Raw genomic sequence first — 72089 nt, 5'->3', positions numbered from 1 at the left:
TGAGGTCTGGAGGAGGAAGCAGCTCTGCATTGCTTCTGCAGCCCCAGTCAAAGCAATGTTGAATTCCAGCATGATATTGAAATGAATGTATTTTATTGTAATGTTACACCTTACATTTTTTATTAAGTCCTTTGTTCATAAATGGAAACAACAAAATGACAAATTATTTAACATTTTCATATTTTACAACCTTCCTGGCCACTAGCAAAAAAATAACCAAAAAACAAAAAGAAAAAGAAATTTGATTCCCAATGTTGAAAGCAGGGCCTAGTGAGAGGTGTTTGGGTCTTGGGGGCAGATCCTGCAGGAACGGCTTGGTGCTGTCCCGGTGTTAGTGAGTGAGTCCTTGCTCTATGAAACATGAGAGCTGGTTGTTTGAAAGCACCTGGCACCCACCTCCTTTCTTCGTTGCTCCACTTCCCCTTCCATCATGACTGGAGGCAGCCTGAGCTTCAGAAGGGAGGCCGTCCTCTAAGACAGCCTGTCCGATATAAACAGAATATGATCTAGGCCTGTCTGTAGTTTTAAATTTTCTACTAGCCAGGTTAAAGAAACTAAAGAGAAGCAGGTGGAATTGATTTGTGATAATATAATTTATTTGACCCAATATATCCAAAATATCATTTTAATGTGTGATCAGTATAAAATTATTAATGAAACATTTTACATTTCTTTGTCCTAAATCTTTAAAACTCACCCCATATTTTACACTTCTAGCATATCCCAGTTCGGAGCAGCCACATTCCTGATGTTCTGAGGGCTCTGACTCCCTGACCTCAGGAAGGTGAAGGGCCTGAACCGAATTTCTCTGCCAGGAGCCAGGGACCTCCCCCTCCCTACCCACATCTCTTTTCGGTCCCAAAGGAAAAGAGAGTGCCCTAAGAGAGCAGGGGCTGCCAGCAGGAGGTGGCCACAGGTACAACACTGCTACCCATCTGCTGCTTGGTGGGGCCATTCTCCCTCCAGAGATCAGAGGATAGCGGGGTCCCAGGAGGTGGGCCCTGTCCACAGCCTTGACCTCCAGAGATTAGATTTGGAGGGAATAGATTCCAGACAAATGCTTTACCTTGCTATTTGGCCTTGGCCCTAGTGGTCAGGCTGTCATCTGTTTCCTCCTGTGTTGTGTGATACTGTGTGAGTTTTAAGCACATACATGTCTACATGCATTTCTTTATAATTCAAGGGACCCAACTTCTAATAAGGGGAAAAGGAATTAGGTACCTAGATGGTCCCTACCGTTTGCCAGCTAACTTGTAATCACCATGTTGTTAATCCTGGCATCCTGTCTGCTCTGGGTGTGTTAGTTCACTGTTACTGTGTAATAGCCGTCCCAAAACTTATTTAGCTCATGATTGAGCAGGTCAGCAATTTATGGCAGGCTCCTACCATAAATGAATTGTGATACCTATAAAACCTGCCATACCTTATAAGGCATAGCAATCTTCATGTGTGTGTATGGGAGAAGGGTGTCAGTGACCAGGCAGCTCTGCTGTTGAGAGTGAGTTGGCTGTGGACTGGGCAACTTCGGTTCTCTTCCCCATAATGTTTCATCCTCTAGCAGGCTAACCTGGGCTTGTTGTCATGGAGATGGCAGGGTTCTGAAAGAAAAGGAATAAGCATTCAAGACCTTTTGAGACTGGGCCCAAAACTGCCAGCTGGATCCAAGTCTTGGGAAACAGATTCTACCCCTGGATGGGAGCAGCTGTAAAAGCACATTGCAAAGGATGCAGACACAGGGAGGGATGAAGAATCGCTATTGTTGCAGTTAGCATCACTATGCCTTTTCTTGCAGACAAAATGTATATAACTGTCCAAGTCAAGTAACTTGTCCAAAGCCCCACAGCTACTAAGCGGGCTGTGCTGGGCCTTAGGATCTGCTCGGCCTGACTCCAGAACACATCCACCTCCATGGGCCGCACTATCACACGGCTTCCCTGGGCCTTCCAGGTTCCGGAGGGTGACTCTTCTGCAATAGAGGCAGGATTCCGGCAAGATTCTCATCCTTGAAGTATTCTTCACCATTAGGAATATTCCTCTCCAGATAATGATTGGGAAGCGTCTTGGAATAACTTCGAATAATTTTGGGGAAATGGTTGAAGGCTGAGTTAAGAAATCAAGGCACTAGCACTATATTTTTCATTTCTAATCATAGGAGAAATTTGAAAACACGTATAAAGCATTCCACATGTTTGGAAATTCTTTTCATCCCATCTTGGCTTTTGGAGGCTATTACTGGTCTTCAACACAGACTAAATCAAAATGCTGTGCCCCAAACAACCTCTTCCTCTGAAAACACCTGCTGTAAAGATAGATCTGCTGAGAAGACATTTCCTCCTGCTGCAGTTTAGTCAAGCAGCTGAGCATGTCTTGAAGCCGTCCTTTGATTTCAACAGGGCAGAGCCATTTTCTAAGACTGCCCGCCACCCCTCCCTGTAAAGCTGAGATGCTGCAATGAGGCAAATCCCCACAGCACACAAGGGAATGAGGCACAGCCAATGCATCCTTTAGCACAGCTAAGGTTCTCACCCTTGATGCACCTTACAATTACCTGGGTGGCAGGGGGCTTTTAAAATTCCCAAAACTGAAGTTGCAACAGACCAGTGAAATCAGAATCCCTGGGGCAGGATCCAGACATCCTTGCTGTTTAAAGCTCTCCAGCTGGTTACAGTGTGTGGCCAGCGTTGAGAACCACTGCTTGAAACCAACATCTTTTGATGAACTAGTAGCAAATGATTTCTCAAATGAATGTAAAGTCTTTGCTGCTGAGCTATAGCCTTTCAGTCTTACTTGCATTATTTACATACTATCTTTTGCAGGACCTGACCTCTGCTACTCATTTTGTTTGACTCAACTCAATTTCACAAGTACTGAGTGCATATGATGTGCAGAGCACCATGCTAGTTATTGTGTCCTTGGTTTGGGGAGGACTTTGCTGGGAAATAAAATCACATCATCAGAAATAAGAGTCTTGCTACTTACCAAATTGAGGCAAAAATGGGAAGACCTAGGGGGTCTCACCCAAGGGTTAGGACATTAATAGATACATCAGAATATGACAGTTCATCTGATGATGCTGTGAGTAGAAGTGTCCCACTTTGAAACAAAACAAAACACTGCTGTTACTCAGAGATACTAAATTATGTGTGCAAATAGGTGGTATTTAAATATTTTGTTGATATATAGCGTGCATACAGAAATACGGGCATAAAGCTCAACATATATTATGACAAAGTTAATACACGTGGGTAACCAAGAAATAGAAGCAGCCTCACTCATGTGGCCCACAAGCGCTTTCTCCCTGTCTCCTCAAAGGTACCAGTGTCTTAACAGCTGACGTTATAGATCAGTTTCGTCTTTCTGTGCAAGTGTTTCATTACAGAGAAGTTTAAATATATACAAAGTGAAAAAAATTGTATAATAGACCCGTGACCCAGCTTCAACAGCTAGTATTCATGTGCCATTTTTGTTTCTTCTGTACCTCAGCCCTTTCCCTACCCTTCACTTTATGTATTTTTTTAGTTCTTTTTTGGTGAGGTAAAATATGCATGCATTGAAAGGCACAAATCTTAATTGTACAGCTTTGAAAAATAAATAACACCCATATAACCATCACCCCTTTTCAGAATGGAATATTTCCATCATCCCCAGAAACCTCCCTCATGCTCATTCCTAGGCAATTTTTAACTCCCCCAGAGGAAAGTACTGTTGTGGGGGTTTTTTAACCATAAGTTCATTTTGCTTGAAATCGTACAATATACATTTTTATGTCCAGCTGTCTCAGCATAATGCTTGTGAGACATCTCCATAGTGTGTATTTTAGTAGTTTGTTCCTTTGTATTGCTGAATAGTATTCTGCTGTATGAATGCACTGTGGTTTGTTCATACATTTCTCTGTTGATGAATATTTGGGCTATTTCCTGCTTTGGGCTATCATATTAGTAAAGATCTATGAATATTCTTATACAAGTACTTTCTTGTATTGTTTTATTCCTTTATTAGCATTGAAGTGACACATATTTTCATTTTTTAGCAGTTGCTCCAGGGATTACAGTGTGCATCATTAACATTCTCACAGTCTAGAGTTAATATTGTTCTATTACAGTGAGTATAAAATAGAAAAACTTACTACAGAATAGCACCATTTATCTCCTATCCTTTGTGCTGTTGTTGCCATAAATTTCATATCTGTACATGTCAAAAACCCCACAACACAATATTATATTTGCTCTAGTCATAGATCTTTAGATGAAATTGAGGGAAAAAAAGAAAAATATATTAATAAATATTTGGAGGGAGATATTTTGCGGCCACAGAAACATACTGTTTCTTCTTTAAGTTTCATCACAACTTTTGCATTCATTGATGACTCTTTCCTGCAGTAATGATTACTGTAGTGTTCTAGTGGTAGTTTTCTATTTGTGCTATCCTTCAACATTTATTACTTGGAATTCTTCTGTAAGGAGATTTGTCTTTCCTTCCTGATTTATTTAATCTTTTCTATATCAGTATGGACTTGTGACTATTTCTTTTATGTTCTGGGTTATAATTTAGTGCTGTCATAATTATTTGCCACTCACATTGTTCCACCTTGAGTCACAGAGAGCTCTTCCAGGTTGGCTTCTTTTGACATGTCTCCACCCTTTTATGTTTTTTAAAAGCACATTTTATTTTCTGGCACTGCAAGATGCTCTAGTCTCATCTTGTGTTTTTCATGGCAGGCCTAGAATTAGTCATTTCTCCAAGAAGCCTGGGTTTCTTTTATAGGAGAATGGTATTTAGAAACTAAGATCTGGGTACTGGGTGTGCTCATTAATACTGGGATATCACTGCTTCTAGGCTCTCTCAGCATAGTTTGGAAACACGTGAATGTTTCCAAACATGTATGCATGAATACAAACTCAGCATCTACCTATCTCTATCTGTCTATCTAAACAGACACATTAAAATAGATAAGGGTTCATACTGACATTCCTAACTCTAGTGCAGCACCTCAGGATTTATTCTAGCATTCTCCCTTTGCTTATTTGTAACTCTTTCACCTACAGAGAGAAACTGGGATCTAATTTTCTAAAATATATTTGCTAACACGGAAAATCATTTCAGAATTGCTAACCCATACCCTGAAACAAATTCGCCAACAGTATGTTTGTGTACAGTTCTTGAGTCTTACAGTATGCAGTCAAAACAGTATTTTCCAAGGTTACTTAGGTGAAGACTTTTTTCCCCCACACTCTTCAATATGGGTTAGTCATAATTTGTAATGCAGTAAGATTCATTTGTCACCCACTGCATTCCATCTGACCCCCTCACCATCTTTGTTGATTTTTAAATTTATGTAGAATAAAACCTGTAGTAGACGCTTTTTCTACATCAGTTGAGATAATTGTGATTTGCCACTCCATTCTGTTAATGCAGTGATGTTTGAATGTTCAACCATCCTTGCATTCCAGGAATAAATTCTTCTTGGTCATAGTGTATAATTATTTTAATATACTGCTGAATTTAGTTTGTTGGTATTTTGTTGAGGATTTCTGCATTGGTATGCATCAGGGAAGTGATATGGATCTCTAGTTTTCTTGTCTACTTTTTTTTTCTGGCTTTGGTATCAGGGTAATTCTGACCTCATAGAATAAGTTTAGAAATGTTCTCTCATTTTCAATTTTTTCGAAGAGTTGGATTAATGTTATTTAAATGTTTGGTAAGATTCACCAGTGAAATCATCTGGTTCAGGGCCTTTCTTTGTCAGAAAGTTTTTGATGACTGATTCAATCTTAGTAGTTACGGGGTCTATTCTAATTTTCTGTTTTTTCATTATTCAGTCCTAGTAGGTTTTGTATACCTAAGAATTTGTCTATTTTATCTAGACTGTCCTATTTGTTGGCAAACAGTTGTTTATAGTACACCTCTTATAATTCTTTATTTCTGTAGAATTCATAATAATGTCCCACTGTTATTTCTGACTTTGAGTCTCTTTTTCTTAGTCAATCTAGCTAAAGTTTTGTCAGTTTTGTTCATCTTTTCAAAAACCAACTTTTGGTTTTGTGTGTTTACTGATAAGGAGGGATTTATTTCTGTCATATACTGTTTGTTGTTTATATGTCTTACAGCTTTTTTGTTCTTCATTTCCTACATACTGTCTTCTTTTGTATTTAATTGATTTTTGATAATGAAATGTTTTAATTTCCTCATTTCCTTTTGTATATATTCTATTGTGTGTGTGTGTGTATGTGTATGTGTGTGTCATCATGGGTATTACATTTAACTTGCAAGTTTATTCATTTTATTCAATTGTATAAACATACTGTAATTTATTTATCCATTCTACCCTTTATGGCCTTTTGGATTTTAATTATTGGACTTTTTGTTAGAGCAGTTTTAGATTTACATGAAAAAATGAGTCAGGGAATTCTCATATACCCAGTCTCCTGCCCACATGCTCTGTTGTTACCCTTACAACCTTGCCTTGTGGTACGTTTGTTACAGTTGATGAACAATGTAGAAACATTATTATTAACTAAAATTCATTAGAGGTCACTCTTTGTGTTGTACCTTCTATAATTTTGAGAAATGTGTAATGACATGACATGTATCCATCATTAATGCAGCATTCAGAATAGTTTCACTGTCTTAAAATATCCATTGTGCCTCAGCTATTTGTTTCTTTCACCCTCCCTTTCCCACAACCCTGATAACTGTTGCTCTCTTTACTGTTTCCATACAATATCATGTGCAATTTTACAGAATATCGTATGGTTGGAATTCTATAGTACATAGCATTCAAGTGGGCTCCTTTCACTTACCAATATGCATTTAAGTTTCCTGTGTGTCTTTTCATGGCTTGTGAGCTCAGTTTTAAATCAAGGAATAATAATTTATTGTGTGAATCCACAACAGTTTATCCATTCACCTACTGAAAGGCATCTTGATTGCCTCCAAGTTTTAGCAATTATGAATAAAGCTGTCATAAACATTTACGTGGAAGTTTTTGTGTGAATATAAGTTGTCAGCTTATATATGAGGGTATACTTAGCTTTATAAGGAACTGCCATACCAGGCACAGTAACTCATATCTGTAATCCCAGCACTTTGGAAGGTTGAGATGGAAGGATTGCTTGAGCCCAGGAGTTCATGACCAGCCTGGGCAATATAATGAGACCTTGTCTCTACAAAATAAATTTAAAAATTAACCAGGCATGGTGGTGCCTGTTGGTGTTAATATCATTGTTATGCAACCTGCTCTAGGAAGTGACGATCCTGTGTTCTCTAAGATGAACGTAATGAGAATCACTCAAGTCAGTAGTCACAACCCATCATTAGCAGAAGCTCAGAAAATAAGATGTTAAATGCCTGGCCATTAAGTTTTCTTATCTTTGTTTATTTCTACAGAATCATCTCCCTTGCCCCACAAACGTGAAAGAAAAGACAAGAGAAGCACCACAGAAGAGGAGGGGAGAAGTGCCCCAGAAGAAAGTCAACCAGTCTCTGAAGCTTTGCCCAGGTGGGCACAGGCCAGCCAGCCTCTCCTCTGGTTGCCCAGCCAGCTGCAGGCTGTCATATAACCTTCCACCCGGCGTGCTTTTGAGTGTGTGGAAGTGCTGTACGCCCTCTTCTTTGAAAACCTGTTGAGCAAATGCCTCCACATTTTATGCCCCTTCAACCTCCACCTCCAAGGGCCCCCAAGACCAAACATGCTGTGCACACACAGCAGCTCTTTGTGTCCCGCTCCTGGCCAATCTCCTGCATCACCTCGTTGAGCTCCATGGAACTCCGCAGTCTGCATGCTCTGTGGAACTCAGGGTCGTCTTGCTCCATGGAACTCAGGGTCTTCATTTTCCATGGAACTCAAAGTCTTCTTGCTCTGTGGAACTTGAGGTCTCCTGGCTCCGTGGAACTCAGGGCCTTTGTGCTCCACGGAACTCAGGGTCCTTGTGCTCTGTGGTACTCGGGGTCTGTGTTCTCCATGGAACTCAGGGTCCTTGTGCTCTGTGGTACTCGGGGTCTGTGTGCTCCATGTAACTCAGGGTCTGCATGCTCCATGGAAAGCACTGGGACACACTTGACCCCCCACACCCACACATACATCCTTCATTTTGTTCCTGCCCCTCACCTGTCCACCCTGTGAGGCTTCTTCACCCCCACTCTGCTTTGAGCTCATGCGGGTCTTTCGGGCTGGCCTGAAGCATGGGTGTTGGTAGGAGGAAGTGGCTGAGGTCACACGTTCAGGCAAATTCTGCTGGTGTCGCACCTGATGGAGCTGCCTGGGGAGGATGTTTCCTTGGAGGACGTGCCCTGGTGGCCACTGGCTTCTTATGGTGCCCACACTGCTGCTGATGCCATGGAGGAGCCACAGGGCCACACTGGGGGCTGTTCGGGAATTGGTGGTTTTCATCTCCAGGTTAGGTAGGAACTGGCAGGCACCTTGGCTGTCCTTGTGGCCTCTGCCCTGACCCTGGTCCTCCCCAGGTTACTGATTTTCTGGGCTGCTGCTCTTCCAGGAGGAATTAAAGGTGGGAACGTCTGAAACCTATGTTTTGGATTAGCAGAGACCCTAGGTTCTGTCATGCAGAAAAGGGAAGGATTGCAGATGGTGGCGGGATCAGCCGAAGGCAGGGGCTTCACTGTGATGCTGGAGCCCTCCATGTTGGGATGTTTGCATGCAGCCCAGGTTCAGTTAGGTGGCCCATCAGCGAGTCCTGGATCTGGTCTCACTCACAAGCCATGGACAACATGAGCTCAATTTGCCAGGGCTCCCTGGGAAGGGATTGGAGAGCCTGGGAAAGAGGCTGGGCTGCCTGTTACCCCCACCCCACACCCTGCCTCCTGTAACCCCTTAGGAGGTCCACACTTTGAGTTGTCAGCCAGAGACAGTAACTCAAAACCTTGGCTTTGGGCAGCCAGAAGTCCAGAAATGAGGGAGAGGGCAGGCCTAGACACCAAAATAAAAGTCTATATATTTTAATATAAATACCAGAGGCGTTTGAACCAGAACAACTCCATCTTGAATAGGTCCTGGGTAATTTAGACCCCACCCTTAAGCCTGAAGAATCTTGAATGAGGCTGAGACCTACTGGGCTGCATTCTCAGGAAGGCAGGCATTCTAAGTCACAGGATGAGATAGGAGGTCGGCACAAGATACAGGTCACAAAGACCTTGCTGATAAAACAGGTTGCGGTAAAGAAGCCAGCCACAACCAAGATGGTGATGAAAGTGATGTCTGGCTGTCCTCACTGCTCATTGTATGCTAATTATGCATTAGCATGCTAAAAGACACTCCCACCAGCATCATGACAGTTTAGGAATGCCATGGCAATGTCAGAAAGTTACCCTATATTGTCTAAAAGGGGGACGAACCCTCAATTCCAGGAATTGCCCACACCTTTCCTGGAAGACTCATGGATAATCCACCCCTTGTTTAGTATATAATCAAAAAGTAACAATAAGTACAAGCAGTTGAGCACCCCTTGCCACTGCTCTGCCTATGGCGTGGCCATTCTTTCTTTCCTTTACTTTCTCTAATAAACTTGCTTTCACTTTATGGATTTGCCTCAAATTCTTTCTTGCACGAGATCTAAGAATTCTCTGTTGGGGTCTGGATCAGGACCCCTTCCCAGTAACATAAATATGAAACAAAGGTCCATAAATTGCCCCAATTGGAAACACAAAATTTACTATGAGGATTTATATAACAAAGAGATAAAAGGGGCCCTGATTGTCTTTTGTGCCTATACAGCATGGGCTCCAGATTAACAAATGCTAAAATGCACCAATTGACAAAGCTTCATGAACTTAGTCAATGCTGGGACTCAAGTTACAGTTATACCTGGGATAAACACTGCAATGCCTGTAATCCTGGCAAAGTAACTATAGAGGAAAAATAGGCATGCTTTATTTTAACTGTAGCTTTGCCCAAATTTCACATAGGCATAATACTCATTGCCCTAAAATATGCTCAAACACAATGAATAATAAATATGATTCAATTAAGTCTTTGGCACTTATAAATTGGCTTGGATCTTTTAGGTCCCCAGTGAAAATAGCTAATATGACTATGACTATGAGACAAATTGGACCTTGCGGATCCCCAGTTAAAATAGTTCATATGACTCTGTGAGTTATAGCCAGATGTGTTAGTCTGCAAGGGCTACCAGAGCCTGGGTGACTTTAATAATCAGAATGTATTTCCTCGCTGTTCTGGAGGCTGGAATTCCAAGACTGAGGCGTGGGGGATTTGGTTTCTCTGAGGCCTCTCTCCTGACCTGAGATGACCCTTCCTATGAGCACACCCAGCACTGAGGTCTCTATGTCTCCAGATTTCTTCTTTTATAGCGACACCTGTCATGTTGGATTAGGGCCCACCTTAATGGTCTCACTTTAACTTAATCACACCCTTTAAAGCCTGTATCTGTAAATATGGGCACATTCTGAGGTACTGGGGGTAAGGGCTTCAATATGTAATTTTGGGAGAGACACAATTCAGATGTACGGGACCTTCAAGTTTAAAACTTAATATGTAAAACCTTGTTAATAAAAGGGTGATTCTCTCCACTGCTTCTCCATTTGACAGCTCAATCTTGCCTGTGCTTAAGCCTGGAAGAAATAAATGGTGCTTCACGGTGGATTACTACAACCTTAACATTGTAATCCTTTCATTAAGGCCCCTATACCCAATAGCCAGTATTAAAAAATTTACTGACCCCATCTAATCAACAACTGGTAAAGATTTTGCTGTTATAGATTCAGTTATCATGTTCTGTTCAGTGCCTACTTCAATAGCCTCTCTGCCGTAATTCACCTTCACCTGCAATGGGACACAGTACTTCTTTTCTAGGCTACCCATGGGGTACCCCAACAGCATTGCCACCACATACAGTCTTCATAGAGTGCTTAAGTACACCCAGCTTTCTCCAGGAGCTCAGGTTAACCCAGACACTCATCCGAGACAGCATTGCCCTGGAGCTCATAGCTGGAGATGACATCCCCCAGGGAGTTTGATCTCTACAGGGAAATCAAACTCAGGGAAAACTTTGATCTCTACAAACCATGACATGTAGAGAGGCTCACACATCTGATTCAACAGTCCCTGATCCAGTGGTCCATGGACACATTTGCCCACAAGGAATAACCTAGAATCTCTCTCTGGTGGGGGTCAGGGGCTGAGTAGAACTTAGTTTTTAATCATTAGACATAGGCAAGGTGTTTAAGTTACTGCACTTTCAAGCAGTATGGCCCTCACTCAAAGTGCGGTAAATATTGCTGCAAAGGAGCAACAGCCGCATTGTTGGAGTTTTGCTTTTGAGGGCTGTGTGTGTGTGCGCGTGCATTGATTTCTTTCACAAAATACATTTTCAAATATTTCCTTACTCCAATCAACATTGCCCCTTCCTTTTAAATAAAGTTTTTGAAAACTAATAAGCCTATTTTTTTATTTACATTTTTTATTTACATTTCTTTACAAACTGTTTGCTATTAGTCTACAGTGAAAAGTCAACACTTTATAAAATAAGATTAGCATTTAAAAGCTTGTCAATTCTAATACTTTGAAAGGCTATACCCATTTTCAGAAAGTCTGGGCTATTCAAAATATTTTACAAAATTCTGAAACTTTGAAAAGTTGCAAGATTTGGGGACAGCAAGATGAGGTGTTTTCTCTAACAGCCAGTTTTGTTCACTGTATTATGAAATAAGTACTTTTTAAGTTAACAGTTTGAATTCCAAATTATATTTTTGAAAATCAATAATGATTTTTGTAAAAATAGAAAGTCTGTTGTACCTTTATCTTAAAATTCATTTCTTATCTATTTTCTAGATTTGATGTTTTGCCATTTTAAAGGATACTAGACAAGAGGATCTCAATTTGGATCATTATCTTGGGCTCCTAATATCCTAATATAATTTTAAATCATCCCAAACAATGCATTATTACCATATATATCAACAATTCCCAAACTGCTATAAGCTATGTATACTACTGATATTTTTCAGCTAAAATATACTTATAAATACATAAAAATATAAAAATATTTTTAACTATGTGTTGTTATGCAATAATGCACTTTTCAAAAAGAAACGATATACCAGTCTCAAGAATACCTGGAAGCTGCACGAAAATTCTTGATTCCTTTTAAATATAGTGACAGAAAAAGATGTAAATCTAACAATTGGCTGTTTTTATTGTATAAAGTTTTTTCTCTAAGTACATGTGAATTAAGTATTTGTTATTCCACATTTCCCATGTCACCGATGCTGTGTGCCCATGGCACGGCTATTCTAACACTGCAGCTGCGGGGCTGAGGGTGGCAGACCGGGCACTTGCACTGAGCTGCATTCGTCACACAGTTGGACCAGCCCTGAGCCGGGGGCGGAAGTATCCTGATGTGAAAAGCTGTTTGCCGAGTACAATGACCACACGTTTCGTCTATTTTGAATCCACCATCAGAACAAAATCTACACTCTCGACAGATGAGACAGGCAGATATGATCTTTGAACATGAGTGAGAAAGACGTTCACACAGAATCCCATCCTCCCTCACGTGACTGGAGGATTAAAATGGCAGTGGAGGAGTGGATGTTCAGCTCAGGGGTAGATCAGTGGCACTGTCACAGCTATTTTAGGACCTGAAATATTTATAAGAGCCTATTCCAAACCCTAATAATACATACATAATGAACTCAGAACTGTACACAAAGGGAAACAAAAAACCACTCTGACAGTGTCCAGGTCCCTCATCAACTCCCCAGAAGTCAAGGAGGTCAAGGCTGGTCTCGAACTCCTGGGCTCAAGCCATCTGCCCACCTCGGCCTCCCAAAGCTCTGGGATTATGGGCATAAGCCACCACACACGGCCTAGTAAGTTCTTTTGATATGTTTGGAATGAATGTGTTTCCAGGATAAAAGCTTACAATGACATCTTTCTTACTTGTAAGATACCTGAAGAGCAGAGAGAGGGTCCCCAGGCTGGCTAAGCATCCGGAACACCGGGGGAGCTTTAAAAACACAGATATAAATGATTGTGCCTCACCCCTTACTTACTGAGTCACAATCCCAGGGATGGAAGCGCCCAGAGAGCTGTCTTTTCAGAACTTCTCCAGCTCTCCAGGTGGTGCTGACAGTCAGGCAGATTTAGAGCCAGTGCTGCAGGCAGCCCGTCCCAGACCTCGGGAGCAGGGGAGTCACCCAGGGCTAGGTCAGACTGAGGGTTCTGGTGCACCAGGGGTGGGGAGGGGCTTGAGAGTTGGCCTTTCCAACAAGCTTCCCAGAGAGGCTGGTTTGCTGATCCTCAGACCAGGCTTTGAGGGTGCACAGCACTCTTCCTCTAGGTGTGTGTCCACATACCTGGCACCTTTGTTGTTGCATTGCCCCAGGCATGAAGTGCAGGGTGCCCCCTCTATGCCTTCAGCCTCACTCTCTCCTCTGCTGACCCCCAAATTGCTGGGGCTTGGACTTGCCTTTATAAAGGGAGCTCTCAGCTCAGGGATGGGCCCTCCCCACCGGCCCCCTCTTCCCAAGGCCCAACATCAGCAGGAGCTGCTAGAGCAATTCATTCTGGGGAGTCTATGTGGTGTGAAAGGCTTAGGGAAACCATTCTGTTTATTGTCAAGGGCCAGGAAGCAAAGCCTGGAAACAAAGTCTGGTATTGCTCGACCCAGTGGTGATGAGTGACAAGATAGGGCCGGGTGCGGAGGAGACTCCCACACACAGCAGGACCGAGTGAGCGCCAATTCTTCCTTCAAACACTGGCACCAAGGAGAGACCGCAGTCCATTCCCATAAAGGCAGTGGACAAATGGAAGCATCGCTTGGTGTGCCAGCTCCTTTGGGGCAGGAGAACAAGAGGTGACTTGAAGCGGGGTCGGGAGCCCTGTCCCAAGCACAGTGGATGTTGAAAGGGGTCCCAGGCTCCCCAGGTCCTGGGCTTCTCTTGATTCTCAATGTTAAGCTTGTTGATTGAATATAGTTGCTTAATGCGGACCCCAAGGCAAGGAAAAGACACAGGCCAAGAACCGGGGGCTTCAGTCAGCTCTGAAAAGTCAGGAAGAGCATTTCTAACATCCAAATGCAAACATCTGCCACCCCAGGCTGCTCCCATCTGGAAACTGCACTGCAGGGCACAGCAGGTCGCAGGTTTGCCTCCACCACCCAGCTCCCGCCTCCCTCACTGTGCGGGATGAGAGGTCCACACACCCATTCCTTCTCACCTTTGAAATGGAAGTGGTGGCTGCAGCCTGGGAGCTGAGGCAGTCCTGAGCAGGTGAGACCACCAACAGGGGCCTTGGGTGCCTGCCAGCCACAGGCTGAGCCATCCAGGCTGTGCACAGCCAAGCCTCAGCCACCAGGATTTCCTTCCTTGGAAAGAGGCTTGCAGCAAAGAGCAGAAATGGGTTTTTTCAGCCGGGAGTGGTGGCTCACGCCCGTAATCCCAGTACTTTGGGAGGCTGAGGCAGGCAGATCACGAGATCAGGAGATCCAGACCATACTGGCTAACACGGTGAAACCTCGTCTCTATAAAAATACAAAATATTAGCCAGGTGTGGTGGTGGGAGAATGTAGTCTCAGCTACTCGGGGGGCTGAGGCAGGAGTATGGTGTGAACCCGGGAGATGGAGCTTGCAGTGAGCCGAGATAGCGCCGCTGCACTCCAGCCTGGGTGACGAGCGAGACTCTGTCTCAAAAAAAAATAAATAAATAAAAAAAAGAAGTGGGCTTTCTCTCTGCTGGTGTAGGAAAGCCATGGCAGGAAGGCGGTACCAACAACGCACAACTGCCTGTCCCATGTGGGGTCCCAGACCTCCTGCCTCCCAGATTTCCTGCCCCTTTCCTTTGTAAGTGTGCTCTTTAATTAAGTGTCATCTTTTTAATTGTGTCCAAATGTTCACACGGTCTCAAGTGATGTTGGAGCCACAGCCTGGGGCCAATGCAGGTCCTTCCTCTGGAGCAAAGGGTCTTTGTCACAGTATTTCTCTAAAGCATATCCATCCTGAGTGACACTTATTTTAGAAACAGTTACAATTGGTGAAGCAAGGGTTGAACATTAGAAAATGTCTCTGGATTTCAAAGAAGTTGACCACTATCTATAGGGAACTAGGGATGAGTAACTGCTCTTTAAGTAAATGAGGACAGGCCAGGCAGGGTGGCTCATGCCTGTAACTCCAACACTTCGGAAGGCTGAGGCGGGTGGATCACTTGAGGTCAAGAGTTTGAGACCAGCCTGGCCAACGTGGCAAAACCCCACCTCTACTAAAAATACAAAAATTAGCTGGGCATGGTGGTGCGCACCTGTAATCCCAGCTACTCAGGAGGCTGAGGCAGGAGAATTGCTTGAACCCAGGAGATGAAGGTTGCAGTGAGCCGAGATTATGCCACTGTGCTCCAGCCTGGGCGACAAAGCAAGATTGCATCTCAAACAAAAGTAAACGAGGACAAAATCCCAAAGGCTAGAGCCACCGCCCAGAGCACGCTCAGGATTGAAGTGCCCCTGTGGTTCCCCTCCCACCTGAATGCTCTATTTTAAAATGAAGGTCCAGGACAAGGGGAGAGCATGTCATTACTAAGGCTCAGTGTTAAATAGAGACACTCTTCCACTGATGACAGCCACAACGGGCCACCTGAGCTTTCTTTGCTTTTCCCTGCCATCTGCGTGGTCCTCCACTGCACTTGAACAAGGAGTCCTGAGGGTCCGAGTAACTTGCAGGGATTGCTGTGCTGCCAGGAGGGGGTGAAAGAAGAGACAAGAGCAGCCGACTCCGCTAAAAAGCAAGCCAGGAGAGGGTGGGTATTTAGGAAGCGGGGATTTTTAATTTCAGTAAATTCTGTAATTAAGGAAAAGGGGTGGTGGTGGTGGGGCTCAGGACTGGGTGCTCTGACACTGCCCCTAACGGCAATCACAGTGCTGGCTTTGCTCCTGTGCTGCCAATCCTCCTCCCTCTCAGCAATAGGAAGAAGACGTGTGCTTTTGATGCATGTGGTGCAGCAGGCCTGGGATGCCACATTTCACACAAGCTTCAGGTAACCCCAGTGCTGCTGGTCCATAGACCACGCTGTGAGTAGCAAGGTCACAAACTCCCCTGAAGGAGGGAAGTAGCTGGGCTGGGTTTCTGAGAGACCCTATTACGACTGGAATACTTTGGACCTCCCTTCTTGAGAACCCACAACAGCTGCTGGGTGTGCTGAAGCCATATTCACCCCACCACAAAGACGAAGGTCAGCACCTTTCTCCACACAATGGTATAAGCTTTTGTTTTCATATAAAACCTCAACAGATGAATGAGGCCACTATCAATGATTTCAGAAAGAAAGGCTAAAATAGCAACTATTTTTTTTTGACAGAGTCTTGCTCTGTCACCCAGGCTGGAGTGCAGTGGCTCGATCTCCACTCACTGCAACTTCTGACTCCCGGGTTCAAGCAATCTGCTTGCCTCAGCCTCCGGATTAGCTGGGACTACACATACACGTCACGCCTGGCTAATTTTTATACTTTCAGTAGAGACAGGGTTTCACCATGTTGGCCAGGCTGGTCTTGAACTCCTGACCTGAAGTGATCCACCTTTGCCTCCCAAAGTGCTGGGATTACAGATGTGAGCCACGATACCCGGCCCACAAATACCAACTATTCTTTAAACAAAAAATTATTATGTTGGAGGCACAGTGGCTCATGCTATAATTTCAATACCTTGGGAGGCCAAGGCAGGCAAATTGCTTGAGCCCTGGAGTTGGAGACCAGCCTGGGCAACATGGCGAAACCCTAACTCTACAAAAAGTTTTTTAAAAATTAGCTGGGCATAGTGGCATTCATCTAGTCCCAGCTACTCAGGAAGCTGAGGTGGGAGGATTGCTTGAGCCTGGGAGGTTGAGGTTGCAGTGAGCTGTGATGGCACCACTGCACTCCAGCCTGGGTGACAGAGTGAGACCCTGTCTCAAAAAAATATATATATACACACACACACACACAAATATATATACACACACATATATATGTACACACACACACACACACTTTGGGAGAGATGTCCCTCATAATTAAACTAGGTTAACACAGATGATTTTATTTAACAGCTGAAATGGTTCTGTTACCTGGGAGCTTGTTTTATATTTAGTTGATCTTGGAGGATCCATCATGAGTCCCCATAGAAGTGCCCACAGTGACGTGTTCCATGAGTGCTTGATGGAAAACCATACATTTCTAACGCTCTGGTGGCAGGCAGCAGTTATGCGATGGCATGAGGAAAATCCATTTAGTAGAGTTGTCCAAAAGTGCAATGGCCTGGCTCGGTAAGCTGTAAATTATCTGTCCCTGTGAGGGGTAGAAAGTGAGGATGGAGAAGGAAGGAATATGCCAGAGAGGGGTTGAACCAGACGGGCTTCTTCCAGCTGTCAGCTTCATGACTACAGGTACTGTCCACATCTCCAGGATCCACCTAGGATGCCTCTGATAATGTAACCATGTACCCCCACTTTTCTTGGGCAGTTTATTCCAACAAGTGAGCTGTGGTGCAGGCATTGGACCATGCAGTATCTGTTTGACTTTCAGGGGCTTAGGTCAGCTTGGTGGAGTTCTCTGGGTCCCTCTAGAGAAATATCCAACCCAGCGATGGCCTGCAGGGTCCTGCCCCACCCCTAAAGCACTTACATTCACACAAAATCCTGGAGCTGAATGTTCTCAGCAGGCTTTTTCCTCATAGCCAAAAGCCAGAAACAAATCCAGATGTTCTTCAAGGAGCAAATGGCAAAACACTTGGGGTCATTGTGGAAATGGAGGGAAGCCTTTGGAGAGATGTATAGGAAGAATGAACAGGACTCGGTAATGGATTGTTTATGACGTGGGGGGATACAGGCTGAAGAAACTCTTCTAGAGTCTGGAATGGGGTCCCTAGGTGAGCCGTCACACCATTTATTTAGACAGTAAGTCTGGGTCACAGCCAAATCAAGGAAGGTGACCTAGACTATAGAGCGGGATCAGTTTTAATATGTAATGTCAAAGAGGCATTTCAGTCTGGAAATCAGCTAGGCAGTTGTGCATATAATTCTGAGTGGAGATAAAATCTGGAGGTTGTAAGAATAGAGTTAATAATTAATGCATTAAAAATCAATTTGGTCACCCAGAGGGCTTGGGGTTCTTTTTTTCCCAGCATACCAATAAAAGAATAACAGAGTCCAGGGGTGAGTTATGATGCACTTCAGATTTTAAATCCCAAGCAGGGGTTGTGAGCGCACTGGCAAAAATTGGGGAGGAGCATCCAGAAAGGCAGGACATTCCAGAAGGAGAAATATCGGCGTCAGAAGCCAGGAGCAAGATGGAAACAAAAGGGAGCCACTTACCTGGACTGCTCCTTGGACGTGGTAAATGGAAAGTGGCCATTAGATTTTCCATCATAGAACTGTCAAAAGACAAAAGTACAGCAGATTTAGTTTAAATATCCTAATTGGCTTTATTTGCTATTCTAGAATCAGGCAACACTTCATTCCGTAAAACAGACTGAGCGTTCCTCCCAGCAGAGCGGGGGAGATGGGCTTCATGGATAGAAAAGGCTGAAGCAGAAACAGAGAATAAAACACGGCTTGGTTGCAAAGTTACTTTCCATGTAAACATTAAAGCAGACGGGAGGGACTGCTTATCATGCTGGCTTAACCTGGCCTGTTGGGGATTTGCCTGTTATCTCTCTGTGTCCTGACTTCTCAGAAGGTCAGATCAACAACTTAGTTTTGGTTTGGAAAGATGGAACTTTAGCGCGAGGAACTCCATTCCAGTCTAGTCTTGTTACTGAACTCAACCTGAGTCAGCTTGCCCCGTGTGGTAAAACCAAACACACACACTGAGGTTTGCAGCAGGAGAAATGAGGGTGTTAACTTGTAGGACACCAAGCAAGGAGAATGGGGTAGCTTACGCTTCAGATCCAACCTCCTGGATGACTTAAAAGCAAGGGATTTCAAAGGCAGGGGAACATTTCAGGAAAGCAGAAGTTACAGGGAAACCATAAATCAATACAGAGGGTATACCTTGGTTTGCCCCAAAAAGGTGGAAGCTCTTGAAGCAAGAGGCTTACAGGTCATAGGCGGCTTCAGGATTCTTTGATTGCAATTGGTTAAGGAAGCCAGGCTTTCTCTAAAAACTTGAGGTTAGCAGAAAGCAATGTTAAGGTCTGGCCTATGGGCATGACTCTCTCCAGGCCCCTGAGGAAGAAATTTAGAACAAAGAGCAGCTGTCAGAGTGCAGCCCTCAGCTCCAGGTCATCTAAGGTCTCTGTGATGATGGTCAGTATTTTCCATCTGAAGTGGGTCTGGGTTTCTGAAAAGCCATTCAGGGACATATGCTAAGATGTAATCTTTAGTTTCAATAGGGGACCAAATACCTTGTGGCTCTGACTTGCTTGAGTGGCTATTACTTGAAGCTATGATTCCCTCTTGCTTATCAGGCGGCTCATCTACTTCTCAAGGCCAGCTAGGTGCCTGAATTTCCCTTGAAGGAAATCAAGATTTTCCTTTGTGTCCACGCTTGGAGGAGGCCCAGCAGGCCTCTAATAGGGGTCCCTGCTCCATCTCAGTCTGTTGGGCCTAGTGCAGAAGCTCAGTCCAAACCAATGGCCTCCTGTAAATGTATTTTACAGAAGTCAGCAGTGTCCACAGCAAGGGAGAGTTTCTTGAGCAACCTGCTGGGAAATGTAAGAGTGAAATAAGGAGGGAATGTCAGGTGAAAACATTGAAAAGATGAATACTGACAATTATTTACAGAGGGCTAACTCTGAAGTGGTTCCAAGAAACTGGGATCTTGAAAAGCAGGTAGTGGAGGGGAAAAATGGCTTCCCCTTCCCGTTCTAGATTCTTTGGCTGGGCTAGGAATTAAATTGACATAAAACAGGCTAATAGGAGAAAAACCATTTTAATTACGTCTATATGCACAGGAATCCCACAAAGTATAGACCAGGAGAAGGGCCAGATGAATGAAGCTTAGATAGTGTCCTGAGTTACAGAAAGGAACAGGGGCTTGGGGCTTCTTGGGGATGGGCACAAGTTCTGGGAAGGTGAGGGGAGGCAATGTCTGGTAAATAAAAGGTGTCTTGTTCTGCAAAGAAAAGTCTCTGGGGTGGTGGAAGTTGTCTGGAACCAGCCCTCTTCCTGATACAGATGCTTCACTAATGTAGATTTATTTTATAGTTATAAATTTCTTTTACAAAAGGGCAGCTTTTAAGAGCTACTCCTGTGTCTGCAATTTCTTAGAATAACAGATCAAAATTTGCCTAAGAAGTATATTTTGTGTTCACATATCTGGTTTTGTATTGTCATATTTTGGGGGTGGTGTGTCCTGAGCCCCACCAGCAAGGACCATGTTAGAGGAATATAATTTTTAATTAACTTTTTTAGAGTTGTTTTGAATTCACAGCTGAAGGAACTCAGTATATTCCATCCCAAAATATGCCACTCTGACATAAAGATTATTTTGAGCTGAAGACAACTGAGACCAAGCAGACACAGGACAAACTCTCTGCCCTGCCCCATCTACCAGAAAGGCAGGATGGCTCTTACCAGTCCAGAGGTGGCACCAGAAAAATCAACATCACAAACATGCCAAATCAAGCTTATCAGTCAGCTTCCCCCATGTATCTACCTTCCCACAACTTGTTATCCAAAGAAGCTCAAGGTCCCCTTCCTTTGTCTTTCTACTTCTCTACAAATATATTGCTCTCCCATTAGTGTGCTAATAAGCCCAAGTTCTAACCGCCTTTTTGAGTTATTATTTATCACTGAGCTCTCCCATGTGTATTTGTGATACAGGAATTAATACATGTGTTCTTTTCCCTTATTAACCTGGCTTTCATTGGTCTAAATTTGTGGGGCCAAGGCAATAAATCTAAGATGGGTGGAGGAAAGATTTTTTCTGCACCTATACAGCAAAATTGAGCCGAGCGTGCGGAGAGCTCTCATATGCACCCCTCACACCCCACCCAGCAACACACACGCAGCCTGCCCTACTGTCCATGTCCCGCATCAGTGGGGCACATTTGTTACTACTGCTAAACCCACACCAACATATCATTATCACCCAAAGTCTGTAGTTCACATTAGGGTCACTCTTGGTGTTGTATTGTCAGTGAAAAGAGTCAAACTCTGTAAAATATTTGAAGAGATTTATTCTGAGCCAAATATGAGTGACCCAAGGTACAGTCTCAAGAGGCCCTGAGAACATGTGCCCAAAGCGGTTGGGTTACAGTTTGGTTTTACACATCTTAAGGAGACATGAGACATTAATCAGTACATGTGAGATGTACATTGATTCAGTCCAGAAAGGTGGGACAGCTCGAAGGGGGTCGGTGGGAGGAAGGCTTCCAGGTCATAGGTGGATTCAAAGATTTTCTGATTGGCAATTGATTGAAACAGTTATTATCTAAAAACCTGCTATCAACAGAAAGGAGCATCTGGGTTAAGATAAGGGGTTGTGGAGACCAAGGTTCTTACCATGTAGATGAAGCCTCATGGGGATTGCCCTTAGAGACAACAGATGGCAAATGTTTCCTATTCAAGACTTTTAAAAGGTGCTAGACTTTCAGCTAATCTCTAGAGGATTGGGAGGGCCTGGAAGGGGAAAGAGTTAGCTACGGTAATAGAGATTCTTTACAGATGAAAATTTTCCCCGTAAGAGACAGCTTTGCAGAGCCACTTCAAAATATGCAAAACAAATCCAATTTTGGGGTAAAATATTTTTATTTCCTTCTTTATCTGTCATATGATGTTATACAAGAGCCAGGCAGGAAAGTAAGCTGTGTTATATATAAGGTTAAATAAAGTCCATCTGTTGAGATGTTATGGTTTACAGGGTGTGACTCCCCAGACCCCTTAGATAGAAATTTGGGCAAGAGAGAAAAAATGTCAGTTTAGTCCTCAGTACATTCTGTGGGTTTGGACAGATGTCTAATGCTGTATCCACCATTGTCATATCATACAGAGCAGTTTCACAGTCCTGCAAATCCCCTGTGCTCTGCCTGCTCATCCTGCTCTCCCCCAACCCCTGCCAACCACTGCTCTTTTTACTGTCTCCATGGTTTTGGCTTTTCCAGAATGTGACAGAGTTGGAATCTTACAGTATGCAGCCTTTTCAGATTCGTTTCTTTCAGTTAGTAATATGTATTTAAGGTTCTTTCGTGCAGCTCAATAGTGTTTGGCAGAAACTCAAAGGCAGGGAGAGGAATGGGAAATCTGTGTGATGGAAAAGGGGAAGAGGAGTCCTGATGGGGTTGCCAGCTGCCAGCAGCCAGAGGCGGCTGATAGTGAAGTGGCCTCATTGTCTGGGGTGACACCCAAGGTTCATTGTCTTACAGCCACAGAGATAAAGGCCATGGACACAAAAAGGGTGAGGTTAAGAGTGGAAATTTAATAGGTGAAAGAAAGAGAATAGCTCTCTGCTACAGAGAGGGGTCCTGGAAAAATAGGTTGCTGATGCACAGTGAAATGCAAAGAGTTTTATAGATGAGCTAGTGGGGAGCAGTGTCTGATCTACATCAGGTGCAAAAAAAGTTAGGACCAGATGTGCCATCTGCATAGGGCACAAACCTCTGGACACCTCCACACCCATCTTTTATTACACAGGTGGGTAGCTACTCCATGTTGCTTATTTCTTTCTTACTATGCATGTGTTAACAACAACAAAAAAAAAAATTAGGGAAGGTGAATCCCCTATGGTGGACATGTCTGGCCCCAGGTAGTCCTTTTCATCAGTGTGGCTGCAGTCCTCCCCCCAGGTAAGTTTCCAGCTTCCTTATCTATGTTTGCAGTTCAGTGTTTCAGGCTGCTCTTTGTTAGAAAGAAATGCTTTCTTAGGCTGCTTTTTGCTAGAAGTTCTGCCAAGGACTGGTTTGCCCTATCTGCCTAAATAATTTCTTTCTATCTCCAGTATCACTGGAAGAGGGGATCCTACCTGACTGGAAAGAGGGTGCCTATTTGGTTCTCCCTTTTGGTCCTAAGTTGGAAGCAAGGGCTAAAAGGTGGGAAGCCATCAGTGCAGTCCTGACCATTAGGGTTGCTGTATGCAGAGGTGTAGTTTGGCTTTTCCAGCTGGTTACTTCACAGACTGTGGGTCAGAGCACCACCAGGTTCTTGGGTGGATTTTTTAAATCTCACGGACTGAAACCCTTCTTTATTATCTCCAGTCACTTGAACATCTTTCTTTGACAGAGACAGTTTATTCAGTGTTGTTACTTAAAAAAAAAAAGCTGCTACTACTACTACAATTACTATTTATAATAATGGTAATAATGACAAAAATGATGAATCACAGCAAGGACCAAATAATTATAATTACTGATTTAATATTTATACATATTTATTAAAATATATAATCTATATATTACATATTTTTATACTATGACATTTATAGTATCTACATAATTATATATTAGTTGTGTATTTATGACAATTTATATTTATAAGTAACATAATAAAAAGAAGAATATTACTACTACTACTATAAACCTCAGGACTCCCCCCTAACCTCAACATAACCGAATATCCCCTTTAACCGTCTGGCCACCCAATCCCACGTTGCCCCTGCTGGTCGAGCTTGCTATATATAAAGGCGGCCGCCAGGTGTCGCCAGACAACCAGCCTGAAAGCCGGCCGGAGGGATCAGGATCCTGGGCAGGCGGGCAGGCGGGCAGGACGCCAGGCCTTGTCCGGGTCCACCTTGGGTCGCATTTCCACCTCGGGGCTCCCTGGCAGGCATGAGTGGAACCGTGAGATCCCTGGCAGCCAAAAGAAGTCTTGGAAAATTTGGGGGGAAGCGCCCGGGGCCAGGGACAGCTGCTGGGCAGGGGACAGACTCCCCAGCGCCTCCTAGGCCAGATCCCCACCCAGAGTGGACTTCAAAATTCACCGGAGTCGGCTTGCCTCAGCCTCCCCAAGGGCATTTAGAAATTTCTGCGGACCGAAAACCCCTCCTGCGTCCTCTTCAGAACTATAACTGTTTATATCTAATCACTATTTATGTAGATTTAGTATTTATAAAATATAATTTATATGTATAATTCTATAAATTTATATTATTTATATTCATATAGTTTTTAAATGTAAATAAATTGTTTATAATACTTGCTTATAACAATTACTATTGCTGGGTAAACCTCAGGTTCCCCCATCCCCCTGCCCCTACCCTTCCCTCCTCACCTCCCCACAGGCCTCCCCCCACGTCCTTCTTCCCTTCCCTTGCTCCCTTCCCCTCGCCCAAATACTAATTGCCCATCTGCTGGGTTGGGCTGCTGGTCAGTCTGATCAACTTTCTGAGGCCACATCAAAACTGCAGAAAAAGCTGATAAACCCAGCCACTCTAACAAAGATCATCCATCGGACATCTGGTCACCCCCCTATCTCGGAGCCAGAGGCTGCAGGCTCTTCCCTGGTGGGGAGGGTGGGGCCCCAAAGTCCAACCACAATATCCCATTATGCAGGCCACAGCTAAATCCACTGCGCCTTCCCCGTTTTTCTCCTACTGCCCAAGCCAGTCTCCACCTCCAAGACAGGACTCCGAAAAAGGTGTAAAGCTCAAATCGGATGATCACGACCCACGCGTGGCCACGGACGGTCCCATATTACCCTTTGCAGTCCTCCTGGAACAGCCGGGCCGGTCCTCACCTCCGGGGCGGGGCTCAGAGATAATGGGTGTAATGGAAGGCCTGCGGACAGGGCCCCAAGCCAGTCGGCGTCCGGGTGGGATACCCCAACCCCCATTCACACTCTCAGAAGGCCCATCGATTCCCGCAGTGTACTAGTTGACCCGCTCAGGCCACAGTACTCCGAGTTCAAAAGCGCGCCTCCAACGCTGACCTGCAGGTTTAATCTCCGACAAAAGGACGAAGAGTACACCGGGCAAAGCTGGGCTCATCCTGCCAGTGCTGCCAGTCGCCTGAACTCTGCACCGCGCCCTGTGGCCAAATCCCCTTTCTTGCCGGCTTCTCCAGAGCGCCGGAGAGAAAACCTTAACAGTGCAGCCAGGTGGCGCCCGACAGCCGGTGCGAGCAGCCGCGGGTCGGATCGGCATAGCTGGCGGTAGAGGCCTCTCCAAGTCCCGGGCCACCTGGTATCTCGTTTCTCAGCCGGGGGCGGGCGGGGGAGCTCTCAGTTGGCACGGCCTAGAATGGCGCGACCCCGCAGCCGAAGGGGACTTGAAAATTTTTCCTAACCACCGTTCGGCTCCGAGGGACTGCTACCGGCTAGCACAGACCGCCCACGCGGCTCCGGAACTGGCGATCTTCTCCGGGAACCGGGAACGTTTCCGGAGAACCCCCGGGCCGGCACCCTGCCTCCACTTCCCAGCGCAGCAGGGTCCCAGGCTCCCTGCGGATTCGAAAGTTTTGAGGCGGGAGATAACGTGAAGTTGAAACTGTGAAAGGGAGAACGTGGGTGAATCGCTTTTATCCTGTCTTTTCGGAGTGGGGAAGCCTTTCTAAACCACAAAATAAACCCAGAAGCCATCAAGGAAGTGATTGATCAGCTTGACAACATGAAGTTTGAACAAAATACACAAGTCCAAAGATAACCAATGACTGTGGGAATCGCTTCTGCAAATACGCGGGTGATAAGAATAGTGATTTCATTCACAGTAACCAAGATACGGAAGCAGCCTAAGCATCTACCAGTGGGTGAACAGATTAAAAAAACGCGGTGTATATACACCATGCGGTACTATCCCGCCTTTGAATAAAAGGAAATCCTGCCATTGGCGACCACATGGATGAACGTGGAGGCCATTGCACTAAGCAAAGTAAGCCAGGCACAGACACAAATACCACTTGGTCTCTCCTGTATGTGGAATCTGAAAATAGCTGAACTCATAGAAACGGAGAGTAGAACGGTGGCTACCTGAGGCCGGGGGAAGGGCAGGAGGGGGGGAGACGTTGGTCAAAGGGTACAAGGACTCAGACAAGAGGAATACGTTTTAGTGATTCACATGACACGGTGACTGTAGTTAATGCATTTTATATGTCAAAATTCCTAAAATAGTAGATTTTAAATATTCTCACCACAAAAAATAGATGTGTTGGCGATGGATATCTTAATTAGCTTAAAGTAATTGTTCCACCAATGTATATGTATATCAAAACGTCACATTGTATCCCATAAATATATACAATTATGATTTGTCAATTAAAATAAACTTTTAAAAATCCTTTTAAAAGATTTCTGCATTATTTACTATGACAACAAAAAAAACTGGGGTGGGGGATAATAGCCATTCATTAAGAGGGGCCAGTTTAAATAAACTCCAGTACATCCACACCCATACACTGTGTGAATTTGTTTTGTTTTAGATGAGACAAATGTTGATGATGAAATGTTAAATGAAGAATTTAAAACAAGAATTAAGTTGCCCCTATTTCATCACATTAAATAGCTATAAAGACCATGTGGTATGGACAGAGGGAGATGATCTACAGAACAGAATAGAGACCCAAACAAATGTGCCTAGCTGGGTTTTGACAAGCATGCAAAAGCAACTCGTGGGAGGAAAAGTGGCCTTTCCATTAAATGGGTGTCGGGCAATTGCACATCACAGGCACAGCAAACAAGCAGGCAAACCAAAACCCTTGACCTAGACACTGTCAACTTTAAAATCCTAAGCCCCCACCAAATGAATGGACCCCCTCTTGGCCAAGGGGACCTCAGGAAAATCTTAAAAATTTAGTTCTAGTCATAATGTGGTGGGAGGTCAGACACGCCTCATTATACACCCTGCCTTTTGGGGTTTAGACCAGCATTAATGCTAACATAGAGATCAAAAGACTGACAGAACAGACTCTGTGGCAATAAAATACCAAATTATAAATAGGACCTAAGGCCACGCCAGGCAAGGGTTAAGTCACTACGCCTAAAGAATAAAACTGTATTCTAAGGACCACAAGGCTTTTCTTTTTCTCTAGCAGCTAAACAACCACTGGCCTCCAGATAGACAAGATTAAAACAATTTCCAGCTCCACCACCCACTAACTTACTGAACCCCTGCTCTATCAGACATAACTTCCTGATAAGACCACCAACCATGGAGTGTCTCTGGCTGGTTTACAGAGGCTGCACACTTGTGTGCCTTCATGCCCTGAAAAGACCTGTTGACATATAGGACCTAATTGTAACACATTTAAATGTTAAGTCTCCACCCCAAAGTGAACATGGGTCATATGCTACATGCATGTCTGTTCAATATGCATGTCTCAGGACCACCTTCATGAATATTCATAACTCCTCCTATAACCCATTGAATATGTATGTTTAGCCAACCTGCTCAGCATAAAGCTCCTACCCCAACCCCTCCTCCTTCAAAGTGCCTGTTTCTGGTCCCTTGGCTGGGATGGCCACCTTGCAGGCTGTAATCCTTATGAGAAATAAAGTCTCCTCACCTTTCTAAATGGATAAATTGTGGGGGTTTTACCCTCACACCTCATACAAACATTAACTCCAAATGGATCACACATTTCAATGTAAAATGTAAAACTATAAAACTTCAGGGAAAAATAATTCTAGAGAAAAATGGGATCTAGGCTAAAAAAGGAGATTTTGTATTTGATATTGAAAGTATGATTCATAAAGAGAGATGGATAAATTGGAAGTCATCAAAATTAAAAACCCAGGCTCTGTGAAAGGTCCTCGTTTTTTTTTTTTTTTTTTTTTCCTGAGATGGAGTCTCACTCTGTTACCCAGGCTGGAGTGCAGTGGTGCAATCAGCTCTGTGCAACTTCCGCCTTCCAGGTTCAAGTGATTCTCCTGCCTCAGCCTCCCAGGCAGCTGGGACGACAGGCATGTGCCACCACTCCTGGCTAAATTTTCTTTTCTTTCTCTCTCTCTCTTTTTTTTTTTTTTGAGACACAGTCTTGCTCTGTTGCCAAGCTGGAGTGCAGTGGCGCGATCTTGGCTCACTGCAACCTCCGTCTCCTGGGTTCAAGCGATTCTCCTGCCTCAGCCTCCCAAGTAGCTGGGACTACAGGTGCATGTCACCATACCCAGCTAATTTTTGTATTTTTAGTAGAGATGGAGTTTCACCATATTGGTCAGGCTTGTCTTGAACTCCTGACGTGGTGACCCACCTGGCTCGGCCTCCCAAAGTGCTGAGATTACAGGCTTGAGCCACCACGCCCAGCTGAAAGGTCCTTTTAAGAGGATGAAAACAAAGTATAGATCAAAAGAAAATATTTGCAAACCACATATTCTACAGGAATGTGTTAAGAAAAAAAAAACCTCAAAATGTAAAGGTGTTTTTCTTCAAAATCCAATTACAAAATTGACTAAAGACATGTTAAAGTATGCCCCCTGCAGAAAGACAAAATGACTCCCAGGAGACTAACTGAGGTGCTCAAAGTTAAAATGGAACCAAGGCAGTCATAACTGGGTGAGAGAGCCTTCATGTACTCTGTGTTCTTAGAAAGATAAAAGTATCACAAGACCTCCCTTCCACAATCAAACCAAACCAGTTCCAGTTGTCAGTGCCAAGATAACTGTAGCCTGAGCACCCCTCCCCTGGGCACCCTGACGGCCATTTATAAGAAATTTCTGACAGTCTTCTGCTTAGGGCTTAAAGAACAACAAGTCAGAACTCCCCTGCCTCGGCCAATCAGGACTCCCCTGCATCGATCAATCAGGGTTCACCTGTATTGACTAATCAGGATTCAGCTACATCCGCCAATCAGGACAGCACGAGTTTCAGTCCTTCATTTACATAAATGAAAGTAATTGGGAACATGGACAGAAACTTTTACCATAGAACCCAAATGCTTTCTTAGTTTTCTAGAACCTACTTTCCTTTTACACCGAAGGCTGCAATTCCCCCATTTCCAAACTGTTCACTGAAATAGAGTCACTTTCCACATTCCTTTTCAGAAAACTTAGTTCACAGACATGAACTAGCATTTCACTGAGCAGGATGGACAGATGGCAAGTCGGCACGTGAGAAGATGTGAGCCTTTTGTGGGAGTGTAAATTAAAATCACGGTGCGATGTCATGACACATCCATCAAATGCCTTCAACAAAATATAGGAACAGCATCAAATGCGGGCGAGGCTGTGGAGGAACGGGCTATCTCACACACTGCTGGTGGTAAGGTAATATTGTACTATCACTCTGGAAAACTGTGGCAGTTTCAAAAAAGAAAACAATAACAACAAAAACGTGCGAGTGAAGTGTGGCAGAATATGCCACCCCAAAATATGCCACTTTAGCATAAGGGTTATTTTGAGCTAAAGGCACTTGAAAAACAGCAGACACAAGGAAGATGCCCTGACCTCCCCTTCTTCTCCCTGAAGGTAGGAGGTCAGTCTCCCATGAGAAAGGCACCCTCCCTGTACCAGGAGGAAGGAAACCATTCTTACCACCAGAGGCAGGGAGTTGGGGCCAAGGGGAATTTGTATGAACAAATCTTGTTGAACTCACCCTCATCTGCCTCATCACTTCTCCACAATGAACTGCCCTAGCCCAGACCCCGTTGTCTTGCACATTTTCACAACTTACTCTTTGTCCAACCTAGTATATAAGCGTTCAGGCCTAATTGCTTCTTCGGATCTTTCTTTTTCCTATGGGATTTCATTTACATGTGCAAATCTGTGTGCTTTTCTCCTGTTAATGTGTTTTATGTCCACTTACCTCTTAGGCCCAGCCAGAGACACTAACAGTAGAGGTAAAGTTTTGCTTCCCCTGCATAAGGGCCATGTAACCCAGCAACCAAACCTCTGGGCATTCACCCCAGAGACACGGGAACTTGCTGTGTGTGAAGGGCTGATTCAGCACCTCTGGGGCCGAGGACTCCCCCGACCTCTGCGTGTGAGGATGTCCAGGTTCCAGCAGGAATTAGAGTATTTCCCAGCCTGAAACTCCTCCTTCCTCATCTTCAGTCAACCAGACACCCTTCGTGGATGGAAAAACTTCATTCAGCATTTTTATAACAATGACAAATAATAATGGTAATCATTACAATAATGATGAACAACAGCAACAGTGATTATTATTATTATTAACCTCGGGGGATGAAAGGGTAGGGTTCAGACCTCGGCACACGCTCCTGGAGAATGACCACCTACCCCTGCTGGATCCCAGGGTGGACTGGAGTCGGAGCCCCAGGTTTGCACATGCAACATGCTCTGTGAAGGCAAGGGGTGAGCAGCAGGAAGAACGGAAAATTGCCCTAAGATGGTGTGGCAGACCAGTGAGAACCCTGGGAGGGGAAATAGGGAAGGGGCGTTCAAGGAGAGGGACCCAGGTCAGGCACCTGCTGCCTGGTCAGTGAGCTGCCAAAGCTTCCTCCACAAGGGCTGGACTCCTGGTCCATGCCTGCCTTCCCAGCCCCAGGCCAGCAAACTGCGGGCACCAGCTCAGGGTGCACAGAAATATGCACTCTGGATGAATCGCACATCTCAACGTTAAATATAAAAGAGAAAACCTTAGGAGAGAATGCTAAGCTTTTGTGTCCCCTGGAGAAATGTTCTTCAGTGTGAGAGAGCAGAAACCCAGGTGGGTCGGCAGCCGTCTGGTGTGGTGCCAGGGCAGAGCGCTGACCTGTTAGAGCAGCCTGGAGTTCTGCCCACCTCGACCCACTGCGGCGGCCTCTGCATCTGCAGGGTAAGACCTTCAGGTTTAGCACCGCAAACCCAGGTATTTGGGAACCTATTGGGCCAGTATCGCTGATCAGGTGCAGATGGGCCGGCTGACTTTACCTGAATTGTAGCTGCCAGGCTTCGTGAGAAATGTGGGTGATGCTGGTACTGGCTGGCTGGGGCCTCGGGTGCACCATTTCTGCCTGGACACATGTCCCCCAGGCACTTGGGGCCCCCAACACCCAAAGCGGCCATGAGGTGCGGGGCCTCCCTCTGGCTAGGGGGAGCAAGGAGACAGCGAGTGTGACAGCCAGGCTGGGCCTCAACGCTCCCAGGGTGGTGGGGATGTGACCGGTGGGGTCAGGCCAGGTCCACAGGGAAGATTTGTAGGACTGGGGCTGGGGGCTGGCCTTGAATCCTGAGCCACCCACCAGCAGCAAACTGCAGTTTTGCAGAGTTTGACCCTCTGGCACCTCTCTAAGGCAGCTAGGCTGGGACAGGGCTGTCAACAGCAGCACCAATGCCTGTGTCCTGAGCAGGGGGTGCTGCACTCACAGGCTCCAACCAACAACATCATTAACATTTTTCCCCACTGCAAGGATCATGCAAACCCTACCAGTTTCATTCCAATGTTTTTTGAAAAACATACTTGAACACAGAGCCGGGAGTTTTGACAGGTAGGCTTTAGGAGCTTTGTCACTGCCGCCAGGACACAGGGATCTCCTGATGAGGTGCTCAGGGACCTGTGGGGCCCAGAGGCCAGGGGGTTGGGAGCGCCTGGGGTGGCCAGCAGGGAGGCCTCAGAGCCACACCTCCTCCTCCCCTAGTCACCCCAGCAGACCGGGGAGGGAGTATCTATCATTCTCTGCCTGTCACTTTCTTCTCCACCCCACCACCTATGCATTGAACGTAGACAATGCATGAGGTTGCGCTGTCTGGAGTCAGCCGCAGCCACTGTTCCATCAAAGGACTCTGCACCAGAGACCCTGGGCTTCCTGCAGGGGCTAAGCTGTGCAGGGCCCCAAGACAGTGAGAAAGATTCAGCCTGGAGGCTGGTGGTTAGACATAGGTCCCTGAGGGTCCCTTTAAGGTCTCAACCCTAGGATCCCATGGGGTCCTATTGCTGTGGTTCGAATTTCTCAGTCTCTCCCTTGATTTTGCTGATTTTGCCTCTTTACAGATTATTTCCTTTTGGGTTTTCTGTACTTCCAGAGAATTTTTTATTGTAATTATTTCTGACACTGCCTGAGGATTGAGATTTTATGGTTTTCAGGAGTTATGGTTTTCAATACATCTTTACGTTCTCTCATCTTGTTCTCCTAGAAGCTGGCTCTATGCTGATAGCTGCCTCCACACATATGCCTTTCATTTGTTAGGACTCAAGTGTCACATCCGAAATGGGGTCTAGTGAGGTAGATCTGCAAGACCCATTCCTTGGTTGAAGTAGCAAGCCCTGGAGTGGCCCAGCAGGTGCTGGTAAGCTGACCTGCGAGAGACTGACTATACAATGACAGAGCCCAGACTACATATAAAAATCAAACTCCGAGCCACAGTCTGCAGCAACCAGTCCCAAAGCCAGCCCGGGATCTGCAGCAACAGCCCAGGAAGCCAGCCCGCTATCTCCAGTCAATCCAGGGAGCCTAACACCACCCTGTAACAATCAGCCCAAAACAACCAGAACTTGACTAGTAACAGCTTCCCTAATTTTTGTCCAGGCTTCCAACTTAGAACCAACCAGAAAAAGTGAAATCTGCTGCCCTAACTGACCACACAGGAGACGCTATTTCTGGTCAGCCACCACAGCTTCCCCAAGCCAAGAGCCTCCACTCAGAGTGTACCTGGAGCCTCCCCTTTTCCCACTGTGAACCTTTCCCATCCTCTGCCTGTCTGCAAGTCTCTATCAAAATGCAAGTGCCGATTGCTGACTCCCCTGCTAGGGCCTTTGTGTCTCTCATTTGAGTGATCTTTGTTTATCTCCAGGCTGCTTCCCATGCTACTATAGATGGGCATTTCCTGCCCAACCAGAAAGATTTCACGTGTATGCCTGGGGACAGGGCGTGCCCAGGTGCATTTCTCCTGCCTCCTCCTTCTCTCTTTATCCCACAGTCTTCCTCCTCACCCAGCTAGCCACAGGTGTCCACACGGAGCACAGTCTGAGGAGAGGCGGGTCAAACACAGTCAGGTTCTAGGCGGAGCTGAGTAGTGTTTGACAGGAGCCAGGTTCTCCCCTAGACAGATCTTTACATCATAAAAATGATTTTGTACTTGAGGATGTTGCTTCAGATCCACCAGGCATGAAGTCACCGCCTGAAATTAGGAAGAAAATATCCAATAAAGAGACCTTCTTCACTCCAGCATCCCTCTCCCCATGTGCCTTCTGAAGCTTCTGCAGCAAGCCTACAGACAGGTTCAGAAAGTGTTTCTAATAGGAGCAGAACAGCTCTAACACACACACACACACACACACACACACACACACACACACACTCTCAACATGTGGGAAAGATTGAGGAGTGTGATGGCATGCAGTATCTGAGGGAATCTAGTCTCGAGGATTAAGGGAAGGCTCCTCAGCTGAGTGGGAAAGGTGAGCGTGTTCAGCCTCTCAGAGGCGTGGATGGCAGAGTCGTCCAGGCAGAAGACAAATGCACAAGGCTTGAAGCCGGAGCAAACAGCTTCCATATGCAGGAGCCCAAATACCAGGCGCTTCTATGGCAAGTCCAAGAGTGAGGCAGGAGGGGTCAGGGTCTGGCATGCCAGGTCAATGACTTCGTGGACCCCGCAAACCAAGCTAGGCAAAGAGGGGCATGTTACTTCCTTATAGTATTTTTAATTAGAATAGTAATATTTTCTCTTTAATGCAAAGAACTTCTTAAATAATACCTATCCCAAGCCCCACTATCCAGAGACACTCACACTGCTAGAGTTTTTAATGTATCCTTCAAGAGATACTTTCTATATAAACGGAAGGCTGAGATGTATATTTCGTTTTTTGTGGTCTCTTCCACCAAAACTTCCTCAAAGGTACTAAGAGCACAACACTTGAAAGCATGTTCATGTGTCTGTTGGCTGCATAAATGTCTTCTTTTGAGAAGTGTCTGTTCACACCCTTTGCCCACTTTTTGATGGGGTGTTTTTTTCTTGTAAATTTGTTTTGAGTTCTTTGCAGGTTCTGGGTATTAGCCCTTTGTCAGATGAGTAAATTGCAAAATTTTTTTCCCATTCTGTAGGTTGCCTGTTCACTCTGATGGTAGTTTCTTTTGCTGTGCAGAAGCTCTTTAGTTTAATTAGATCCCATTTGTCAATTTTGGCTTTTGTTGCCGTTGCTTTTGGTGTTTTAGACATGAAGTCCTTGCCCATGCCTATGTCCTGAATAGTATTGCCTAGGTTTTCTTCTAGGGTTTTTATGGTTTTAGGTCTAACTTAAGTCTTTAATCCATCTTGAATTAATTTTTGTGTAAGGTGTAAGTAAGGGATCCAGTTTCAGCTTTCTACACATATATGGTTAGCAAGTTTTCCCAGCACCATTTATTAAATAGGGAATCCTTTCCCCATTTCTTGTTTTTCTCAGGGTTGTCAAAAATCAGATGGTTGTAGATGTGTGCAGATGACATGATTGTATATCTAGAAAACCCCATTGTCTCAGCCCAAAATCTCCTTAAGCTGATAAGCAACTTCAGCAAAGTCTCAGGACACAAAATCAATGTACAAAAATCACAAGCATTCTTATACACCAATAACAGAGAAACAGAGAGCCAAATAATGAGTGAACTCTCGTTCACAATTGCTTCAAGGAGAATAAAATACCTAGGAATCCAACTTACAAGGGATGTGAAGGACCTCTTCAAGGAGAACTACAAACCACTGCTTAACGAAAAAAAGGACACAAACAAATGCAAGAACATTCCATACTCATGGATAGGAAGAATCAGTATCTTGAAAACGGCCATACTACCCAAGGTAATTTGTAGATTGGATGCCATCCCCATCAAGCTACCAATGACTTTCTTCACAGAATTGGAAAAAACTAAAGTTCATATGCAACCAAAAAAGAGCCCACATTGCCAAGTCAATCCTAAGCCAAAAGAACAAAGCTGGAGGCATCATGCTACCTGACTTCAAACTATCCTATAAGGCTACAGTAATGAAAACAGCATGGTACTGGTACCAAAACAGAGATATAGACCAAAGGAACAGAACAGAGCCCTCAGAAATGAGTATGATTTTTGATACTGTGTATTAACATACCAGCATAACCCAATGGACCAATATTTTCCAGTGACCAATATATGATGTCACAAAATAATGCATGGATTAAAGAAAAATTCAAAGTGCCTGAGATCTCAATGTACTCTGAAGTAACAGAGCATAAAAAGTGCATTGTTAAGATTCCACACTGCAACTAGCCTTTCAAAACCAATCATTTCTCAGGTTTTGGTATAGTGCCAGAGACTAACTAAAACTACCTAAAAAGGTCTACTATAATACTTCTCCTTTTTCCACCGAACATATCTGTGTAAGGCTGAAAGTTCTTCATAACCTTTACTAAAACAACCTATTATAAAAGACTGATGCAAAAATACACATGAGAATTCAGCTCTTTTCTGTGAAGTCAGATATCAAAGACATTTGCAAAAGTGTAAAACAATCAATGCCACATAATTTTTTTGTTTTGAAAGTTATTTTCATAAAAATAGAATTAAGTTTTAATTTGAATACACTAATACATACTTTTTCTATTTCTCATTTTAAATTTTGATTATAGTAAATGTAGACATAAGCCATATAAGTAAATGCTCTTTTAGATTCTCAATTTTTAAGAGTGATAGGATCCTGAAACCAGAAAGAGAATCACTATTTTAAGGGCATTTTCTTAAGAGGCTTTTTTAGATGAAACTTTGCTAATTTCCTTTTTATTTCAATTGAAATAATTTAATGAATTTTCCAGAAAACTCATACTCTGGCATTAAGACAAACAATTTTCATCAACGGCTACTATGTAACATAAACACAGCACTGCAATATGAACAGGAGGAAGATGGCTAACCAAAGGCCTTAAACTCCAACACCTGCACATCCTAGGCATGCGACATAAATGGGTAAAATAATCTCCAAGAACTAAGCCCTTTCTGCTTTCTTAAAACCCACCACATTATTTTTCATGTCACCATTTTTGATAGAAACTTGAATTTCAAGAATAACATTTTCATCTTGAGGCAACCATAAGAAAACAATGGAACAAGTTTCATGAATGGTCATCCACAGTACTGCCTTTTGGCTTTCATCCTGAGCACAGAACACCACTTTCTGGCCCTCCTCCATCTCCGCCTCTCCCCACCGTGAAGAAGCTGCAGAGTCCAGGGGACATGCCATTGGGAGCCTGCTCCAAAACCCCGTTTCACAAGCCCTGAACCCCAAAGTTCTCCCCTAAATGGGTTTGAATTGCTTCAATGACTTGTGTGAGCCTCTTTTCTAGATGTATCCTCCTAATGTTGGAGACTGCACCCTCTTCCCACATGATGACCCCCAGACCTGAGGAGCAGGCACGGGGTCCTTCATGGCAATGGACAGAACTTGTACAAGTAGACTGGGGTTTCTGGGAGAAAGCAGGTTCGAACAAGCAGGAGTGAAAACCACAGTGTGAGGATGGGCTCCTCCTCTGGCACCATGTGCCACTCTAGAACTTTGAGAATCACAAATTTGAACCTAGCCTTCTGGGCAGTTATGAAGATGTATTTGTCAAGGTAGAAGGATAAAATATATTTTATATAACAGTTTGTTGGCTTGGTTTATAACTTAAATATTTAAATATATAAAATGTGGATGTGTATTTGAATTCCATCTCCAAATCACAAATATTAAAGGATTACCCTGGCTTTTGATGTTTGGCTTAGAAATGGGAAGAGCTGGCCACGTGCACTGGCTCATGCCTGTAATCACAGCACTTTGGGAGGCCAAGATGGGTGGATCACCTGAGGTCAGGAGTTTGAGACCAGCCAGGACAACACGGCGAAACCCTGTCTCTATTAAAAATAAAAAGAAAAAATTAGCTGGGCTTGGTGGCAGGCACCTGTAATCCCAGCTACTTGGGAGACTGAGACAGGAGAATCACTTGAACCCAGGAGGCAGAGGTTGCAGCGAGCCGAGATTGTGCCACTGCACTCCAGCCTGGATGACGAAGAGAGCCTATGTCTCCAAAAAAAAAAAAAAAAAAAAAAAAAAAAAAAAAAAAAGGAAATAAATAAAAAGGGCTGAGGGAAGAGGGAGGGAAGATGGGAAGATGGCCATTATGCTGGTATATTCTGTCTAAAGACTAAACACTATAGACATTCTGAGATTCAGCTGAAGCATGCCAGACGTTCTGATTTTTAAAGGAGTATTAGGAATCCAAATTTTAATGCAGAAAATTGCAATTTTAAAACCTTGACAACTAATTTTAAAAATTAACACCTGGTAGCAAACACTGACTAGTCTAAATAATGTATTCTGGAGCTGAGAGCTGGACAGAGGCCCACTAGCTTATAATGGTTTGGGCTTGAAGAAAATTTGTAACATCATGGAGTTTTCAATGCTTTTCTTTCAGTATCCTTCCCGGCATCGTGATTAATAAAAATGGCTACCTATCATTACATGCCAGACTTTATATTAAGATTTTTGAACATGCTATTTCAACAGCATTCATACTTCCCAGTGCTTTGGGTTTGTTTGATTTCATCCATGGGAAAGCTTAGGAGCTCAATCATCCCTTTGCATTTGTCCAGTCTCTTTTATAATAATTTGTAACAAGAAATCTGTTTATCCTTTTGCTCAGTAAATATGTAAGGATAAAGTATATGGTCATGGATTAGAAGATTTACCTTGTCTGTGAAGAGATTAAGCCTTGGTGCCAATTGTTGTAATTTAGGTAATCTGCTTCCCATATTGATTCTAAGTCTGTAATTCAATAATAGGTTCTGGGCAAGTGAAACTTGAACCTCCTGAGCAATATGGGCATTGGGTGTAAAACTCTTCTGCTTCTCTGCCAATAAAGTGTCATCTCTTGATTACAACTTATTTCGTAGCTTTTCCATAACTCCTTCAAAGGGCCTTCTAGATGGGCTATAAAATAATCAGAGTAAATTAAAATTTGTACTTAAGTGTTAAAATGTAAATTTATTACATGCTTTCCCCCAAAGCTAACCATTTGAAACCTCTGGTATGGATATTTTAGTGCTTCATTCACTCTAATGGTGATAATTTTAGCAAGTTGTTAAAACTACCTCTCACTTCCCCATCACAGTAGTCCAAAGGATGCAGCTAATGTTTCAGCATCGAAGCATCTCTTACAAACTCATTAGAGAAACAACCGGTCCTCTTTGGTTCATCATAAATTAAAATAGAGCAGAACGTTATCATCTGTCCACTGCCCACCAGACAACGAAATCACTGGCCTTACTGTGAAAAAAGTTTAAAGTTTTCAAGAATCAAGGGCATTAAGTACAGAAAATTAATCTTTTCTCTGCCAAGCTTTACACTTTTGCATATCAGTTTCCCCCAGCTGTGATAGTTTCTTTTACAACATCTGCTGGAGAGAAGGGATGCAATGTGATTGTATTTAAGTATGCCAATACATTTTTGATGATTAAGGCCAACCTAACTATGGGAATTTTGTGACATGTAAATCATATAAATTATATAAATTATATAAAAACTATAAAAATGCTCATTACTTTTAAATAAGAAATACGTCAGGAAAGATTTTTCCGACGTTCTGAATAATGTGTATTACAAATGACGGATAATAATTTATGCAAAGAGGATCATATATTGAATTCAGACTGTTCATATTTCACTTACAGGTGTGATGGATAACACTGAGTGTCACCTAGATTGGATTGAAGGGTACAAAGTATTGTTCCTGGGTGTGTCTGTGAGGGTGTCACCAAAGGAGATTAATAGTTGAATCAGTGAACTGGGAGATGCAGACCCACCCTCAGTCTGGGTGGGTGCCCTCTAATCAGCTGCCAGTGCAGTGAGGATAAAAGCAGGCAGAGGAACATGGCAGGGCTAGACTGGCTAAGTCTTCTGGCCTCCACCTTTCTCCTGTGCTGGTTGCCTCCTGCCTTCAAACATCAAACTTTAAAATTCTTTTAGCTTTTGGACTCTTGGACATACACCAGGGGTTTGCCAGGAGCTCTCAGGCCTTTGGCCACAGACTGAAGGCTGCACTGCTGGCTTCCCTACTTTTGGGATTTGGGGACTCAGATTGGCTTTCTTGCCCCTCAGCTTGCAGACAGTCCATCATGGAACTTAACCTAGTGAATGTGTGAGTCAATACTCTTTAATAACTCATTTTATATATACATTTATTGTTAGTCCCGTCCCTCTAGAAAATCCTAATACAACAGGACACAGGACCTAGTCACAGTAAGGGAGTGGACATTATTTAGAAGCAAAGACAGTTCACCCATATGAAAAGGAAAGAGAGCAGAATGTAGGTATAGCCATATGAAGGTGAGCAGATGTAGCAACTGGAGATTTTGAAGTTCTTGTCAAATTATCACTTTTTTATTTTACAAGTGGAATAGAAAATAAAGTCATCAGCAAAGAGTGAAAATGGGAAGGAGAGAAAATAAGTATGAACTGTTACTCTGGGAAAGGATGAGAGTGAATGGAGCAGGAAATACTATTTTTTTCTGGGAAATATAAAGACATGAGCTTTGCGATCATGAATTTCAGCTGAAACAAATCAACCTGATTCCCTCTTAGTTATTGCATTTTAAATTTGAATTTTATTTAAACATCTGAATATAATAATCATAATTATAGTATTATACAGAAGAGTTTCACTGCCCTAGAATTCCTCTGTGCTCCAGCTGCTCATCCCTCTGTCCCCCGTAACTCCTGGCAACCATTGACTTTTTAAAACTGTCTCCAGAGTTTTGTCTTTCCCAGAAAGTCGTGTAGCTGAAGTCATACAGTATATAGCATTTTCTGATTGGTTTCACTCAGAAATATGTATTTGAGATTCCTTTATGTCTTTTTATGGCTTGAGAGGTTATTTCTTTTTAATGCTGGATACTATCTCATTATTTGGATGTATTACAGTTTATCCATTTACTAATGAAGTACATTTTGGTTGCTTCCAAGTTTGGCAATTATTAATTAAGTTGCTATTAACATTCTTGTACAGGTTTCTGTGTGGACATGTTTTCAATTCCTTTGTGTAAATACTAAGGAGCATGATTGCTAGATTATATGAAAAGAGATTGCTTACTTTTCTAAAAAGTTGATGAACTTGTCTTCCTAAGCAGTGTAACATTTGCATTCCTACCAGCATCACCAGCATTTGGTACTGTCTGCCTTTCACATTAATCAGGCTTCATCTTCATAATTTTTCTGCACTTACTTTTAAAATCAAAGTCTTCATCCTGTGCTTTGTTTCTTAATCTTGAATGAGTCCTTTAAAGTCTAAACATCTCCAGAAAATAAAAGTGTTAACTACATACTGAGAACTGAAGGTTGCAGAAGAGTGACACTAAATTGGTGACAATATAAAACCTCAGCTGAAAAAATTCTAATAGCTAAAGAAGTGTTATGACATTTTCATATATAGTTCCTTCTCTTTTACATGTGCAAACTTCAGATAGTCTGAAGTACTATATACTTAGGAAAATCAGAGCTCTTCAAAAAATTGTTGTTCATAATGTTTAGAAATTTAGGACTAACATTTTCATTATATAGACTAGACTTAGCTAAACAGAACCATTTATAAGCCTGTTGTACATATTGTTTTAGACACATTTATTATATTACAAACTAAGAAAGGAGAATAAAATAATATAACTAGTTTGAGGAGGTATCTAATAAAAATAAGATAATTATGGGTTTTCTATTATCCACACTCAATTTAGAATACTAATAGGGTCATAAAAATCACTGGTATGTAGAACAACTCAGTGATAAGAAGCATAAAAATATAGGTAGCAAATTTCAGTAAAAACTATTAACATTCATTAATGAGCTCATACAATCAAATGCTTAAAACCAAAGACTTCGGTATCTTGAAGTGTGTTTTAAAGGCTTTTTTGTGTGTGTGCATTTTGTTTTGTTTCTTGTCAGCAGCCTTCTCCTTATTAAAACAAAGGCAAGAGACCAATGAAAATTCATACAAATAATTTTATATATAGACATTTTATAAGAGTTAATGTTTGTTATTTATTACTGTAAATTATTCACAAAAAATAAAGAAAAAAGGGTAAATTTGAAAGGAAGGAAATATTAAGGGAAGTAGAATAAGTAGAGTTTAACTAAGTCATAAATTAGAAGAAAAATATTTGCAACCAGTAGGAGTTCCTCAGACATTTTCCAACATGAACAAAAGGGGTATATAATGTGGATAGTAAGTACTATAGATAGTTCAGCAGTTTGAGGTGACAGTGAGCTATGATGACACCACTGCACTCCAGCCTGGGTGACACAGAGAGACTCTGCCTGAATTAGAAAAAAAAATTAACCATGACAATATGTATATTCAACATTGTATCATTTGAACTAATATAATGCTTGTTGTACATATATCACCTATATGAAACTTGTCATATAATTTCTTCATTTGGAATTATTTCTGATTATCCTGTTACTGTAAGACCCTCTTTGTAAAATTCTGAAAGATTTGGATAGAATTGGTTTTATTTCCAACAATTTATAGCACAAATTTGTCTTATAAATAAAATCTAACCACTAAAGACATAAAACAAGTTAAAATATTAGCTTTATTATGAACAATAAAAATTTAATCTTAGTACATTTTGGATCATGAGCATTTTCTTTTGTTTTAATAACAATCCCTGGAATTAAAAAGAATCGTGCATAGATATGTCAGTTGTTTAAGTGACAAGAGAAGGGACATTTGTTGAAATCCTTTTTATATTTAATAATGTTTGCTACTACTTTTATTTAAAAATTACAAAAACTTATGTCTAAAATAACTTATTAGTTGCTTTAACTGTATTCTGGCAGTAATTCCATAATTCATTTATCATGAATTAGAAAACATAGCACTTACAGAAAGTGATATTTATACATTGAAATATACATGAAATAAATAAGCAAATAAAACTATGCATTTTATTAAGACTGAGATGTGATTATTTTGCTTTGTAATACTAACATATTAAATAATAAACTTTCCAGTTTGTGTTATAATATTTAGAGCTATATCAGAATCTACTTGTATGGTTTGAAATGTTCCATTTTGTAAAACAAAAAAATAACTCATTGAACAAATTCTCAGTATGATGCTAGATTGGAGAAGAAAATATGTTATCTGTATACTTAATTCTTCTGGCTTTCAGTATGACTTTTGGCTGCTTCAACTATAAAGACATCCAAAGAATGGCTTTTGTTACAGCAGAGTTGACCTTTTCAAATATAACTCACACATTTTGGAATGATGCACTTCCAAGATTAAAGCTATCTGTGACTTAAAAGAAAAAAGTCCAGTATGTCTTTGGTGGCTAAAATCATTTAGATAAAGCAAAAGGTTTTGTCAAGGATGAGTAATTGATTTTCAATGTGAATCAAAATCTAACAGTAAAAGTAAATATGTTAGTTTCTGAATATAGTTTAAAAGTTCTTTGGAAGATAATTTCTGCAATATGTAGTTTAGAAAAGTCTTTATAAAACATTTTAATGGACACTTTTTTTTTATAAAGGGCTACCTAGTATAATTTAACTTTGTTTGTTTGTTTTTGTTTTTTTGAGACAGAGTTTCACTCTTGTTGCCCAGGCTGGAGTGCAATGGCATCATCTCGGCTCACCACAACCTCTGCCTCCTGGGTTCAAGCGATTCTCCGGACTCAGCCACCGGAGTACCTGGCATTACAGGCATGTGCCACCACACCTGGCTAATTTTGTATTTTTAGAAGAGATGGGGTTTCTCCATGTTGGTCAGGCTGGTCTTGAAGTCCCGACCTCAGGGGATCTGCCCACCTCGGCCTCCCAAAGTGCTGGGATTACAGGCCTGAGCCACCCACTGTGCCCAGTGCTAATTTATCTTTTTTATTTTTATTTTTTTGAGACGGAATTTCACTCATTTTCCAGGCTGAAGTGCAATGTCGCGATCTCAGCTCACCGCAAACTCTGCCTCCCGGGTTCAAGTGATTCTCCTGTCTCAGCCTCCCAAGTAGCTGGGATTACAGGCATGGGCCACCATGCCCAGATAATTTTGTATTATTAGTAGAGACAGGGTTTCTACATGGTTGGTCAGGCTGGTCTCAAAACTCCCAACCTCAGGTGATCCACCCACCTTGGTCTCCCAAAATGCTGGGATTACAGGCGTGAGCCACCGCACCTGGCCATCTTTTATATTCTTGAAATTAATTCAGTTCTCTATAATGTAAAACTGCGACTAAACATTGAAAAGCAATTATCATGACTATTGCTACAAAATGTACTTCTGATATTAATCAAATAAGTTTAAGAACTTTCTAGCATTACTGTGTGAACACACGAGCTTATGTCTGTTCATGTGTATTTGTGTGTGTTTCTATAGATTTAGAAGTACATAAACCAAAACTGCATCTTAATCATCTACATGAATTTTTAAGATTTAAAAAAATGATTACACCATGGAATACTATGCAGCCATAAAGGATGAGTTTGTGTCCTTTGTAGGGACATGGATGCAGCTGGAAACCATCATTCTCAGCAAACTATCGCAAGAACAGAAAACCAAACACTGTATGTTCTCAGTCATAGGTGGGAACTGAACAATGAGATCACCTGGACTCGGGAAGGGGAACATCACACACCGGGGCCTATTATGGGGAAGGGGGATGGGGGAGGGATTGCATTGGGAGTTATACCTGATATAAATGATGAGTTGATGGGTGCTGACGAGTTGATGGGTGCAGCACACCAACATGGCACAAGTATACATATGTAACAAACCTGCACATTATGCACATGTACCCTAGAACTTATGAAGTATAATAATAAAAAAAGAAAAGGAAAAAAAATCCGCCCCCCAAAAAAAAAATTCAGAAGCTTCAATGTTTGCATATACACGAGCTAGATTTGGTATGATCATGCAAATCAAAAGCATTTTATCTTTTTCATGTATTCAGCAGAATATCCTTAGTACTTCAGTTTTTAGTGCAAAAGTTGGTTTGTTTATTTAGAAAATGTTCAATTGTGTTGTTGCAAGTCACTCTTCCAGGTTGCAGGCAGCCCTTCATAAATAGAAAGATTCTGTTCCTTTCAACAAGGGACTTCTTATTTCCTCTGTAACTTTCTCCAATCCCCTTTTCCCCCAGAATGATTTACTAAAAATATGGCAATGAAAACCAGTACCAATGGGAGTTTACTTAAATACATCATTTTTCACAGAAGCTATTTTTACTTCTGTTGAAATATAATAAGATCAGTCAGTTCTAATCATTTGTGAATTTTCACCAAATGTTTTCGCTATATGTAGTTGACAATACTGAATCAAAATTAGTATTATTTTACTTTTAGGTAGAAACATTTGTTGAAATCTGAATTCATTTTTTTCATGTTATATGTACTTTTTTGTCTAAGTTTTATTCTAAGATTGATGATTAAAATTAATATTTTAATTAAGATATCACATGTACATAATGTGATAATAAAATTAAAGAACTTTAAGCAGAATGCAATAGCAGATGGAGGAGAAAGGGCTTTATTCTTATACATAAAATTAAATTTTGAAAATAGTTATAATTTTAAGCTATTTTATCTTAGTAAAATATAATTTTATCTATTTCTATGGTATTACATAGAGCACTTCATACAACATTGTAATATATTTAGCATGAGAACATAATTATTAGCATGGGAACAAGTGTGAGTTTTATTATAAATTTTAATTCACTGCAAATGATCTCTTTAATGCCCAGTGACCCAGTTACTCATTTGTTTTAAATGAGCATTTCCCCTAGGTATCATTCAGAATTAGCAAGACCCATGAAATGTAAAATACGATTTATATTTCATAAAGACTCTTTGATTACCACTTCACCATCAGTTAACACCAACTGGATCTTGCAGTTCTTGAAATACTGATGATGATGATGGGGGCAACTTTTGTGGTTTAGAGTGAGTGATGGGATTATTTAGCATCAATAATATCACTCCTTTTGTTCTTACAACGAAAACTAAACATTTTTATAAAGAGTTATTTATAGATACAATGTTAGTTTTCAAACTAATATATGTACAAAAACACATTTGTATAGAATAAGATTTGCACGTATGTCAGGCCAGGTGCCTCATGCCTGTAATCCCAGCATTTTGGGAGGCTGAGCGAATCACTTCAGGGTGAGGAGTTTGAGACCAGCCTGGCCAACATGGCGAAACCCATCTCTACTAAAAATATAAAAATGAGCCGAGCATGGTAGCACACACCTGTAATCCCAACTACTCAAGAGGCTGAGGCAAGAGAATCGCTTGAATGAGGGACGTGGCAGTGAGCCAAGATCGCACCACTGCACTCTAGCCTGGGCAACAGACAGAAACTGTCTCAAAAAAAAAAAAAAAGATAAAAAAAAAGATAAAAATAAGGTAACATGTATATAAGAACATTTAAATACTGATATATTCCTTCTCCCAGTTAAACAGGACATTACATTCTGCCCTTTGAGATGAGTATAACAGAAGACGGTCCTTGCAATATGGAGAAAGATTTGTCACTGCACGTTAAAATGTCAACACTGAGTTTTCTTGTAATGATATCCCAGTACATGGTTAGAAAAATTATCATGAAACAAGTTTGGATCATTCCATGTGTTAAAAAATACCACTTTCTGCTCACGCCTGTAGTCCCAGCACTTTGGGAGGCTGAGGCCGGTGGATCACCTGAGGTCAGGAGTTCTTTGTATATGAAGAGTCACTTGTCTTCTGGCTTAGAATACTCTTTTTGTCTTTCAAAAGTTTGTTAGAAGATGTCTTGATGTGAGAATAATTTAGTTTATCATACTTGGAGCTACTGAGCTCCTTGGATCTTTATATTCATAATTTTCAATAAATTTGAAAATTTGGGGTCATTATTTATTTAAATATTCTTTCGGTCACTTCTATCACTCTTCATCTGGGACTCTCACAATGCACATATTGCTCTGCTTTATGGTTTCCCACAAGTCAATCAAATTTTGTTCACTTATCCTCCATCTTTTTTCTTTCTATTCCTCAGACTCAAGAATTTTCATCGTCCTCTCTTCCAGTTTGCTGATTCTTTATTCTGCCTACTCAAGCCTGCTTTTAAAACCTTCCAATTTTTTTATTCCAGTTACTGTACTTTTTAGCTTCAAAATATTTTTGTATTTTTAGGATTCTATCATTTTATTTTTTCATTTTGTTTATACATGTTTTCTTGATTTTTCCCATGTCTTCCTTTAGTTCTCTAAGCATCTTTAAGACCATCGTTTTAAAATCTTTGTCTAGTGAATCTGCTCTCAAAACATTTTCAAGAACAGTTTCTGTTCATTTTATTTGTGCTTTTGAACAGGCCATATATTTCTGTTTCTTTGTATCCCTTGAGATTTTTCTTGAACATTGAACGTTTGAATGTAACAATATGAAACTCTGGAAATTGATTCCCCTGATTCCTCACTGTTTACTGATTCTGTTTTTATTATTATTATTTATTCTTGTATCTTTTTAGTGGATTAGTCAGAGGTGTAACCTTAAAATGTTTTCTGAAGTCACTTCTCAACCTGTGACTTCTCTAGCCTTTACTACCTGGCTTCTAAAAGTCAAAAAAAAAAAAAAAAAAGGGCGGGGGGGGGGAGAGAAAAAGAAGAGCCATGGGGCACTGGCCCTTTTAATTTCATAAAGCTCATTTCAGCCAGTAGGGAGGAGCTTTCAACAATGGGGGGCTAATGTTTCTACCAAAAAATAAAATAATACCAATTTTGATCCAGCTCTGTCAACTACATAGGTTTGAGTGAAAATATTTCGAATATAGTGAAAACATTTGGTGAAAATTCACAAATGTATAGAACTGACTTATCTTTTTATATTTCAATAGCAGTAAAAATACCTTCAATGAAAAATAGTATCTTTAGGTAATCTCCCATTGGTACTGGTTTTCATTGCCAAATTTTGAATGAATCATTCCTGGGAGGAGGGCATTGGGCAAAGTTACAGAAGAAATTAAAAATCCCTTGTTGAAAGGAATAGAATCTTTCTATTAATGACGGGTTGCCTGCAACCTGAAGAGTGACTTGCAACAACACAATTGAACATTCTCTAAATAAACCAATTTTTCCACTCCAAACTGAAGTACTAAAGATACTTTCTCCTAAACACATGAAAAATAAAATCCTTTTGATTTGCGTGATCATACCAAATCTACCTCCTGCATATGCAAACATCCAAACTTCTGAACCATTTTTAAAAATCATGTAGATGATTAAGATGCAGTTTTGGTCTATGTAATTCTAAGTCTCCAGAAACATACATACACATACACATAAACACACACATAAGCTCTTATGTTCACAGAGAAACTGATGCTAGAAATTAATTAATTTTTAAACCTATTTCATTAATATCAGTATATTTTACACTAAGTCATCAAAATTATTCCTCAATGTTTACCCATGGCTTTATAGAGAGCTCTATAAGTTAATTTCAAAAATAAAAAAGATAAATTATACTAGGTAGCCCTTCATAAAAATTAAAATGTGTCCATTAAAATGTTTTTTAAGACTTTTCTAAATTACATATTGCAGACTTTTCAAAGAACTTTCAAAATATATTCAGAAATTAAAATACTTAATTTACTGTTAGATTTTGACAATTACTTGTCCTTGATATATAAAAAACCTTTTATTATACCCAAATGATTTTAGCCACCAAAGACACACTGGATTTTTTTTAAGTCACAGACAGCTTTAACCTTGCAAGTACATTATTCCAAAATGTGTGAGTTAAATGCGAAAAGGCCAAATCTGCTGTAATGAAAGCCATTCTTTGGATGTCTTTACAGTTGAAGCAGCCAAAAGTCTATACTGAATGACAGAAGAATGAAGGATTCAGATACATATTTTTCCTCTCTCTTATCTAGCATAAAACTGGGATTTATTCAATGAGTTATTCTGTTGTTTCACAAAATTGCATATTTCAAACCAGACAAGTAGATTCTGATACAGCTCTAAACATTGTAACACAAACTGAAAATTTTAATATTTAACATGATAGTATTAAAAAGCAAAAGAATTATATTTCAATGAGCCTAATGAAGATGTATAGTTTTTTTGCTTTTTTATTCCATGTATCTTTCAATGTCTAAATATTATCACCTTCTGTAAGTGGTATGATTTCCATTTCATGATAAAAGAACTGCAGGATTTCTGCCAGAATACAATTAAAGCATTTCTGCCAGAATACAATAAGAAACTGTAAACATAATTTTTTATATAATGGTAGCAAACATTATTAAATATAAAAAGGGTTTTAACAAATGTCCCTTCTCTTGTCAGTTAAACAACTGACATATCCATGCATGATTCTTTTTAATTCCAGTGATTGTTATTGAAAGACAAAAAAATGCACATTATTCAAAAATACTACTGATTAAATTTTCATTGTCAGTTTACAATAAAGCTAATATTTTAACTTGTTTTATGTCTTTCCTGATTGTATTTTATTTATAAGACAAATTTGTGCTAATAAGTTATTGGAGATGAAACCAAATTTCTATCCAAATCTTTCATAATCTTATAATGAGGGTCTTACAGCTAGAGAATAATCAAATTAAGGAATTTCATGACAAGTTCCCTAGAGGTGATATATGCATAAGCAGCATTATATTAGTTTAAATTTTACAGTGTTGAATGTATGTTATTCAACATATTTTGTTGAATTATGTCACGGGTATTTTTTTAAAATTCAGACAGAGTCTCTCTGTGTCGCCCAGGCTGGAGTGCGGTGGTGTCATCATAGCTCACCGTCACCTCACACTCCTGAACTCAAGATACCCTCCCACTTCAGCCTCCTGAGTAGCTGGGACTACAGGTGTGCACCACCATACCCAGCTGTGTGTGTGCATGTGTTTTGTTTTGTTTTGTTTTTGGTACAGACAGCATCTCATCATGCTACCCTGGCTAATCTTTGCTCCTGGCCACAAGCAAGTTTTCTACTCTGGCCTTCCAAAGTGTTGGATAATATTATAGGTGTGAGCCTCTGTGCTGGCCTAAGGGTTAATTTCATGTATCAACTTGACTGGGTTAAGGAATGCCCAGGTAGCTGGGGAAACACCCTTTCTGGGAGTGTCTGTGAGGATGTTTCTGTATTAGCATTTGAACCTGTAGTAAACAACCAGGAGCAAAAAAGGTCCACTCTCACCACTGTTGGTGGACATCATCCAATTCATTAGGGACTGCCCCAATAGAACAAAAAGCAGAGGACGGGTTCTCCAGCTCACAGACAGAACACTGGACTTGTGGGCCTCCACAGTAATAAATGTGAGCTGATTCCCATCACGCATCTCTCCTTATATATTTCTGTGTCCTATTGATTCTATTTCTCTGGAGAGCCCTAATTATATATATATGTGTGTGTGTGTGTGTGTGTATGCAGTTTATTAAAATAATAAAGTTTAAAATAACTACTTATTAATTTAAGTGAGCTAATAATTTTTAAAAGCCCACAAAGATGCCGATTATCTCTAACCCTTGAGAGAACATCCACTTATCTATGGCCAGTGGTCAATCAGAGTTTAATAAGATAGTATGTCTCATTTATTTAGCATTTTCTATGTTTCAAACCCTGCCCAAGTCCCATTATGCATGCTAATACCCTGATTCTTACAACTTGGTGAGAGAGTTATTAATATTCATACTTTCAGATGAGAGGATGAAGTTAGACAAGTTCAGTTAGCTGCTGGAGTCTTGTACAGTTAAATGATGAAATAACTAAAATCCAGTACCGTGACTTCTACATACATACTTTTTGCTTTGTGCTTCATTATCTTGGAAAATCAGTTCCCACACTTCTCTACGCACTTATAGAAAGAGGTAGACGTTCATAGGCTCTAAACTGAAGTACTACATTCCCAGTATTGTACTTTCCAAAAGGTACACAAGCAGGCAGTAACCATTCTTACTATCCACACTGTATAGCCATTTTGTCCCTGTTGGGAAATGTCCGAGGAAATCCTACTGATTGCAAATATTTTTAATCTAAGTTATGACTTAGGTAAACTTTACTTATTCTACTTCCCTTAATATTTCCTTCTTTTCAAATTTGCCCTTTTTAAATTTTTCATTTTTGGTGAACAATTTACAATAATAAATTAGGAATATCAATATTTAACTCTATAAAATGTCTGTTTATAAAATTATTCATATGAATTTTCACTGGCCTTTTATATTAATAAGGAGAAGGCTACTGGCAAGAAACAAAGCAAAACAAAATGCACACAAAAAAAATCCTTTAAAACTTTGGGATACTGAAGCATTCTGGTTTTAAGCATTTGATCTTATGAACTTGTTAATGAATGTTAATATTCTTCACTGAAATTTGCTACCTATATTTTTATGCTTCTTAGCAAGTTGAGTTTACCGACCAATGATGTATATTACCCTATTATTATTCTAAATTGAGTAATAGGTAGTAGAAAGGCCACAATTATCTTATTTTCTTAGATACTTCCTCAAAGTAGTTTCGTATTATTTTATTCTCCTTCAGTATTTTATTATTTAATATATATGTCTAAAACAATATGTACAACAGGCCAATAAAAGGGTCTGTTTAGCTAAGTTTACTCTAGTTGAATTACCATGAAAATCTTAGGTCTAAAGTTCTAAACATTATAAACAATAATTTTTTTGAAGAGCTCTGATTTTCCCAAAAACGCAATACTCCTGACTATCTTAAGTTTACACATGTAAAAGAGAAAGAAATATATATGAAAATATCATAACTCTTCTTTAGCTATTAGAATTTTTCAACTGAGGTTTTAAATCATCACCAATTTGGTATCACTCCTTTGCAGTCTTTAGCTCTCAATATATAGTTGACACTTTCAATTTCTGGGGATTTCTGACTTTAAGGTACTCATTAAAGGATGTTTAAGAAATGAAGCAGGGGATGAAATGACTTTTATTTTAAAAGTAAGTGCAAAAAAATTATGAAGATGGAGCCTGAAGAATATGAAAGGCAGACAGTACCAAATGCTGGTGATGCTGGTAGGAATGCAAATGTTACACCACTTTGGAAGACAGTTCGTCAGCTTTTCACAGAACTAAGCAAAACTCTTATCTCATAATCTAGCAATCATGCTCCTTGGTATTTACCCAAAGAAGGTGACAGCACGTCCACCCAAAAACCTGCACAAGAATGTTTATAGCAACTTAATTAAAAATTGCCAAACTTGGGAGTAACCAAGGTATCCTTAATTAGGTAAATGGATAAACTGTAATATATCCAAATAATGAAATAGTATTCAGCATTAACAAGTAATGACCTATCAAGTCATAAATCAGTTTCAACTGAAATTCATGACCCCAAAGCTCATGTCTTTATATTTCCCAGAAAAAAATAATATTCCCTGCTCCATTCACTCTCATCCTTTCCCAGAGTCACAGTTCATGTTTATTTTTTCTGCTTACATTTTTACTTTGTTGATGACTTTATTTTCTATTTCACTTGTAAAAAAATAATAATTTGACAAGAACTTCAAAATCTCCAGTCGCTACAGCTGCTCACCTTCATATATCCATACCTACATTCTGTTACATCTCATTTCCATATGGGCGAACTGTATTTGCTTCTAAATAATGTCCACTCCTCTTACTGTGACTAAGTCTTGCCCACTTGTTTTATTAGTCAGGATTCTCTAGAAGAACAGGACTAATAGGATAAATAAATATATAAATATATATTTTATATATATTGTATTATATACATATATATATTGTGTGTGTGTATCTATATATATGAGTTTTAAAGAGTATTGACTCACACAATCACAAAATGAAGTTCCAAGATAGGTCATCTGCAAGAGCCAGTCCAAGTCCCAAAACCTCAAAAGTAGGGAAGCCAACAGGGCAGCCTTCAGTCTGTGGCCCAAGACCCAAGAGCCCCTGGCAAACCACTGAGGAAGGTTCAAGAGTCCAAATGCTGAAGAACTTGGAGTTTGATGTTGGAGGGCAGGAAGCATCCAGCATGGGAGAAGGATGGAGGCCAGAAGACTTAGCCAGTCTAGCCCTTCCATGTTCCTCTGCCTGCTTTTATCCTAGCTGTGCTGGCAGCTGATTAGAGGGTGCCCAAACAGACTGACGGTGGGTCTGCATCTCCCAGTTCACTGACTCAACTGTTAACCTCCCTTCGTGACACCCTCACAGCCACATCCAGGAATGATACTTTGCATCCTTCAACCTAATCAAGGTGACACTCAGTATTAACCATCACACCTGTTATCTACTCATGCCTATCATTCCAACAATACTCTTGTTCTGCATCTGAAATTGTGTAATTCCTCTACCAAGTTCTTCACGTAAAAAAACAAAAAATAAAGTTATGTCATTTAATGTGAAAAAAAAAACAACTTTCTTCATCCCAGTTGGCCTTCATCTAGAACCCGATTAGCAGTTTATGTCTAATCTTTGTGTTCAATTACTCTACTCCCATTCGCTCTTGAACCTATTTCATTCAGGCGTATTTTCTTCTACTTCTACATTGGAACAGTTATCAAGGTGACGAATACAAGTAACTACTTATACAGTGGTCATATATTTATATATAAACAAAGAATACAGTTCTAAGTGTAAGGTATCCTACTATATTATACTTAGCAACAGTGTCTTCAATCTACTCCTTTGACATCATGATCACTGTTCCTTGAAATATTTTTTTCTTCAGACACCATATTCTCTTAGTTTTTCTACAGCCTCCCTAGATAATTCTTGTCCTCCTTATCGTCCTTACCTCCTCCCAAAATTTGAAGTTTCCCAGATTTCTCTACTATTTGAATTACCCTTTGCTACACACCAACATTTCTTAAATCCAGTTTCATGATTTAGGTATGCTTATAACTGCCACACAATTCTTCATATTCAATTTGGATAGTTACTCAATGTTTGTGTTGAATCATTCTCATCATCCTGACTTAAATAACAGGGCTTGGGGCTTGAAATTTTTACCTTTAAAGAAAGTTACACTTATTTCATATAATACACAGAAATAAATGTCCTGAATATTAAAAACATTATAAAGAACATATTATTTATGACATAATTATATTCCTCTACATTTATATCAAAACTGTTAAAGTTTCAAAGTTCACGTATGTCTTTAATATTTACAATGAATTCCGATGATGCAAGTTTAGCTCTCACCTTCTTGTTCTTTTATAATTGTTCTTTGATATTTATCAGGATATACGATTATCCAACTAAAAACTAGGTTTCCTATCAGTCCTTCTGTCATCCTAGTTTAGGATTTTTCCCAGAATTTTTCACGTTTAACTACCTTATTAATGGCTGCATTAAGGTAGGCCCTGAAGGTTTCTGTGCTTCCAGATTCTCCCCTGATTTCCTCTCACAGTACATGAGATATCTGTGTGGGCACAGCAAGAAGGGTTCTCACTGTGACAGAAGCTTGTATCTGAATGATGTCCAGTAATATAACCAGTCTCTCTATTCTTAAAGCTCTCTGGATGCACACAACGCAGCCAACAGTTTCCTTTTCTATGGCAGTAGGCATATGAATATAAGCTATTTTTAAAACTATTTTATAATTTTCTTTAGAACAATTTTTTAGATCTACCGATACAGTAAGAATAAATTGCTGATAATAAATATTTCAAAAAGTATATAAGTATGTTTAGCACTCCCCTTCTCCCCTCAAAGTTGCTCGGGTTTGGACAATAAATTCTATAGCCACACTACTATTTAGTCACCATTTTAAAGATCAAACTTGCCTACACTTCCTCGCCCCTTTGAAGTTGCCTGGAAAATAACACCGTTGCAGTTCCCATGGAACCAGGAATAGATGTTGAGCATGCATGGGAGTAAGAGCCACTAAAGATGGGTTTCTAGGAGAAGACATGGAGCAGAGACTCCCACCGGCCCTGGATCCCTCAACTGCACACTGTTACTCAAGAAAGAAATAAAGTGCTTCCTCTTAAGACATTGTATTTTGATGTCTTGTTGCTACAGGAATTTAGTCTGTTTCCAAAGTAGTATATTCCCTAAATAACAAACATTGAACCTTATTTGTATGGCTCCACATTTAGGGAGCAATAAGAAAATCTTACTGAAACCTGGCCAGCCATGACTAAGAACCATTTTTCCTTCTCAAACTAGGGCCAGAATGCAAAGGATTCTGGATAAAAGAGCTCTTGGCTGCTATCAGAACCAAAAAAGAGTAACTAAGAGCAACTTCCGGTGAAGGGCACACTGAGAAAGGAAATCACACATCAATGCAAATCCTCCTGCAGGCTGCCTCACGCTGCTGGGCAGAGTCTGGAGACCTGAACAGGATAGTGGCTGCCGAAAGCCATCTGCTCTCATCTCTGAGGGTGTGGCCAGGCAGGACCTGCAATAGAAGGGGCAGCCCAGAGATGCCACAGTGCCTCCACAGAGGACCGGGAGCGAGCCACAAGCCTGCCTCACAGTCCAGCTGCCACAGCCCTGAGGGATCCTAAGTGGACCCAGAGCCCACTCACACCCTCTCCTCAGCTGGTGACAGAGCCAGGGCCCCGCCTTCCCAATCGAGGCAAGAATGGAGGGTGGAACAGCTGTGATCGATACTTGCACCAAGGCCATGCACACTCACCACTCTCAACCCACAACCCAGTGTTTTAAACAAGGGACAGTCCAATCAGGAGAGGCCCAGCCTGCTCAATCTGGTCTTGCATTATATAGATGGGGAAACTGAGGCCCAGGAGGTTGAGTGCCAAGGGGACCTACTTAGGCCACAGGAAGGCAGCACTCACAACCAGTCAGCCCTGAGCTAGGTCTGGCCGCCCCCACAGTCAAGAGCCCCAGGCTTGGACACCCACCCTGGAGTGACCAGTACCTTTGAACGCCTCCAGCAGGTGCTTTTCCATATACCAGCAGGCAGTTTTGAAGTTGGAAAACTGAGTCAGGCTGCCCAGTTTCAACATTCTTTACACTTCATACGCTCTGGAAGCCACCAAATAGCCGTTTTCAGTGCACTGACCATCAAGCAGGTGATGCTGGGGGTGGATCCAGGTCCCAGGCACGCCAGCTCAGGCTTCCCCACAGGGCCCTGCATAGCTGAGGTGGACAAGGCGACAATTGCCCCTGGGTGGCTGCAGGCCTTGGGGCCCATGAGAGTTCTGTCAGTGCCTGAGAAGAGAAAGGAGCAGCCTTTTAAGCAACCCCAACCCCACCAAAGGCAACTATGACCGTCCAGCAGCCAGATGACTCGAAGAGCCGGCCTGTATGACCCCAGAGCCCACCTCCTCCCTCCTCTCCACACCACGAAGAGGCCCATCAAGGCTGACGGTCATGTCCAGGTCACCCACAGGCAGGGTGAGCCCGTGCTCAGCCCGAGGTGTCTGGCACCGACCCAGCTAGAGGGAGGACCCTACCCCACGGAGCCTGAGGGCAGACAGCACACGAGGCACTACCTCCTCTGCATCTCCACGTTCAGGCTGTGGAGAAAATGTCCTGTGAGGGCCAGGCAGTCCTCAGGGGTGAGTGTGACATAGATCCAGCCTGGGAGAGAGACAGGAGTGGCTGGCACCTCACCTGGCTCCCATGAAGGGGCTTCTCATGGCTCCAGATCAGGGAGCAGCAGAGACCAGCACAGGCCTTTCCAGGCCCAGCTCAGGCTCCAGCTCCTGCCCGCCTGTGCCTTGGTGCCCTGTCCACCTCTGCAGCTTCACCAGCAGCCTGGGGCCTCCCTGGCAGAAGCTCTGTGGCCCTAGCCCCACCCCGGGCTCCATGGAAGGGAGTCAGTGAGAGACTGTGTCTGAGGCAGCACAGACTAGTCAGTCCAGCCCTGCACCACCCAGACAGGGAAACCGAGGCCCAGAGCTGAGGGGACTCGCTCAGGCCACATGAGGGCAGTACTCAGACAGAGAGAGGAAGCTCCAGCCTATGTCCAGCTCCCCCCGCCTCCCAACCACACTCAGGGCCAGGAGAGAAGGCCGGGGCAACTACATCACCACCAGAGTTGGGACTGGATCCCAGGTTATCCTTGGAGACAGCTTGGGCCAGACCCTGGGAAATCCACAGCTCTTTCCTAAATAGCTGTGACTGTGAGGAAACTGATGGAAGGAGGAGGGACTCATAGATTACAGAAGATTCTGAAGCTTATAAATCATTAAAGGGTGAGGGTCTCAGATTGATACTTACTTAAAATGAAAAAAAAAAAACCCTATAAAACAATGTGAAAATCTGAACACCAATTGGCTATTTGATGATACTAGGGAATTGCTGTTAATTGTTCATTTTTTCGAGATGTGGGAACAGTATTGTAGTTATGTTATTTTAGAAGGAAAGGAAGTCCTTCAGAAATAGTGGTATATTTAATGAAACAGAGTATCTGGGATTTGTTCTAACATCATCTAGGGGCACAAAGTGGCTCACAACGGGCTTTCTCCTTCAGCAGAGACTCAAAATGTCCCCCATTATTGACTTAATGAGCAGCTTGCACCCTCTTCCCTCACTGGCTCTGATGTCGTGGCTGCTGTTCCCACACAAGGCTCTCTGAGCTGGGTCTCCAGCCATGGGCTCAGTCACAGTGAGCCCAGCCAGGCTGTGAAGGGGCCTGACTGGCTGTGCAGCTCCAAGGTGTCCTCAGTGGTGATGACTGCCCATGCTGAGCAGACAGCACAAGCCCCACTGCTGGCCCCTCTGCAGGGACTGGGCTGGGATGGCATTAAGGTCTGGACAAGGGAGCAGGCATACCAGGGATGCCAAGAGATCCCACGGTGGGGACACGGCCTGAGAGGCCAGTAACCTTGATGAGGGCCTGCAAGCCCTAGGACACAGTCCCCAAAGCTGCCAGCACTCACCTGAGGGAATGAAGAGTGTCTGGCCCCACTTGATGATGCACTTGTAGCATTTGTCGACCTGGTGGGCAAAGAACATCTCGCTGTGGTTGTGAGTGCAGACCTCCAGCACTCCTACAGATATTGGCTGAGGCTGGCCTGATGAGACAGAAGGTTCTCTCCCCCTGCCAAGAGAGCCTGTTGGCAGAGCCGCCCATGCCAGTACAAAGGGTGGGGGTGCAAGTGATAGGTCCTAATGTGAAAAGTACCCTGTTCAGGTCCACGACTCCTGTCTGTACCACTGAGGACACAGGGGCTTGGCAATTCAGAAGTGTGTGTGTTAGGAAGATTCTGGGTATCTGGGCCCCCAGCATAGTCAAGGGCTAAAGCCCATAATCCCACATTACATTGTTTTGAGGCACTACAAATGGCGTGGATGCCTAGGTTGCAAATAAAGCTGCAACTGGCTGTCAAAAGAATTCCAGGTAGCTCCACTCTTGAGAGCCACTTGGATCCCAGGCTGGGTCAAATGATGCCACTGTGTTCCAGGCGGTCTTATGCCTGGCCCCGGGAGGGGTTCTGCACTGGGAACAGAGAGACCCCTGTCCTACGGCAGTGGAGCCAAGGCAGGTTCTGAGGGTGCCCCAGTGACTTCCTCAAGGCCTCCCAGAGGTGGGATCAGCACACCCACCCGCCCCCAGCTACAGCCCCAGCCGGTCTGGAGAAGCTCAGTGAGCAGCTAGGGGAGCCCGCAGCTTAAGGTTTCCTTTGTTTCTTTTGCTATTTTTCATTTTTCTTCTGGCTTTTCTGGCTTCCCTCTCTCAGCCTCGACAGTGAGGCTCCTAGCCATCCCCGTCTGCTCAGATGCCCCCATCCTGCCCGCTGGCTCCTGTGCGGGGCCCTGGTTATGACTGGCCCCTCTTCCAGGATGTCTTGACAACACCCCCCTTTCTCCTCTAAGTGCACAGTCACCCAGCGGCCTCATCCAATTGTTATTGAGCCTGAATCCCATTAGAAAAAGGAGACATTTGTGTGCTTATCTGATCCCACATGCACCCCTGCCCCTCCATCCAGGGATGTCTCCATGGCCTCCTGTCCCAGGGATGGATGGTCCGAGGGCCCTCTGGGGAGTGGCATCTTGGCCACAGTCAGGGCTCGTGGGACTGCAGACAATCTTGCAGATGGGTCATGGCCACAGCACAGCTGAGGTGTCCCAAGGGGCGTGGCTTACTTTGAACACGCGGTATCAGGCAGAGGTGCCCCGAGTCGATGTGAAAGTTGGGGTAGCTTTCCTTCATGCAGATCAGGTAGTACTGGGTCACTTTGGGCTTGGCCAGCAATATATCGTCTAGCCAGTAGTTTTCTACCCAGGGCAGTTTCTTCATGATGTCAGGTGGCTCCACGAAGCTGGGCATCCTGCGGGTGGGAGAGGAAGGTGGAGAGGGAACCTGAGACTCCCTTTCTGATGTCCCCTGGAGTGGGAAACATGCTCTGTGAGGCGCGTCCCACACTCTCACCACCTGCAGGCCACGCATCACAGCTCTCATTTCACAGAGGAGCAAACAGGATTACAGAGGGCGGAATGAGCCCAGGCGCTGGCTGTGGCCCTGGCAGAAGACTGGGTCTGACACTGGCCTCCACCCCCAGAAGACAATGAGAAGGCCCCAAAACCATCCACCCCTGAGAAGGAGCCTCCTTTCCTGCAAACTGGAAAGTGAGTCCGGATTGGCCATGTGCATGTGACTGTGGCAAGCAGGGCTGGAGCATAGATATCATTTCTCACACTCAGTCCAGGCACCTCTGGTGTCACCTGGATAACAGCCACTGCTCCTCAGAGCTGACAACAGGGCACCTGCGACCCCTGGCCATGTCAAGTCACAGTCAAATCCAGCCGACTCATATTCAGGGAAGATAGGGAAATGCAAAGCCTTCGATTCAATGAAGTATAAACTGTCCTGGATAAAATGCACTACATTTCATCAAAAACATCAAACTAGGCCAGGCACGGTGACTCACACCCGTAATATCAGCACTTTGGGAGGCCGCAGTGGACAGATCACAACGTCAGGAGTTCGAGACCAGCCTGGCCAACATGGTGAAACCCTACCTCCACTAAAAATACAAAAACTAGTTGGGCATGGTGGCGTGCCTGTAATCCCAGCTACTCGGGAGGCTGAGGCAGGAGAATCGCTTGAATCCAGGAGGCAGAGGTTGCAGTGAGCTGAGATCACTCCATCGCCCTCCAGCCTGGGTGACAAAGAGAGCCTCCATTTCAAAAAAAAAAAAAAAAAGTCAAGCTCAACAGCACCTGTGCAGTGACATTTCAGCTACCACCAAGAACCAGACCTGGAAATTCTTGCTGTCTCCAGGAAGACAGGGTCTGTCATGTCTCCGTCATTCCATCTGAAAGTGCTGTTGTCTCTACTCGAAGGCCACACCAACCCGGACAAGACTGTCACAAATCACAAGCAGAGTCCCACCGCCCCAATCCCACCAGCCTCAGTCACAGACCTCACCTTTCTCACTTTTACATCTCCAGCAGGTTCCAAACCAGCACCCTTCTCCATCCTCCAGGAGTCCTCATTGCCCCCATCCATGCCCGCTGCCAACTTCTGAACACTCAGCAGTCTGGGCACATTGCTGCCCAAAGGACAGGGTTCCCTGCCACAAGGGCCCTCGCAACCCACCTCCAGCTGGGTCTTTCAAACACCACACACGATGGGGGCCAGGCTGTCCCTGCCTCCCACCACACCCTCAAATGTCCTTCTTTCCTTTGCTTGGCCTGCTTAGGTGCAGGCCACACCTTTCTCTGAGTTGGTGGGGGGTGGTCCTAAAGCCCCCATGGACACGCAAGGCCACCATGAGCAAGAGTCCAGATGTGACATGTGTCTGAATGACCAGCAGTGGGCACATCACCTTAGACCTGCCACACAGCAGGCATCTGTCTGTCTGGTCTGGGGGTACACTGGTCACTGTGGGCCCCCGTGAGGCAGCAGGCCCCAAGAGCTATCCCAGACAGCCCATGGAGTCAGGCCTGACCTTACCTACTTGGCCAACATCCTAGGGGACAGACAATGATGAAGCAGAGCCCACTCCATGGCCCTGACCCAAGCTCATGTGAAGGCTCTGATAGGTAAGCGACCAATAAAAGTTGCAAACAACCCCCTAATGGTCCACGGACTGCACCAGTGGACACAGGAGGCAAAGGGATGGCCCTGAAAGGCCCAACGGAAAACCACAGGCCAAAGTACCCTCTCCCTCTCTAGCTTCATCATCCTGACCTCTCTCTGTGAGAACCCCCTTACCCAGGCAGGGAAGGAAATTAAGTTGATGGAGACATGACTCAGTTATGTTGTTTGCTACCAAAGCAATACATACTGCTTTCCCTGATACCATAACCCACTCCATTTCCCTTTTTGCCTTTGCTGTTAGGAAGCTCAAGCCAAACTGAATGCTCATTACCTTTTAAAAAAAAAAAAAAATTAAAGATAGGTGCCCAGGCTGGTTGCAAACTCCTGGCCTCAAGTGATCCTCCTGCCTCAGCCTCCCAAAGTGCTGGGATTATAGGCATGAGCCACCATGCACAGCCATATTACCTTTTTGTGGCTCTTGGCACAGTGTTGTATTCTTTTTCTTGGTATGGTTTTAGATAATTCTTTTGTTTATTCCTACCTGCCCCTTTGCATGTGTTGTGTGCTTTCAGGAAGTAGGGATGATGGAAATGATGCAGACTGAAGCCATCCTTAGCCACCCATGCCTAACACTGAGTGAGTGTTCTGGATCTTTCCCAGGGGCCAGCTGGATGGCAGCAGATTTGATGGAGAGGGGGTGAGGGGTGGATCCAGGGCGGGCACCGACCACCCCCAGGCTGGGCAGCCTGGGGGAGAACCAGGTCAGAGCCACAAAGTACGGGGCCAGCAGCTCTGCCACCAGGAAGCCAGGCTGGTGTAGATCAGCCATGACAGAGGATGCCCCACCCAGTGACCGCAGGGCTGATGACAACTAGCGCCAGGAACTCAGGGGGACCGGGCCAACCAAAACACATCTGTGGGGAGTCCACCTTGCCTAGAAGGCAGGGAGGCGGGTCACAACAGCGACCCCTACAGGATCTCGTGTGTGAGTGTAGGTGTTTCTACGGGTGTGTGCAGGTGTTGGTAACTGTGCCAGGGATGTGGATGTTAGGAGTGTGAGTGTGCCAGTGAGTCAGTGTCTCAGTCTTTCAAGAATGTGTCATAAGCGTGTCATGAGTCTCTTTGTGTTTGTGTCAGTGCCTGTGTATCAGGAGGGTGTCCACGGTGTGTCCGTGAATGTCCATGAGTGAGTGTATCACAAGTTCATGTCATGCGAGCGTGTCGGTGTGCTGTGAACGTGTCATGAGTGTGTTGGTGAGTGTGTTCATGAGTGTTTGCACCCTGTGTTGCTGAATGCTGAGTGTCATGAGTGTGTCCATGTGTCTGATAGTGTGTCATATCTATGAATGTGGCATGAGTACGTCCATGGGTGAGTGCTGGTGTGTTGTCAATGGGTCAGGAGTGTGTTGGTGTGTCCATGAGTGTGAGTTCACCACGCGTTGGTGTCTGTGAGTAGGTATGAGTGTGTCATGACTGCGAGTGTGACATCTATGAGTGTGTCATGAGTGTGTCCATGAGCGAATGTGAGGGTCCGTGTGTCATGTGTCACGTGTTCGAGTGTCCATGAATCAGTGTGTCATGAGCATGTCCATGAGTTGGTGTCATGACTGTTGAGTGTGTCCATGAGTGTGAATGTTGTGTGTCCATAAGTGGGTGTGTCATTGATGTGTCTGAGTGTGTGATGAAGTGTGTGCATTCTGGAAAAAACTACACACCATTACCAATGGTTCTCTCTGAGGAGTGGGATGGGATTGGCCAAGGTCAGAGGCGGCTTTGCCTTTTTGCTCCTTATTTTTGTTTGAATTGTTCACAATGTGTCACCTTCACACTTTGAAAGAGAAACAGCTGTGGGCCAACCTTAAAAAAAAGGAAGGAAAAGGGGAAAAAATTTAAAAGAGCGAGGGAAACAGGAAAAATCCACGTGTGCCATGTGCAGTATTCCAGACTGAGACCTTCGAACTGTGCTTCTCAGGCGACTGCCAAGGACGGCACAGCACCCCTGCCCCAACCCCAGCCCCAGGGTGGCGGCACTCACTGGGTATCAGAGAACTCTAGGTTAGTGGTGTTGAGGACCCGCTTGCAGCTGGTGCTGTAGTAACAGTCCACAAACTCCTTCAGCTTCATCTTGCAGTCCTTCTGCTTGGTGACATCTGTCACATCCACACTCTGCTCCAGCCGTGGGGAGGTGCTGGGAGGAGCTCGAGCACCCTGGGGAGTTGGCACAGCCTCCCTGAGGCCAGGATGTGTAGAGTGGACACATACCCTTGGCTGCCGTCACACACAGCAGAGTTGCCAGCGGCTGGATGCTAAGGCTCTGGGTGCCAACGTCCAGCTTCACCCACCTGCTTTTCCTCTGGCTCAGCAAAGTGTCCTGACCACTCTCCCTCTGACCTGGTGATAACTGCAAGGCAGCCAGGTGACAGGCCTCGGCGAGGGTGGCCAGATTAGCGAATGAAAACACAGGACACCTGGCCCACCTGAATTTCAGATGAACAACAAATACATTTCAGTGTATGTTCCAAGTAATTCATGAGACATACCTACTTTTTAAAAATTAAGCTATCAAATCCCCCGCATTTGTACAGCACCAATTCATGACTCTGGTAATTGGCAAACTGATAAAGGGAAAAGCCTTCTCTGTAGCTGACAAAGAAAAGTTCAGGATAGCCAGACGAGCTGAGAAGGCAAATTTCTTTATAAAAGACTCATGACTGAAAGAGGCAGAAGAAAGCACAGAATTGCCAGCAGCCCTTTACAGTAGTTCTCCATGGCTGCTCTGTCCACAAAGTGCAAGGCCATGGGGTTAGTGTGGACAGATGAGATGTGTGCCGTGGCCACTGGCCTTGTTGGCATCACTGCAAGAGTGCGGCCAGGCACGATAGGCCTCCCCACGGATGGAAGCACATGCACCCAGAGGGAGTCCTGCCAAAAACCTGAAGGCAAGTCAAGCAAGCCTCTAACCACGAGTTCATAGGAAACACCTGGGACAAAAGGATCTGCTCAATGACACCACTGGGGACGCTGGCAACAAAATCCTGGATGTGGGACATTCTGCAAGACCAACCATGGCCTCCTCTCCAACAAACCAATGAGATGGAAGGAAATGTCGCTGTCAGAAGAAAAGAGACTCCAGGGACATAAAAAGCAAATGCAATGTGGGGGCCTCATTTGGATTCCACTGCCAAACGTAGAGAGGCATTTTTGAGGCAACTGGGAAGAATTAAACTGAGTCTTACATGCCACCGAGGAATTACTGTTAATATTATCGAGTGTAATGGTGGAACTGTGAGCGATGTACTGGAATTTTTATGGGTGAAATGGTGTATGTAAAAAGATTTTTTTTTTTTGAGATGGACTCTTGTTCTGTCACCCAGGCTAGAGTGCAGTGGTGCCATCTTGGCTCACTGCAACCTCCACCTCCCGGGTTCAAGCAATTCTCCTGCCTCAGCCTCCCGAGGAGTCGGGACTATGGGTGCCACCACTACAACTGGCTAATTTCTTTATTTTGAGAAGGGGCAGGGTTTTGCCTTGCTGGCCAGACTAGTCTCGAACTCCTGGCCTCAAGAAATTCAGCCACCTCAGCCTCCTAAAGTGCTGGAATTAAAGGCATGAGCTACCATGCCTGGCTAGAATTTCTTTTAAAATACTACAAGAAAACAAACGTATGGAGGCAGAAAATCGGCTGAAGGCTGCTGGTTTTTGTTTCCAGTGCTAGCTGCATGAGGGCTTATTGTTTCTTTAATTTTGTGTGTGTTTAAAAAGTTTCATCATAAAAAAAAAATTAAGAGGAAAAAGACAGACGTGGGCCCGCAACACCAGGGCCTCTTGGGCATGGTGGTGTGATGTAGCACCCACAAAAATGCAATTCATAGCTGCCGGAATCAAAGGGCCTCCCAGACCAGCCCCCACTTTGCAGCCAGAATATCGGGGAGGGCAAGGGACCTGCCAGGTCATATGTCATCTCAATGGGACACAGGGTCTAAGAGCACCAGGAACAGAGTACAGTGAGCCTGGAGCCTCCCCTGCTCACGGCACACAAGGGACACAGCCAGGGCCAGGGAAACAGCATGCACAGTGACGAGTGCCCCAGCACTCCCAGCTCAAGCTCCAGAGCACTGTGAAGCAGATGGTACTTATCCACGTATTTCTCAATGTCACTTACATAGAATGTAGGGGCCCAGTCAGCCAGGCCCAGCCCACCTTTCTTAGGGATGAGGATAGGTTCCGTGAAGCCATGCTTCTCCATGTGGCCCAGTGTGAGCTGACTGCCCGGCACACAGACCACCACGTCTCCAGCACTGCAGAGAAACACAGGTCAGAGGCCACATCGGGTCCGAGGCCTTCTGCACCACAACAGGTGTGGACAGGGCCTACGGCGCTGGAGAGGCGAGTCTAGGTCTGGCCACCTATCTCCCACAGCCACAGGAGGCGGCCTGGCCATCGTGCCACATCTGGGACTACAGGGCAGCCAGGGCAGATGCAGTGCTGACTCTGGAACCCCACTGTTTGGGGGAGTGGGGACATGGGCTCCCACATGTGTCAGATGGAAATGTCGAGAGGTGACAAGGGCCCGTCCTTCATAACTATCTGGGCCTGTCCACCCCACCTACTTCCTCGCACTGCCCAGGTCACACCACCTCCCAGGGCACCAGGTATGCACACGTTGGACTTTGTACATGTGCACATATCGATAGTGAATATGTTCCCATGCAACAATGCAGGCACACGCATGTACACACGTGCAAGGCTGGGGACACTGGAGCAGGTGTCGCCCAAGTGACAGATGTTTGGAAGTCCCTGCTTCTTAACAGCTGAGATGGGCAGGGGGCCAAGGCAGGCCCTAGAGGTGTGTGTGTTGAGATGTTCAGCCCAGAGGTTAAAGGAGTTGGAGAAAAGATACTCCCAATGACAACCCAGACCCTCCTAACCCCCCAACAACCTTAAACCTCGGCGACTGTGAATACCATCACCCTCTGCTGGGCCTGCTGCTACCCAGGGAGGTGTGGATATTGAGGGAGCAAAGGGTTTCAGAGTTCACAAAGTGCCTTCTCTGCCTCAGAGGGCCTTGTGGAAATGGATGCAGTTGCGTGCACTCCATGGGGGAGCCAAGTGGGACCCAGGGAGGAAACTTCCAGAGCTGAGCTTTCTGCACCAAGCAGAGCTCCCTGCCTGCCCTTAGATCATCACCTGCGAGGAGCACCAAGTGTGGACAGGGCTCCAAGGAGGGGCTGCAATGAAGGCCCAGGACGGCATCGATTCAGACAGGAGCACAAGGCAGCCCTGCGGTCACGTGGCAGCAGTGACACTGCAGCTGGGAGAGGCCTCAGGGCTGGCTGAGGAGACCAAGGAAAAGGAGGCAGCCCACAGAGACAGGGGGCCATGGTGGGAAGCCCGCAGGGGCCCAGCACGGCCGGCAGCATGGGGGCGTCCTCCCCGTCACCTGTCTGCGTGGTCATTATTTCACCTGTCTGCGTGGTCATTATTTCATCAATCGCACTCCTGTCTGTGAACACTCACTGAGGCCAGGGGCCCCCCGGCTATACCTGTGTACCTCCTCTCTCATGGGACAGGATCCTCACATGGATGAAGCAACTGAAGCCAGAGAAGTGGCGCCATGCCAAGGTCGCTAACGAAGGTACACAGAGGAGCAAGGAGGCTGACTGCCCCTCCTGCTGCATGGGCACAGGGAACCCTGTCCCAGAACCACATGGGGAGCATGATGACGGCGTCCCTGTGACAACATACCCACGGAGACGGCCGCTGAACAGTCACCTCAACCCCACAGGGCAGGACAGGAAGAGAAAAGTCAGTTCAATAAGATAAGTAATTGTGTCTAAGTCAGGAGTTGATATTCAGGGCTGCTTATAACCACTATGCGGCTTTCTCATCAGATGGGGACACCTTCCCGAGTTCCTGGCCAGGTACCCTGGGCCACCCTGTACCAAATATCTGTGTCAGTCGGGTAAACCTGTGGGCCTGTGGCCCCTGCCCACAGGCCACAGCCAAAATCAGCTCAAGAGACAGGTTAGAAAAGCACAGGGAGGGACCCTGCAATCCTTACCATGGTGGCTTTCAAAAAGAGGGGGTGAAGTGTGAGGACCAGGCCTCAGGCACCGCTAACTCTGGGAACCCTGAGCAGTCCCCATCCCCACCCGCAGGCCAGGGTGGCAGGGGCACGACAAGTGGAGGCAGGCTCGAGTCCTCCAGAGGTTCCCAGCACTGGCTTAGAGCTTCTCCAGGGACATGGAGAGGCCCCTCTTGTCCCTAAGGTGCCTTTGTGTGCAAGGCGTGGACAGAGTCATTGCAAAGACCAACTGGGGCATCACAGGCTCTGGGCACAGTGCACATTCACTTCAAATTTGAACATGCACACTGGTGGAAGGTGCTCGAACCGTGTACCTCTGTCCCTGACAGAGCACACATCCCTCAATAATCACCGAAAATCTGCCTCACAGAATTTATATAGCACATTCAGCCCATAGACACATGCATGCAGACACACGCTCATGCACACACATACGCACGCACACAGCTAGGGACTGAATATCTGTCCCATCAAAATTTATCTGACCCCAAAGGTCACAGTTCTAGGAGATGGGGTGTTTGGGACGTAATGAGGTCTTGAAGGTGAAGTCCTCATGAGTGTGATTACTGTCCTTATAAAAGGTACCCCAAAGAGCTGCCTTCTTCCTTCCACTATGTGAGGACACGTCAAGACGGCATTGTCTATGAACCAGAAGCAGGCCCTCACCACACACTGAATTAGCCAGCACCTTGATCTTGGACTTCCCGCCTCCAGAACTGTGGGAAATAAATTTTCTATTACTTAAGCCCTCCAGTCTGTAGTATTGTGTTACAGGATCCTGAACAGAGCATGACATATAAGCACAAGCATGCATACATACACATGCACAAATATGTAAGCACACACATACACGCACATGCACATGTGTACAGCCAGGCAGGGGCTGGGAGTCCCATCGCCTGCAACCTCAGCACTGTCCGCTGGTCTAGAATGTCCCTCCCCAGGCGGTTGGCCATAGGACATGGGAAGAGGAGCCTACACTGTGGTTTTAGCTGCAATCAAGGGCAGGCTGGGCCACCAGGCCTCTGCCTAAACTCCCTGCAGGCACAGGGGCAGGGTCTGGGTGAGGCAGGCACACAGGACTCCCATGGCAGGTGGGCTGTTTCTGGGGATGCCTGGGGACATTAGAGAAATTGAAACTGAGTGCTCACCAATGTGCAAAACCTGCCCAGCCCCAGCACCACATCACTGCTCTACCCCAGCTCCAACTCATGCAAGAGACCCCAAGCAAGGACCCTTTGAAACGTAAGCTATGAGAAGAGGCCACTGGCCCAGGGGTTTCTGACACTTTCTTCCCTACCAGTCTGAAAGCGTCTTCTCCAGTGATGCACACGTGTATCTGCTGCACGAAGCACACAAGAGCAGCGCCACCCCAGCATCCTCCCAAGACCCCACTCGGGGGCCCTCAGTGGGTCCTGCCCCCCAGAAAAGCACCTCCTGGGGTGTCCTGGCTGCAACCCTGTTCTGCCCTGACACCTGCCCCCCAGGCCTCCACTCAAAACTCAGCCCTGTTGATGTCATTCCTGTCACAAAGACAGCTTGGCTCTTAGCTTTCTGGGTAGGCTCAATAACTTGGCAACAGCATGAGACTGTCCCGTCCTGTCAGGCTGATCCTTCCTACCCTTTATCTGTTTTTGAGCAGTAATCAGATGACGGGTTAATGAGCTTGCCACAGGGTTAATGAGGTCGCCACAGGCAGATGCATTCCGAGCATAAATGCAGCCAACTAGTGGGGACCAGGGGTAAGAAGGCAATTTAGGAATCCCAGAACCTCCCCGCAGGCAAGCCATCAGCTTGAAAGTTCAGGAAGAACTGCTAGCTTCTCCTCATCACCCTCTTGCATATTTGGTGGTGGTTGTCTGGGTGTTGAGGCTGCGCTGGGGATCCAGTCGAGATCTGTTCTCGACACATGCAGCCCCCACCGTTGTCCAGCAATGGACAAGTACAAAGCACTCACGCCTTGGGAGAGGCCGAGAAAGAGCAGCCAGGTCCACAGAGTAGTGATACCCCAACCTGGGCCAGTCCCCAGTATCACCAGCTGCCAGGACAGGCCTCCAAGGCTCCCTCCACCTGGCCTTAGCCCACAGAACAGCGGTGCTGGGGCTCCTTCCACCCATTGCCTGCATCCTCCCTTTGCCCCCACTGGTTCCACAGAATCCGTCCCACAGGGATCTGGGGGTCTGGTGCTTCAGCTTGCAACTGGACACTGGCAAGGGGCTCCCTTTGAAGGGGAGTGACTCGGACTGGCTGTGACCTGGAGCCAGATGCATTCCCTGCCCCACCTTGTCCAGGGCTCAGGTCAGCAGGGATGTGATCAGCTGACCCATCCAGAGCCCATGTTCAGTGAGTGCAGCTTCTGTGAGCACCCAGGACCCTCCAATGAAGTGGAACCCAGAGGCCACATTAACACACCCCCCCACATCCATGTCATCTGTCCTGTCTACAGGCCACACCCCTCCCGACCCCTTGAAGACCACCACACAGCTCTCCCTCTGCAACCAGGGCTGAGGCTTGGAGCTCAAGGCTAACATAACCTCCAGCTCACCTGGATGAACCTGCATAGTGTGAGGCAAGCCTGCACCCCAGGACCCACCACACCTGAGAGGGCCGAGAAGAAAACAGAGCCTCAGCCCTTAGGATATGCAAACAGCAGGTTGTGTGGGAAAGGCACAGGACCTCCAAGCCTCTCTGCAGAGGAGGTGGTGGGTGGGATGAGGCAGGGCTGAAAAAGGAAAAGAGGACCAAGTCCACCAACAATGCACGTGCCCAGAAAACACAGGCTAGGCCCCCCGTGTGGCAGTGGCTGGCTGGGCAGGGCTAGGCTGGGGGCCCCTGGAAAACCCCTGCATCACCATTTATCCAGGTCCCCAAGTCCGTGTCTCCCTCACTCAGGCTGGCCCGGCCTCTCCCCAGGCCTGAGAAAGCCCTTTGGGTCTTGGCACAGCTGCCTCTGCCAGCAGGAGCTGATCAGGAGGTGCTACAGTGGGTCTAGTGAGGCTACAGGGGACAGCAAGCTAGGCTGGCAGGGTCCCCAGGCCTAGACACTACTCAGAGAGTTTTGCCCCCAGCAACCCAGAGCCCACCATACCCAGGAGACCTTGCCCTCCACGCAGTGCAGGCAGGGAGCATGTTGCTCTCATCAGCAAGAGGTGGCTGCTTGGGCTGCAGTACTTACAGGTGGACTTCACATGGGTTTTCTCATAGTTTGGGCAGTGGTGTACGTCGATGTCAGGCACGTCCTCCTCTTCCACTCCCAACACAGCTGAAACGACATGAAACAGACCGTTCCCTAGGCACTCAGCACCCGCTCAAGCACTTTCCATCTGCCAAGCTCTAGGGAGAACCCCTGCTCATCATCTGGGAACCTGGGCCAGATGGAGCACAGCTGTGTAGGGACAGCGTTCCACCAGGAAAGCAAGGTGGAGGGAAAGAGCTGGAGAGATGTCATCCTGGAAAGGCATCTGCAGCTTGCAGCATCCTGATATGCCCCACCATGAGGACCCAAATGAATGGGCATCCAGCAGGCCTGCCTTGGTGAAGATCACCAATGTCCTCTCACCAAAGGACAGGGAAGGAAGAGGGGTCTCACAGCCAGGCTGTCCCCATCACTTCACCAGGGTTAGCCTGAGAGGACAGAAAACACCAGAGGCAGCTCGGAGCCCCCTCCTGCAGGCCGCACCATAACCACCCATCCAGCTTGTCCTCATGAGGGCCAAAAAGAAGCCCAGACACAGGCCTAGCAGCCTGGCCTTGGAACATGCCCAGGACTCCAGACACCATGACCTCTTTTTCCTCATTCCCTTCCTGGTGTTCCTCCAGATGCCTTGTAAACCCGCTTGGGGACTTAGAACAAGAGAGAGCCACCTCCTATGCAGATGGCAGGGCTACAGGCCTTAAGCAAGCTAAGGAATGAAGACAAAGAGCATCAAAGGACACAACCTAAGACATCAATAAACTTCTCCAGAAGCAAACCCAGCAAAATGGAAATGCTTTATTTTGATACCTTCTACTTCTTTTTTTTTTCTTTTAGTTAAAAGTGACATGAGGCCAGGCGCGGTGGCTCATGTCTGTAATCCCAGCACTTTGATAGGCCAAGGCGGGTAGATCACTTGAGGTCAGGAGTTCGAGAGAAGCCTGGCCAACATGGTGAAACCCTGTCTCTAATAAAAATACAAAAATAAAAATAAATTGGCTGGAGAATAGTGATGCACACCTGTAATCCCTGCTACTAGGGAGGCTGAGGTGGGACAATTATTTGAACCTAGGAGGCAGAGGATGCAGTGAGCCGAGACTGCACCACTGCACTCCAGCCTGGGCAACAGAGTGAGATTCTGTCTCAAAGAAAAGAAAAGTGACATGAGATTGGCCATCTGTAACATGTAAAGAGGCCCCAAGACTAAATAAGAACACAGTGGATAATAGGCAGGGCACAGGAGCAGACAACTCCCAGAAGAAGAATGCAGCAAACAAATTGGAAAATACTTCAACATCTTCCTCCAGTGAGCAATGCATGTAAATAAAACTGACCAGCAAATTTAAAAATGGACATTCCCCCCAGGCAGCCCCAGAATGTTGCTACAGGAGGGAGTCAGGGTAGCAAGCTACCTGGAATGGAAGCTACAGATGTGCATGAAGCAGACTGTTTGCACTCAGAGCAAACAAACAAAAAATGAACATAAATACACTGCTGACCTTAAGGAAATAAAAAGGATTCTAATGGGATACTATTAAAAATTACAGGTCAATAAATTAAGTAACCTGGATGAAATGGAGAAATTTCAGAAGCACCCAAAGTGCCAAAACTGACTCAAAATAAAACATTTGAACAGACCTATAACAGGAGATTAAATCCGTAATCAAAAAATGTCCCCCAAAAAGAAAATCCCACAACTACCACTAGTGAATTCTACCAAACATTTAAAGAAGAGTAACACCAATCCTTCTCAAACTTTCCCAGAAAACAGAAGAGGGGGAACGTTTCCTAACTCATTCTGTGAGGTCAGCATTACCCTGAATCCAAACCTAGACAGAGACACTATAAGAAAAGAAAACTACAGACCAGTATCTCTAATGAAAATTGATGTGAAAATCCTCAACAAAATGTCAGAAAATGAAGTCCAGGAGCACATTAATAGGACAACGCACCATGACCAAGTGGGATTTATCACAGGAATGCAAGGACAGTTCAGCACATGAAACTAAATCAGTGCTGCAACCCCTGAAGCATCACATCTGACTGCAAGAAGAAAAGAAAAGGTGCCCGTGGTGGCAGGTGCCTGTAGTCCCAGCTACTCAGGAGGCTGAGGCAGGAGAATGGCATGAACCTGGGAGACAAAGCTTGCAATGAGCTGAGATGATGCCACTGCACTCTGGCCTGGGCTGACAGAGCGAGACTCTGCCTCGGAAAAAAAAAAAAAATTCAGAAGTTATAGGTGCAAAAACAACACACAAAAACCAGTTGAATTTCTATTACTGTCCCAGTGGCTCTGTCCTGGAGGCTGGGACAGCAGAAGTTGTGCTTCTCTTTCCTTCACCCAAGAGGACATATCTCATCAAGTGGGTAAAATACAAGCAGCAGCAGGGTTCACCTGGCTCTTTCTCCCCAGCTGGCACAGCCCTCTGCCTCATTCCTATGTTCCCATCTCTCCCAATCCTTCCCCAATTCATCATCCTTCCCAAGACACATTACACCATATTACCACAATAATAAAAAAATTCTACGTGACCATCTCAATTGATACAGAAAAAGCACTTAACAAAATCCTCTCATGATAAAAAAACTCCACATACTAGGAATACAGGAGAACTTCTTCAATATGATGAAAGCCATCGATGAAAAATTCACAGCAAACATTGTATACAATGGTGAAAGGCTGAAAGTATTTCCGATGAGGAACAAAATAGGATGTCTATTGTTGCCACTTCTGTTTAACACAGCACTGGATGCTCTAGCCAGAGCAATTAGGCAAAAATAAATAAATAAATAAATAAAATAAAAATAAATCCTGACATAAAAGGAGTCCGAATTGGAAAGGAAGATATAAAATTACCTTTATTTGCATATGACATAACCCTATATATAGAAAACTTTAAGAATTCATACATAGAAAAAATTTCTACGGCCAATAAATAAATTCAGAAGGGCCAGGTGCAGTGGCTCACATCTGTAATCCCAGAACTTTGCAAGGCTGAGGCGGGCAGATCATGAGGTCAGGGGATCGAGACCATCCTGGCTAACATGGTGAAACCCTAAAATACAAAAATTTAGCTGCGCGTGGTGGTGGGCACCTGTAGTCCCAGCTACTCAGGAGGCTGAGGCAGGAGAATGGCATGAACCTGGGAGGCGGAGCT

At 44.1% G+C, this 72089-nt stretch overlaps 1 protein-coding gene, 1 long non-coding RNA gene and 1 pseudogene across 4 annotated transcripts; 1 reads left to right on the top strand and 2 right to left on the bottom strand.

The window, feature by feature from the left end:
• LOC139359495 (putative uncharacterized protein LINC02693) overlaps positions 1–8146 on the top strand; it is a 13570-nt pseudogene extending 5424 nt beyond the window's left edge.
• Positions 8147–17134: 8988 nt separating this feature from the next.
• LOC139359344 (uncharacterized) lies at positions 17135–54709 on the bottom strand. Of its 2 annotated transcripts, none has more exons than XR_011615265.1 (4): positions 54578–54709; positions 18311–18369; positions 17622–17755; positions 17135–17285 (listed from the first exon to the last, which is right to left on the bottom strand). It is a non-coding gene; the product is annotated as an uncharacterized lncRNA (long non-coding RNA). The 2 variants fall into 2 exon arrangements; XR_011615264.1 differs by lacking the exon at positions 54578–54709 and adding an exon at positions 18989–19061.
• Position 54710: 1 nt separating this feature from the next.
• Positions 54711–62495, bottom strand: LOC139359343 (lysine-specific demethylase PHF2-like). Of its 2 annotated transcripts, XM_071081953.1 has the most exons (4): positions 61689–62495; positions 57754–57938; positions 56547–56604; positions 54711–54870 (listed from the first exon to the last, which is right to left on the bottom strand). In XM_071081953.1, the coding sequence occupies exons 1-4, from the start codon at positions 61775–61777 to the stop codon at positions 54864–54866; spliced, it is 339 nt and encodes a 112-aa protein (XP_070938054.1). In that variant the 5' UTR covers positions 61778–62495; the 3' UTR covers positions 54711–54863. The 2 variants fall into 2 exon arrangements, with proteins under 2 accessions (XP_070938054.1, XP_070938053.1); XM_071081952.1 differs by lacking the exon at positions 61689–62495 and having other exon boundaries at positions 57754–58756.
• Between the last annotated feature and the right edge of the window lie 9594 nt (positions 62496–72089).

This window comes from Macaca nemestrina, chromosome 17 (genome assembly GCF_043159975.1).
Source record: "Macaca nemestrina isolate mMacNem1 chromosome 17, mMacNem.hap1, whole genome shotgun sequence".
Lineage (NCBI taxonomy): Eukaryota > Metazoa > Chordata > Mammalia > Primates > Cercopithecidae > Macaca > Macaca nemestrina.
Note: the sequence above shows the minus strand (reverse complement) of the source record. Positions and strands in the feature narration are given on the sequence as shown.

What these genes read in the sequence shown, in the direction of transcription:
- LOC139359343 (XM_071081952.1), bottom strand. Translation starts at nt 58,069, where the DNA reads ATGAGAGCTGTGATGCGTGGCCTGCAGGTGGTGAGAGTGTGGGACGCG. An exon ending in CCTGATACCGCGTGTTCAAA is followed by an intron (nt 56,605 to 57,753) that starts GTAAGCCACGCC and finishes TTTGCCCACCAG; the next exon opens with GTCGACAAATGCTACAAGTG.